Below are 72,089 nucleotides of genomic sequence, written 5' to 3'. Positions count from 1 at the left end.
CATGTACACTTCTGACTCAGAATAAGCAGTTTGTTTTCTCAGTTAGTGAAATTTTCATTCTCTTTTTGGTCCATTTCTTAGTAGAAGTATGTAATCCCAAGAGGTTTCCCAATTTTTTTCTAAAAACCGTCAATTGAATTCTTCTGTGTTTTAGCTTCATTGAAGTATAAATGATATAAAAGTGTACATTCAGTATATATGCCATGTATAATCTCTGCTGTCAATTCCCCTTCATTTTAAAGATGAGATCTTTAAGATGTTAAAATAATTCTTTACTTTCTGGCAGTACACAAAATGCTACCTGTCATACTTAGTCCTAAACTAAAAAAAGTTATTTAAAAAAATCTTTGATCAAAAAATATTATATATGTTGCATTCTCTGATTATTTAGGGCTTCCCAGGTGGCTCATTGGTAAAGAATCTGCCTCCAATGAAAGAGACTCAAGAGAAGCAGGTTTGATCCCTGGGTCAGGAAGACTTCCTGGGGTAGGAAATGGTAACCACTCCAATATTCTTGCCTGAAAAATTCCATTGACAGAAGAACCTGGCAGCTACATTCTATGGGGTAACAAAGAGTCCAACAAGACTGAGCACGCACACACACACACGCACACACACACACACACACACACACACACACTGATTACTTACATAACAGCTAAATGAAATGTTTCCTATCCTTCAGTTATTATCTAGATACCTCATCAAATACCTCATACTGAATCAAAAGGCATTTGACATAGAGGCTTCACTTAAATGGTTACCTGGAGTTTCACTTGGTTGCTTTACAGAATTGCCTTCTTTATCATTAAGAAAGGTAAATTTAAGCTCTTGCTTGGTACCTACTCCCATTTAGCCTAAAGTGTTTATAGAAAAAAAGAAAAAGTTTTGCTGAAAGTTATCATCCCCACCTCAACAGTAGCTTAAAGGTCATACAGAGACGGAACAGCATTTCCAGTGGTGGAACAAGAATGAACTGTCTCTGTAGCCTAGACGCCTCCACTCAGGGCTGTAACCCCAACTCCAGGTATCTGACTCTCTCAAGGATCTAACCTGTGTGTCCTGAGGAAAGAGACTGATCTTTTATTCCAAATATATCACTATTTTTTTCAGTCCTTCATTTTCCACCTTCTTAACACTTCAATGAAACCAATTGACACTGATATTGATATAGATGTTAAAATACTGAATTTTCATTACAATATGAAAGACTATTAGGGGATGGAGTCACTGACTTGTAAGCAAATAAGTCATTCAGTTCACATATATTACACACAGTTTTGTTTAAAATGAGGGAAAGCTTATGGCAGAGAACATGTAGGTGCATTTCTCTAAACTTCCATTGTATTAGATGAACTTCACCATATTGATACATGAAAACAGCTTATCATTGATTGCCCTATATTTGCCAAACATATTAAGAATCCACACTGTATAAGTAGTTGTTGAAACCTTTCATAAAATATTAAAATGACAAATCATATGAGTTATTTTGGTAGAGATACTTTCCTCAGAGGAAAGCATCATTCTAGAGTTCAGAAAATGATTTTTAAAATATTTCTCTGATAGTTGTAACGTCTGATGTTCCCTGAACCCCAGAGTTGCAAAGGGTGAAAAAAGACGTCATCCAGGAAGGTCTTATGGTGGACAGAGAGGAGGGTGGTCTCTGCCCATTCTTAGGAGCACAGACTCCTACTCACAGAGGTCTCTGCTGTTGATGAGTTCTCAGTAAGTCATCTTCCACCCACACAAGATGAAGATTTTTCTGCACAGAAAGCCTGCCTACCACTGAGTCCAGGAAGTCTTTACTCTGGAACTGCAGAGCTAACAGTAATTTAAATGGCTAGGTAGGGATCTCTCTCTGTTCTTGGGAAAGTTGATATTCTGATATTTCTGGCAGAGGAACATATTACTAAACTGACAGAATTACCCTTTAAAAAAATTTACCCAATTTTCAATTCAGTGAAACAAGCAAACATGTCTTAAATGTTACTAATGAGTCTCTTGTGTAACAGACTTTGGGGACAGATAAGGGAACACAGATCTGGGCAAAATGTCCTCAGAGAGGTGCCTGTAAATAACAGCATCAGAAGAGGTATGCAATAATTGGTATCAGATTACAAGACAAAAGGTAGCCATCTGTTATTTTATTTCAAAATTTTGGGAGGCATTTTAAGATGATAAAGACAATGTTCCCAGTTTATTACACTTGTAATATTTGTAATTAATGGTTGAATGTGGGCTTCCCTTAAAGCTCAGTTGGTAAAGAATCCACCTACAATTCAGGAGACCCAGGTTCGATTCCTGTGTTGGGTGAATCCCCTGGAGATGGAAATGGCAACCCACTCCAGTATTCTTGCCTAGAGAATCCCATGCACTATAGCCTGCCAGGCTCCTCTGTCCATAAGGTTGCAAGAGTCAGGCACGAGTTAGCAACTAAACCACCACCAATGGTTGAAAGTGAAAGTGAAAGTCACCCAGTTGTATCAGACTCTTTGCTCCCCATGGACTATACAGTCCAAGGAATTCTCCAAGCCAGACTGCTGGAGCGGGTAGCCTTTCCCTTCTCCAGGGGATCTTCCCAACCCAGGGGTCGAACCCAGGTCTCCTGCATTGCAAGCGAATTCTTTACCAACTGAACTATCAGGGAAGCCCAATTAAGTGTCAGTGTAAACAATTCATATAATAATAGAGAAAAAATATTTTGTCAAATGAAAAGGCAAAGCGAAAATGTACTGCTGATAGTTTTCAGATATACCTTCCAGATCTTTATGGTTCTTCTGTTTATACATTTCATGGGCCTTTTTAAAAAAATGAAGTATAGGTGATTTACTGTTGTATTAATTTCTGCTGTAAAGTGGTTCAATTATACACACATATGCAATCTTTTTCATATTGTTTCCATTATGGTTTATCATAGGATATAGTTCCCTGTGCTATAAGTAGGACTTTGTTGTTTATCCATTCTATATATATACACTAGTTTGTGTCTGCTAATCCCAGACTCTTGTTCTATCCCTCTCCCACTCCTCCCAACTTGAAAACCATAAGTCTGTTCTCTGTGTATATCTGTTTTTATATGGTAGATAAGTTCATAGGTGTTATATTTTCAATTCCACACAAGTGCTATCATATGGTATTTGTCTTTCTCCTTCCAACTCACTTCGCTCAGTATGACCGTCTCCGTCTGCGTCTGTGCTGCTGCAGACGGCATTGTTTCCTTTTGTGACTAAAGTTTAATTGTGAGCATATGCTGCATCTTCTTTATCCATGCATCTGTCAATGGACATTTAGGCTGTTTCTCATGGGGCTGCTAGTTCTATATTTATTTATGATCTTATTCTATTTCATTAAAACTTTAATACATATTTTCATATTTATGTTTACATATATATTTGTATTTATTCATGTTCATATATTTTTATTTCAGTTTGTTTTATAGAAACATTTTTAAATGTTTTCTCTATGAAAAGTGAAAGTCACTCAGTCGTGTCTGACTCTCTGCAACCCCATGGACTGTAGCCTGCCAGGCTCCTCTGTCCATGGAATTCTCCAGGTATGAATACTGGAGTGGGTAGCCATTCCCTTCTCCAGGGGATCTTCCCAACCCAGGGATCAAGCCCAGGTCTCCCGCATTGCAGGCAGATTCTTTACCATCTGAGCCACCGGGGAAGCGCAATGTTCTAAATCTGGTTAATAACCTCTGTAAGTGCAGGCGAAGTCGCTTCAGTTGTGTCCGAATCTTTTCAACTCTATTTAGACTGTAGTCCACCAGGCTCCACTGTCCATGGGGATTCTCCAGGCAAGAATATTAGAGTGAATTGCCATTTCGTTCTCCAGGGGATCTTCCTCACCCAGGGATAGAACCCACATCTCTTATGTCTCCTGCATAGGCAGGCAGGCAGGTTCTTTACCACTAACGCCACCTGGAAGAGCTAAATTTTAATCATTTGGTCACACTGCAGGGCATGTGGGATCTTAGTTCCCTGACCAGGGATCAAGCCCGTGGCCCCTGCATTGGCAGCTCAGAGTCTTAACCATCGAACAACTAGGGAAGTCCCTAGTGCTTTGATTTTAATATGTCTATGTGTAATTTTCTTTGAACATCACTTTTATGAGTTGATTAAACTTCTTATATGTATAGATTTACTTCTTTCCTAACATTTTGGAAAGTTTCCAGCCATATGTTATTCTTACATTTTTTCTGTCCCGTTCTCTCTTTCTCTTCCTTTTCGATCCAAGTTACACACATGACAGACTTCAACATTGACCATTGGTCCCAGTATCTTTGTAAATTAAAAAGTTTACTCCTCCCTTTTATAAAGATTACACAATTTCTATTGTTGTAATTTTAAATTCATCACCTTCTTCTTCTGTAATCTTTATCCAATAATTAAGCCCAAAGTGTGACTTTCTTCAGAAACATATTGCATTTTTCGTTTGTAACATTTTCCTTTTAATACTACATGTTTTCTCTTTCTCTTCTGAGAAATCTTTGCTTTTCATTGTCTTCCTTTATCTCATAGCACAGTTGTATAGATTGATTTAAAATCTCTGTGTAATTCTATCAATATCTGAGCACTCAGGACTTGGCACCTTCAAGATGTCACTTCAGTAAATGATTTTTTTTTTTGGAATGGGTCACATTTTACCCATTCTTTATATAGTCAGTGATTTTGGATTCTATCCTCACATTTTGAATATTATACTACATAAACTCTGAATTCTATTATATTCACCTGGAAAATGTGAATGATATTTTTTAAGCTAGCAATAAACTCTTTGAGATGCAAACTACGAGCTCAGTTGTGTGCTGTGTGATGTGGCTGAACACTCAGGTTAGTCATTTAAACCTTTGCTAAAACTGTTTTTCTTTGTTGTTGTTGTTGTTGTTTGAGCCATGGGCCTCTGGTTCAGGGTTCATCTTGAAATATGTGTATACTTATATATGTTATTAAGGTCTGCTCTTCTCTAACTCTCTCATGAATTCCTGCCTTAGTGTCAGACCTGCCCAGAGACCTTTCCATGTATCCTGTTATTGTATAATGTATTCTGCTAATGACATTTAGTTTCAGTTGGTTGATGGGTTATTGGGATATTTTATATCCTTGTTGACTATCTGTCTATTATTTCTATCAGCTGCTGAGTGAGTAGTACTTAATTTTTCAGCTGCAAATGTAGACTTTTAAATTTTTCATTTATTATGTTATTTTTTTGCTACATGTACTTTGAAGTTCTGTTTTTAGATGCTCTATTAGTTTGCTCCCTGGAGGAAGGCATGGCAACCCACTCTGGTATTCTTGCTTGGAGAATCCCATGAACAAAGAACCCTAGTGGGCTACAGTCTATGGGGTCACGCAGAGTCGGATACGACTGGAGAGACTTGGCACCTTCACACTCATTAGTTTGCTTTCATAGCAATGTAACATAATGATAGAATAAGACAACAGAAATACATTGTCTAACAGTTCTGGATGCTAGAATTCACAAATCAAGGTATCAGTTCCTTCTGAAGAAGAGGAGGCTGAGGAAGTAGCTCTTCCTGCCTCTCTCTGAGCTCCTGGTGCAGTCAGTATCTTTGGTGTTCCCTCACTGCAGATCTCTAATTTCTGCCTCCATTATCACCTGGCCATCTTCTTCCTCCATGTCTCTGTCTTTATATCATCTTCTCATTATTTGTGTCTGTCCCTGATGGCTCAGACAGTAAAGCATCTGCCTACAATGCAGGAGACCTGCGTTCGATCCCTGGGTCGGGAAGATCCTCTGGAGAAGGAACTGGCAACCCACTCCAGTACTCTTGCCTGGAAAATCCCATGGATGGCAGAGTGTGGTAGGCTACAGCCCATGGGATTGCAAAGAGTCAGACATGACTGAGCAACATCACTTCTACTTCTTTTCACTGCATCCAAATCTACCCTTTTAATAAGACCAATTGTGATACTGGAACAGAGCCCAGCCTAATGACCTCATCTTAACTTGGTAGAAGGTAGGGCTGGAAAAGAGGGGCTAGGACTGAAGCCAGGTATGAGATAGGGTTTCTTTTCTGCCCAGAGGCCATCATTGCCTATTGGGAGTTGGGTCAGGTCCCAAGTTCCTGATGCAGAAGGCCCAAGAGTTGGGTCTTAGCTGGTTCATTCCCTATAAGTTTGATCTTGCTTCTCTTCCTTTCCTACCCAGTTTTGCATGAACCTATCTTGCAACCTTGGTTGTACATGACTCCTGCCAGTCTCCAGTTAACCTTCTGTGAGAATCATTCTATATGTTGTATTTTCAATGTTATCGTAGTTGGGGAGGTGAGTTCCATGTCCTCCTACTTTGCCATCTTGAAACACAAGCTTGAAATGTTTTTAAGTTTGTATTTCTATACATCCTCACCAACATTCATCATTTTTGGACTTTTTTGAAGATTAGTCATCCTGAAACCTAGGAGGTCTTCCAGGTATTGCCATGGATTCTTCTTATTTTAAATGTAAGCAATAATTTGAGAAGGAAGAATAATTTGTTCCTCATCAAATTATTTTTTATATTGGTTTTCACCTATAGAGATTTTCTAATTCCATCATTACATCTATGCTTCTTGGTTCACATGTGACTATAAGAAAAGCTTTTGTAGTTTTTATATATTTATTCATTTCACATCATATTTTTTATCTTATTCTATGAGTTATAAAGCATAGCTTTCTTTCTCATATGCTTCTCACTTTGTTCTAGATGTGTTCAACAAGAAACCCTTTAAGTTTGTTCTCTGTCTTTTTATAAGCTTCCATCATTTAAAAAATAATTTAATAAAAGCAAAAATAAACAAATGGGACTTAATTAAACTTAAAAGATTTTGCACAGCAAAGGAAACTATAAGCAACGTGAAAAGACAGCCCTCAGATTGGGAGAAAATAATAGCAAATGAAGCAACAGACAAAGGATTAATCTCAAAAATATACAGGCAACTCCTGCAGCTCAATTCCAGAAAAATAAATGACCCAATCAAAAAATGGGCCAAAGAACTAAACAGACATTTCTCCAAAGAAGACATACAGATGGCTAACAAACACATGAAAAGATGCTCAACATCACTCATTATAAGAGAAATGCAAATCAAAACCACAATGAGGTACCATTACACACCAGTCAGGATGGCTGCTATCCAAAAGTCTACAAGCAATAAATGCTGGAGAGGGTGTGGAGAATGTTACTCTGTTTGTGGGACTGCAAACTAGTACAGCCGCTATGGAGAACAGTATGGAGATTTCTTAAAAAACTGGAAATAGAACTGCCATATGACCCAGCAATCCCACTTCTGGGCATACACACTGAGGAAACCAGATCTGAAAGAGACACGTGCACCCCAATGTTCATTGCAGCACTCTTTATAATAGCCAGGACATGGAAGCAACCTAGATGCCCATCAGCAGATGAATGGATAAGGAAGCTGTGGTACATATACACCATGGAATATTACTCAGCCATTAAAAAGAATTCATTTGAATCAGTTCTAATGAGGTGGATGAAACTGGAGCCCATTATACACAGTGAAGTAAGCCAGAAAGATAAAGACCAATACAGTATACTAACACATATATATGGAATTTAGAAAGATGGTAATGATAACCCTATATGCAAAACAGAAAAAGAGACACAGAAGTACAGAACAGACTTTTGGACTCTGTGGGAGAAGGTGAGGGTGGGATGTTTTGAGAGAACAGAATTGAAACACATGTATTATCAAGGTTGAAGCAGATCACCAGCCCAGGTTGGATGCATGAGACAAGTGCTCGGGGCTGGTGCTCTGGGAAGACCCAGAGGGATTGGGTAGAGAGGGAGGTGGGAGGGGGGATCAGGATGGGGAATACATGTAAATCCATGGCTGATTCATGTCAATGTATGGCAAAAACCACTACAATATTGTAAAGTAATTAGCCTCCAACTAATAAAAATAAATGGAAAAAAAAAAGAAAAGAAAAGTAATTCTCACTTACAATAAAATAATGAAGTATGCCACAAAAAAAAAAAGAAAAAGAAATAGAGTGTTACAAGTTTATTTCTCTTTGTCAGGCACCTACACTTTGGCAAGAATAATTTTGAATGATAACATTTGTTAACATGTGCCTAATGTAGATTGTAGCCATAAGGATAATATGTTAATTTGTAAAGTTGTTTCCTTAAAGAAATTAGTTATTGAGTGTTAAAATAAATTAAATGCATTAAAAGGTATGTATTATACTTTTAAAAAAAATTAAAAAAATAAAATGTCCTTATTCTCCCCCCCCGCAAAAAAAATAAAATGAAACAAAAAATAATTTAATAAATTCAAGAAGTTTAAAACTGCATCCTGTGCTGAATTCTAGATATTGTTTCCACATCCACCTTAACCCAATGTATTGATCCATAGTTAAACTGAAAGAAGAAAAATAAATTTGGTGTGGGAGAAAATGAAACTGATGCTGCATTTGTGAAAATATTTAAAGAATTCAAGTAATAAAGTGTTGCATTAGCCCATGGACCTATTGAGTTTAGTTTAGGACAAAGGAGGCTAAATATACAACAGAGAAACAACTGCATGTAAAGAATGAAATTATAACATTCTCTAGTACCACACACAAAAGTAGTGGTACTTTTGTACCACTTGAAATGGATTAAACACCTAAGTGTAAAACTGGATACTATAAAACTCCTAGAGGAAAACACAGGCAGAATACTCTGACATAAATCACAACTAGATCTTTTTAGACCTGTCTCCTGGAATAATTAAAACAAAAACAAAAATAAACAAATGGAATCTAATTAAACTTAGAGCTTTTGTCCAGAAAAGAAAACCACAAGTAAGAAGAAAAGACAACCCTCAGAATGGGAGAAAATATTTGCAAATGAACCATCACAGAGTACTGACCTCCAAAATACATAAGCAGTTTATGCAGCTCAATATCAAAACACAAACAACCCAACCAAAAAATAAGCAGAAGACCTAGACAGACATTTCTTCAAAGACAACACAGATGGTCAACAAATGCATGAAAAGATGCTTGACATCACTCATTATGAGAGAAATGCAAATCGAAACCACAGTGAGGTGTCACATGACATCAGTCAAATGGCCATCATCAAAAAAATCTACAAACAATAAATGCTGGAGAGAATGTAGAGAAAAGGGAAAACTTTTACTCTGTTGGTGGGAATATAAGTTGATACAACCATTATGGAGAATAGTATGGATGCTTCTTAAGAAACTATGAACAAAACCATCATATTACCAACAAATCCCACGACTAGGCTTATACCCTAAGAAAACCATAATTCAAAAAGACACTTGTACACTACTATCCATTGCTGTACTTTTTACAATAGCCAGGACATGGTGGCAACCTATATGTCCATTGAGAGATGAAAGAAGAAAGAAGTTGTATACATGTTCACAATGAAATATTACTCAACCATGAAAAAGAATGAAATTGGGTCACTTAGTGATGTGGAAGAATCTAGACTCTGTCACACAGAGTGAAACAAGTCAGGAGGAGAAAAACAAATATCATATATTAATGCATACATGTGGAATCTAGAAAAATGGTACTGATGAATCTATTTGCAGGACAGAACTAGAGGCACAGATGTGATGCATGAACATGTGGACACAGTGAAGGAAAGAGAGGGTGGGACAAAGTGAGACAGTAGCGTTAACATGTGTCCCCTACTGTGTGTAAAACAGGTAGCTGGTGGGAAGCCGCTGTGCAGCGCAGGGAGCTCAGCTCAGCGCTCTGTGACGACCCGGGAGGCTAGGATGCGGGTTGTAGAAAGAGGCTTAGGAGGGAGGAGACAGCTGTTGCAAGCCACCATGTCCTGGCTATTGTAAATAGTACAGCAACAGTAGAAACTAACACAACATTTTAAAGCAATTGTAATTGATATAAAAATAAATTTAAAAAAAGATCAGGTCAGCTGAAGTGGCTAGTATCCTCCAGTTAGGGCTGCGAGAATCTAAATCAGGACAGCTGGAATCTGAACAGAAGCTCTGCCCTGTATCTCTGGCTAACTGATTGACTGAACACATGCAGAGCAAGTGTATGTAGTCTGTGTTCACCAGTGATAAGGCTGAAAGTTTGACAGAGATAGTAGGGGCCAGACAGTCAGTGGGCTTGGAGTTTTGGCCCAGCCAAAGTAAAGACAACTTATGAATATCTTCTCAACCACAGGCTTCCAGCTGAACACTGGGAGAGCCACTTAAGAGTCAGGACTACATTCTGGGACAAGTGTCAAAAATATTAAAGCCTGAGGGTAAAATCAATCCACACTTCTTCTCATAAACAAAGTTTTATTGGATTGTGTCCACTCCAACTCATTTGCTTAATATCTAAGACTGCTTTTAACAATAAAGTTGAGCAATTTTAACAGAGACCTCATGGCCCCAAAGGCCAAAACTATTTATTTTCTGGCTTTTTACAGAAAATGTTTGCCAACCTCTGGAGTAGAATTAGGGGCTTCCCTACTGCCTCATCAGTTAAGATTCCACCTGCAATGCAGGAGAGTGGTTTGATCCCTGGATTGGGAAGATCTCCTGGAGGAGGGCATGGCAGCTCACTCAAGTGTTCTTGCCTGGAGAATCCCATGGACAGAGGAGTCTGGCAGGCTGCAGTCCATAGGGCCACACAAAGTCAGACATGACTGAAGTGATTTATCACACACACAGTATAGAATTTACTTTTGCATTTTGTATTATTTGGGAAGAAATAATGAGAGGTAGTTTTCTAAGCAGCTAACCTTCTCTTCATCTCCCCAGATTTTTCCTGGGAGCTAGCTCCTACACTTTTCTTGTATTGCTTTGCTCAGTTGTTGCCACACCCTCCTTTAGGGGATCTTCCTGACCCAGGAATCAAACTCCTCGTGTCTCCTGTGTCTCCTGAATTTCAGGTGGATTCTTTACCAACTAAACTCTGGACCAGCTAAAAGAATCCAATTAGCCCACCCCTTTATGATCGTCCCCTTTGCTCCTGAACACTTTGAAGGATGAGAATTTGGGAAAGACTGTTTATTCTTTCCACCTATAGCTCACACTAACAACTATGTTAGGTAGCTAGAATAGGAAAACTGAGTCCAGAATGGCAGTGGATAAAAGACAAAGAGGGAAAAGCCCACGAAAGTAGAACAAAGGAAGATCTGAGGACTGGAGTGAGGGCCTCAGTAGAACAAACAGCACTCCTGGCTAGCCCATTACATAGGGCAGGCCCAGGGGGAGGAGAAAAAACATATAAAAAGGGAGCCAAGGGGCCAGGGGTCTCGCTCCCGCTCTTTCCCGCTCTCTCTCGCTTGCTCTCCCACTCCCTCTCTCTGCTCTTTGCGTCTTTTGGGTCGGCATTCTCTCACACCCTGAGGATGTATTTTTCTTTATTTTCTAAATTAAACTGAACTGTAACACGGAGCTGTAACACTGATCTGTCCGAGAGCTGTGACTCGGTCTCTCTGAGGGCTGTAATGCTGGTCCGTCGCTTCAAATTTTTGTTGTGAGGAGACAGAACCGAGGAAATTACACACTCCCCTGACATCTATGGTGCCCTGACGCCGACTTAACCTGGCTGAAACAACCTTGGCCCGGCCCCCACAAGGAGGAGGCCAAGCACAGCAGGAGACCAACTCGGTGAAAACCCCCGGGGTGGAAGCTGAACCGAGAAAACCCAGCGAGAAAACCCAGCGAGAAAACCCAGCGCCGGGGAAGTGACAAGAAGCCCAGCGTGCTGGAAGCCAGGGCAGTGAGAAAGCTCGCGCGGCTCAGGCTCACACTCCAGAAGACCTCCAGTTAAGGCAGGCGGTCCTCGATCCTGTGCTGGAAGGACACATGCCTAGCAAAATCTTAATTACTTTACAGCCTCTTGTTTCTTTTCCTTGTACCCTGCCCCCCTCCCGTGAACAGGCAAGTGTAAATGGGTGCGATTGGGAGCCTCTGGAGAGGCTGCTCCTCAGTATGTCCCAAACCCCACTATCTGCTGAGCCCCAGCAGCTGCTACCCAAGTTGGTGGGGTTTTCCTATCCTTAATCTTCTTTGTGCCAAGGATCAGGCCAATGAAAACTGTGAGCACAGGTCAGGTATCTAGCAGATTTTCCAGCAGGTTGTGAAGGGGATTCCTCCGCACGTTTTTCCCACTACTTTTTCATCCCATCCTCCAGCTCTTCTCTCCCAGGACTTGAGCCCGGCCAAAACCCATGATGCCTGGCTTTAGGACCTAATGAAGCTCAGGCTCTGACGTCTCATTGCAAAAATTCAGTTAGAGACACAGTGATAGGTAAGAGGCAGATTTGTTCGGATTCAGAAAGAAGCACACTCTGCAGGGCGTGGGCCATCACAGAGGGCAAGTGCTTTGGCCATGGAATGTAGTGTGGTTTTGCGAGCTGGGTGAATTCGTATGCTAATGAGTGGGAGGATCATCCCAACCATTATGGATACACCCACTTCTCTGTCTTTTGACAGTGGTTTGGAACTGCCCTGCCGCCTCTGAGTGTGTCATTTAGCCTACAAATTGGGGATTAAGGTTTACTTGAATTTGACTTGTCATCTTGGACCCATTTGATTTTAATTGGTTTATGTTATGCCCTTGTGCTATATCATTCTTTCAAAAGTTGTGCCCTGACCCCTTCCCTCCTGTTTCATGCTCTTTTCCTGAGCCCCATCCAGGCCCACAATGTTGCCTCTACAGTCTTCTGGAGGGACAACCAGAAAATAGCTGGCCCTTGGGAGGGAAATACTATTTAATATCCAGTCCCTCTAGATACTCAGGCCTTCATCTTCCGTGTTTCCTACAACATGTGCTTCATCAGCATCTCCCAGTGAACCCGCTAGGGCGGGCGACAGGCACACAGTGCCTGCTGGAAGTTCATCAGCTGGCATCCCTTCAAAGGCAACTGGGCTTCCTGGGATAATGTTTGCCACTTGTTAGCCCTGCAGGCTGTTGGGCCCAAACCCTTACCATCCTTCTCCTAAAGTTACAAGCATATCCCCAGGTCAAATCCCCACTCCACTTTTATGGAACATCTGGTTTGTTGCCTCTTATCAATTTGTTCTTAAGCCACTTACTAACTCCTACAACCAGGACCCTGACCCCTTGTGGGCCACATTGCTTCACCCTGCTTATTATCAGAATACTCTTAATGCCCCTAACAGGACCAGATAACCCACTCCTTTGTCATTACTTCTGTTATTACCTAAAGTGGGTTTATGACAATGGAATGTTTACCATTGGAGACACCCTAAACTGCTCTTATAGAGGACTAGGGAGGAAGTCAGTAACTTACAATCCCTTAGAGTAGTAAGAGGATAAGTCTTATGACTGTTTCACCAGGTTCCCAGTCTCTGGGCACAGGCTTGGATTGCTTTACATCATGATATCTATTCCCATCTGTGGTGAACAAACTGGCAATAAGTTAAAATTACAACCCCTTAATCCTACCCAGCATTGGTCATGCTGGAGACCTTGGGGGATACCCAGCTCCATCCCAGGGGTTCCAGGAGGTCAACCTGCCTCGATCTGCCTAGGGATCCAGTCCCCACGAGATTGTCACACCTCAGCCTACTCAGGGATCCATCAGCCTGGAATCCAAGGAAGTCAACTAGATCCCAGGAAGGCAGCCTCCAGCTGCCTGGGGATCTAGTCCCTGAGAGGTTTTCATGCCTCAACCTGCTCAGGGATCAGCCATTCCGGGAGGAGGGGGTTCCCAGGAGATTGTCATGCTTCAGCTTGCCTGAGGATCTGCAACCTGACCCAGGGACACCTGGCTCTCAGGTTGCAACAGTACTGGGTAGGATAAGCTTCAGAAAGACTCACCCCTAAGGAAGTCCACCCATGGAAACAGAAGGAAGCCTATTACATGTGGGATTGTGCCCAGTCTCAGCAATAACTCAGGAGTCCAATGAGAACCCCATTGCTTTTCTGGAAATGCTAAAAAAGGCCTTCCAAAAGTTTACCAATCTGGACTTAGACTCTTACAAGGGACAGGTGATTTTAAAGGACAAAGTCCTGTCCCAATGTGCATCAAACATCAAGATAAAGTTACAACAGCTCCAGCAGCAGGACCCTGCTGACTCTTTAGATGAGATGATCCAGACAGCCACCAATACCTTTTGTAACAGAGAACAGGAGAGGGAGGCCAAGGCCCAGGAGAGGGAGAAAAGGAAAGAGACAAGGCATGACCAGATGCTGGCAGCCCTCTGGGGAAGCCCTGTGGCAAACCCTGTGTTGTTGAAGGACAAAGCACGAGGCAAATGCCTAATCTGTAGGCAGGCAGGGCATTGGGCCAGTGACGAGTCTTCTAAAATGGCTTGCTACAAATGCCACAACTGGGACACTGGGTGGCACTCTGCCCTTGGGACCCAAGAGCCTCAAGGTCAAGCGCCAAGCTTTCCCTCATGGTGGTTCAACAGGACTGAAGCAGCCCGCTACAGCCAGCCCGCCTGTCACAGATAACCATCATGGGGCTGGAGCAAAGGGTGCAACTGGATGTGGCATGTAGGTCTGAGAATTTCTTGGTAGACACGGGGGCTACCTACTCTGTCCTGACCTCCTACTCCGGAGCCTTCTCCTTCCAAACCTGTACCATTTGGGGTGCTACAGGAAAAACAATTACAAAAAGATTCACCTGGCACTTGTTGCTGGGATAAACAAATATTTTCCCACCAGTTTCTAGTGGTACCTGACTGTCCTCTCTTATTGGGAAGAAATCTCTCCCTGCCTTCAAAATCTTGCAGCTGTAGCAGTCCTGATGGAAGATGCTTTAAAACTGTCTTTTAGGGGCAAACTAACTATTTTTACTAGTCACCAAGTGAAACAATTCTTAAATGGGAGAGGCCATTAATGGATGTCTGATCAAAGAATCCTCAGATATCAAGTAGTGCTGATGGAAAATCCAGGCCTCACTATATCCCCTTGTGAGGTTCTTAACCCAGCCACCCTCCTGCCTACCCCCAAGGGCTCTCTCCCCTTTCAGTCTTGCCTATAAACCTTGGGCCACTGAACAAAACCCTGAGAGGGATTGTAGGAAGATCCTCTGACCAATCCTGAGGAAATATGGTACACTGATGAAAGCAGATTTGTCTTGGATGGAAAAAGAAGAGACAAATATGCAGTAGTCTCCAATTTTGAGACCATAGAGGCTAAACCTTTGCCACCAGGTACTTCAGTCGTATTAGCTTAGCTCATAGCCCTGACTTGAGCTTTAGAGCTGAGAAAAGAAAAAAGAGTATCCATTTACACTGACTTCAAGTATGCCTTTCTGGTGCTACATGCACATGCTGCTATTTGGAAAGAAAGAGGCCACTTGAGAACCCAAGGGTCCCCAGTCAAATATGGTAATCAAATCCTTAGACTCTTGGAGGCAGTCCATCTGCCCGCTGAGGTTTCAGTCTCCCACTGTAAAGGAAACCAGAAAGGGAGCATGGAAGTGGCACCAGGGAGCCAAGCAGCTGATCAGGCAGCTAAGAGAGCAGCATTACAGAACCATGACCTAATAGGGGTGGCCACCCTAGTTCCACAGACTGATTTGCCAGAAACTCCTTCATATACTGAAGGTGAGACTCTTAAAGCTGAGAGTAAGGGCTTTCAAGAAGATCATATGGGGTGGTTCCAAAAGGAGGGACTTTTTTCTACCTGAGAACCTCCAATGGAAGTTGGTTAACTCCTTATAAGCCACCACTCATTTAGGGGAAAAGGCCTTCCAAAGATTACTAGAAAGGTCCTTCAGAGGAGCAGGCCTCCAAATGACTATAAGGCAAGTGGTCTCCTCTTGTCCCACTTGACAATTAAACAACCCCCAAGGAGCTCAAAGACTCCAGCTGGCCCAGCCTATCTAACAATGTGGGACCTATCCAGGAGAGGACTGGCAGATGGACTTCACCCAGATGCCAGTTTCTCAAGGGTATAAATACCTATTAGTCATGATAGATACATTCACAGGATGGATTGAAGACTTTCCCACCTGGACTGAGAAAGCTGAGGAGGTGGTAAAAAAAAAAAAAAAAAAAAACTGCTCTGTGAAATCATTCTGAGATTTGGTCTGCCCAGGTCATTACATAGTGACAATGGGACATCATTTACTTCTAAGGTCACCCAAGGGGGTCTCTAAAGCATTAGGCATTACTTATTATCTCCATTGTGCCGGAGGCCTCAGTCTTCAAGAAAAGTAGAAAGAGCCAACCAATTCTTAAGATAAGCAATAAAAAAGATAACCCAGGAGACCTCCCTGGGATGGAAGGAGGCTTTACCAATAGCTGTCCTCCACACCCGTATAGCCCCTAAAGAACAGGTTGGTCTTAGTCCTTATAGATGCTATATGGGAGACCTTTTGCTTATGTCAGTGACCTCTTCCTAGATCCAGAGGCTCAGACCCTCTGGTCTTATACCATGGCCATTGGGCAATTCCAACAGAATATACGCTTGTGGGGTGTCAAACAGGACCCAAAAGATTCTAAAGAGTCACCACTATATGTTCCAGGGACACAAGTCCTAATTAAAGTCTGGAAAGATGGGTCCCCAAAGGCTCAACTCCAGCCCACATGGAAGGGCCCCTACTCTGTAATACTTCCTACCCCCACAGAACAAGGTACCAGGACATGACTCCTGGATTCATTACTCACAGGTCAAGCTGTGGAAGAAAACAGAAGAGGACACTCAATACACCTGTGAGCCCCTGGGAGATCTCAGATACCTATTCAGAACTACAAATGAGTGCCATTTTAATGAACACCCCCAAAATCAAGTTTCTGGGAATAAGATTTCTCAGGACAGCTCTAAAGAGCCAACATAGCTTGGCAGGGGTTGCACTCCAAAACAGACAGGAGATAAATCTTCTGATCCCTGAACAAGGAGGAATTTGAGCCATCTTGAATGAGACATGTTTCTGGGTAAATACTTCCAGCTAAGTTAAAGAAACTCTCACAGTCCTCAAGAAAAACATTCAGACCCTACAGGATCTCAAAGAATGAGCTGGAGAATTCCTGGGGTGGCTAGAATCTCTCTTTGGGGGATCCTCCTGGTGATGGGAAATTTGGAGTTGGCTAATGCCCCTACTAGTCCCTGTCATCACCATATTGATGCTGCTGATGATTGCTCCATGTACTATCAATTGTCTAACGTGTTTTGTTTCTGCCCAGGTCAACAAGCTACAACAGGCAGTGCCAGTTCAACAAGGATATATAAAACTACAGATGACCATGGAAAATATCACTCACCCTTAAATGGACACTGCTATAAGGACTCTGAGGCTTGAGACTAGCAAGAAGGGGAGGCCCAATGCCCCTCGCCATCCCAGTTCAGCAGGAAGTAGCCAGAAAGACCTCGGCACCCCTAATCCCAAAGAATTGGGCCTCTCATCTCTTGAGGAGGGAATGTTAGATAGTTAGAATAGGAAAAAAGAGTCCAGAATGGCGGTGGCTAAAAGACAAGGAAGGGAAAAGCCCACGAAAATAGAACAAAAGAAGATCCAAGGAGTGGAGTGAGGACCTCAGGTAGAACAAACAGCACTCCTGGCTAGCCCAATTTACATAGGGCAGGCCCAGGGGAGGAGAAAAAAACATATAAAAAGAGGAGCCAAAGGGCCGGGGGCCTCTCTCCCACTCTCTTCCGCTCTCTCCCGCTCTCTTGCTTTCTATCTCATGCGCGCTCTCTCTCTCATACACTCTCTTGCGCACATGCACTCTCTCTCTCTCTCTCTTCTTCACGTCTTTTGGGTCGGCATGCCCTAATGCCTTGAGGATGTATTTTCCTTTACTTTCTAAATTAAACTGAGCTGTAACACGGAGCTGTAACACTGATCTGTCCAAGAGCTGTGACATGGTCTGTCCAAGGGCTGTAAGGCCGGTCCATTGCTTCAAATTTTTTGTTATGATGAGACAGAACTGAGGAAATTACATACTCCCCCCAACATCTAAAGTTAGAACCACTTCAATGTTTTATCACATATTGGGAACTAAATTGCTTTGCCACTTAATAGAAAATTTTGTTTAGCACACAAACTCCTATAAATATTGAATTTCACTTCAACCTTTCCTGAGAAAAATGGATTTATTTACAACTCTGATGATTGTATATGTGTAATTCAAAGTCAAGTCACAGGAGTTTACACCCAATGTCTACTATTCCTAGTTAAGACACCTGCATGATCTGCCCATCATTTACTAAATTCTTCCATGTGCCATAAATGTAAGGTGTTGTCCCCAAAGCTGGACAATGTCTCTCCAGTGCCATTTATCTGAGTCATCACAATGCAGTATGCCCTGCATTTCCATAAAAGTAGCTTTTCATTTTCAGCCAACATCACCTCAACCTGAAGAGACACAGGGCACAGAATAGGTTCTGTTGAGTAGGTTCTCAATAAATATTGACAATAAATTAACAGTGTGTTTTACAAAATTAAAAAAAAAAAAAGTGATAGTAGCTGGAGTATACAAATAAGAAAGCATTCAAAGAGGTAAGTGCACATTGCTAGCTATTTTCTTAAAGTCACACACCCTCTCAATAGTCTGTTGCTTAATGCTGGGCTGGAACAAGCACAAGCTGGAACCAAGATTGCTGGGAGAAATACCAATAACCTCAGATATGCAGACGACACCACCCTTATGGCAGAAAGTGAAGAGGAACTAAAAAATCTCTTGATGAAAGTGAAGGAGGAGAGTGAAAAAGTTGGCTTAAAGCCCAACATTCAGAAAACTAAGATCATGGTATCTGGTCCCATCACTTCACGGGAAATAGATGGGGAAACAGTGGAAACAGTGTCAGACTTTATTTTGGGGGGCTCCAAAATCACTGCAGATGGTGATTGCAGCCATGAAATTAAAAGATGCTTACTCCTTGGAAGGAAAGTTATGACCAATCTAGATAACATATTTAAAAGCAGAGACATTACTTTGCCAACAAAAGTCCGTTTAGTCAAGGCTATGGTTTTTCCAGTAATCATGTATGGATTTGAGAGTTGGACGGTGAAGAAAGCTGAGCACTGAAAAATTGATGCTTTTGAACTGTGGTGTTGGAGAAGACTCTTTGACTGCAAGGAGCTCCAACCAGTCCATCCTAAAGGAGATCTGTCCTGAGTGTTCATTGGAAGGACTGATGCTGAAGTTGAAACTCCAATACTTTGGCCACCTCATGTGAAGAGTTGACTCATTGGAAAAGACCCTAATGGTGGGAAGGATAGGCGGCAGGAGGAGAAGGGGACGACAGAAGATGAGATGGCTGAATGGCATCACCGAGTCAATGGACATGAGTTTGAGTAAACTCCGGGAGTTGGTGATGTACCAGGAGGCCTGGCATGCTGCGATTCATGGGGTCGCAGAGTTGGACACGACTGAGTGACTGAACTCACTGACTGACTGACTGATAGCGGTATTGGTTTTTGATTCTCTGATTCCTATAATCATTATTGAAAGCAATTCTTCCTAGGGTCCTCTATAGATATCCCATCAGACTAAGGAAAGCAAAACTATGAACTGAACTCTATCAATCATCTATTTTTGTGTAGTTGCAGAGAACTCTTTCTGGTACAAGGGTGCTAAGACTTTTTAAAAAAACTATGAAAATCATCTACCCAATCACATTCATTCTAATGATTTCTTCTCCAAGATTGAGACCAAATATATTTTTAATACATCTAATGTGAAATATATATCAAAAACTATGCAAATATTAAAACTTTTCTACCTAAAACTTAGAATGCCTCCTTTGGTCTTGTGTACATAAGCCATCACATGTATAAAGATATATAAAAACTTACAGCAATATTTTTATTATAAAAAGAAGAAATATAAACTACAGAAGTTTCCAAATTCATGACACTTATTATGAAAAACATTAAAATTACATGAAAAATTACTATAAAATATCTATATGAGGATAATTAAAGATAGATTGCATGTAAATGGTAGATCACAATAGTTTTTACATATTTACTTATGTGCTTATGCTTGAGTTGGAAAATCTCTGACATTACTTTTATAAAATAATCTGTGATGATAATCTTTATGTCATTCTTTTTTCCTTTCTACCTTTCATATTTTTCATAATATTCATGAGATACTTAAGAAAGTGACAAAAGGCTTCTTACACCAATTGCATTGCCTTATTATTACTGGAAGGAAAACATCAAATATTATATCACTTGACTTCTATTATCCTGCACCATCATGGTGTGTCTAATGCAATTGTTGCATTTTTTTGTTCTCAAAGGCACTGTCCTCACTGCTTCCTGTGTGAGGTTGGATGCCAAAACTTTTTATCCCTTAGTGACTTTTAAACCTGGGTCTCTAAGGACTCTTTTGTTTGTTGATTCTATTGACTATTGTTATAAGTGGGATACATAAATTAACTAGCCATAATATTTGGTGCCAAATATGTTTTCCTGATCAATAAGTTCAGCAGATCAATTATCCCTAATTATTTAGTCACCCATGGTACACCTAGCCTTTTAGACAAGACATTCCTTCCTTTTAGCTAGCAAGAGAAGAACATATATTCTCAGAGTAAAATGGCACAGGGCCTCTCACAGAGGAAGCTCTGTATGGTATAGGAGGGCTCTGAGCATTTTCAGGGATTCTCTAGCTGAGTGTGGTTCCCTGAGAAAACTTAGCAGTCACACGTCTCCTCTAGCATATTCCTGTTCAATATGTGTATCTTCAAATAAACTATCAACAGGTGCCATGAGATAATTTACTGCTTAAAGGGTAAGTATGAAAATGTTTGTTTCTTCAGTTATATACACAGTATGTACATGTATATTCTGGCAGAAAGTGGGAGGTGGATGAGGAATGTTATGATAGATTTCTCTAAGCAAAGTGTTAGAATTTTTAATTCATTATAAAAAAATTTTTACTGGAGTATAGTTGATTTACATTGTTGTGCTAGTTTCTGCTGTCCAGCAAAGTGAATCAGTTATACATAGAACTATATCCACACTTTTTAAGATTCTTTTCTCATATAGGCCATTGCAGAGTATTTAGTAGATTTCCCTGTGCTCTACAATAAATTCTTACTACTTATCTGGGCTTCCCTGGTAGCTCAGCTGGTAAAGAATCCACCTGCAATGAGAAGGACCCCAGTTCAATTACTGGGTCAGGAAGATCACCTGGAGAAGAGATAGTCTACCAACTCCAGTATTCTTGGGCTTCCCTAGTGGCTCAGTTGGTAAAGAATCTGCCTGCAGTGTGGGAGATCTGGATTTGATCCCTGGGTTGGGAAGATCCCCTGGAGGAGGGCATGGCAACCCACTCCAGTATTCTTGCCTGGATAATCCCCACAGACGGAGGACCCTGGCAGGCTACAGTCTATGGAGTCGCAAAGAGTCGGACACAACTAAGCACAAGCTCATTATTTATTTTATATATAATGGTGTGTTTATGTCAATCCCAATCTTCCAATTTATCCCTCTCTTCCATGTAATACTTAAATAGCCAACCACTGCAATGAATACTAATGTTAGCATTTGACAGGAATAACCCACAGTCATTTTTCTAGAATGATGGATCTTAGAAACCATTAATAGGATTTTTGCTGAATATTCAGAAATAAAATCCCCCCAAAAACACAGACACACAAAAAATAAAATCCACTGCACACCTGCACACATCAGTAGCAGAGATTTTATCCCTTTTTGATCTTTTGCAAAATTAAAATATTTTGTGAAAGTTAAATTCTTAAGGCAGAATTTAATCAATTTGAATATGTGATCATTAATAAACATTTAATGCTTATGTTAGACTGAATGCAGATAAAAGCAAAAGATTGATTTTTAAAGATGAAATTGTTTTTAGACCAAGCAAAACTGAATCAAATATGAAGGGAACTACTGGTGGTAAAAAAGGACTTAAATAAGACAGAGGTTCTCATTGTGAGTCATGGTCACCAACAGATGACAATGCACTGCCCAAGAGGGTACCAGTCTTCCATCAGATTTTATCTACCCTGAGCCTCAATCAATATTCCTCTCTGTGATGGGGGTCTGTCAGCTGTGCACACTTCACCCAGTCGACCAGGTCAAAAGTAGCAGAAGACAGGATTTACTTGCTTAGAAAAAAGAGGGAAGGACATTGTTCACAGTTTTGTGAAATAAGTTAAACAGAGAAAGAAAAACACCCTATGATGTCAACTATATATGAAATCTAAAAAAAAAAAAAAAAAAAAAAACACTTCTAAAAATATAAAGTTAGACTATAATTCAAAAATTAACATTTATAAAATAATTTCCTTTGGTCATTATGTATAAATAGACTGGGTGGCTCAGCTCACTTTAAAATAGGAAATGTATCATTCAAATCAGCAAGTAAAAACCATGGACGCTGGATGAGCCGAATAAGCAAGAGAGTGTTCATTATTGGCTGATGTCATTGAATTCTCCAGTTCAAATCTCTCTGACATTTACAGGTAGGTTGGCAAAATCCAGGAGTCAATAATGAGAAACCACACCACAGTAACAGTATTCATTCTTCTAGGACTGACAGAAGATCCTCAGTTGCAAGTTTTGCTTTTTATATTTCTATTTCTCACCTACATTTTGAGTATAACCGGAAATCTGACCATCATTACCCTAACACTGGTAGATCCTCACCTTAAAACACCCATGTATTTTTTCCTCCAAAATTTCTCTTTCTTAGAAATCTCATTTACAACCTCCTGTATTCCAAGATTCCTATACAATATATCAACTGGGGACAGAACCATTACCTATAATGCATGTGTGACTCAATTATTTTTTACATATCTTTTTGGGGTAACTGAATTTTTTCTCTTGGCAACCATGTCGTATGATCGCTATGTGGCCATCTGCAAACCCTTGCATTATATGACGATCATGAGCAACAAACTGTGCAAAACAATGGTCATCTGCTGCTGGATGGTGGCACTTATGACTATCCTCCCGCCACTCAGCTTAGGTTTTCATCTGGAATTCTGTGATTCTAATGTCATTGATCATTTTGCCTGTGATGCATCACCTCTCCTGAAGATCTCATGCTCAGACACATGGTTAATTGAGCAGATGGTAATAGTCTGTTCTGTACTGGTCCTCATCATCACTCTCATATGTGTAGTTTTCTCCTATATATACATCATAAGGACAATTCTAAAATTTCCTTCTCTTCAACAGAGAAAAAAAGCTTTTTCTACCTGTTCTTCCCACATGATTGTACTTTCCATCTCTTATGGCAGCTGCATTTTCATCTATGTCAAACCATCTGCAAAAGAAGAGGGAAATATTAACAAAGGTGTGTCACTGCTTATTTCTTCCATATCACCAATGCTGAATCCTTTTATATATACTTTGAGGAATAAGCAAGTTAAACAAGCCTTTAATGACTCACTGAAAAAAACTGCATTTCTCTTAAGAAAGTAAAATAAACATGTTGATAAACCAACTGAAAGGATACACATTTACATAAAACCAAGAAACTATGTTGCAACTTCTTACCTTCTAAACAAGCAGATTGACTTCAGAATGATTTAGTCTTTAATTTTCCTTCCATTCATATACTAAACAACTAATTACTGAACATTGTTTTATGAGGAACAAAATATATCACTTTTAATTCTTTAAAGAGAACCTACCAATATCAAGTCATTCCTTTTACTTCTTTAAATGATTTTCCCAGATATTTCATAATATTGGTATAGAGAAGCCATTTTTATTGAATTATAATTGATATACAATATTTATTACTTTCAAGTGTACAACAGGATGATTTGATATTTTTACACATAGTAAAATCATCACCACAATATGTCTAGCTATGACCCATCTGTTGATTCTCCAGATATCAACATACTAATAAGGAAAGATGATGAGGAATGTTAAACCAATATAGTCAACAACTTAGATGAAATAGAATAGTTAGTTGAAAGATAAAAATTGAGAACCTGACCCAAAACTAAACAGAAAATATGGGTACTTTTCAGTTTTAGAAATTGAATTAATATCTAAAAATCTTTTTCCACAGAAAAGGCCAAAATTGTATTACCTCAAAATGATGTTGACGAATACTATCAAAGGGATAAATAATGCATTTTATGAATATTGTTTCAGAACACATGAAGAAATTATACATTTTTAGTCTTTAATGAAGTCAATATAAACCTGATACAAATACTAGGCAAAGAAATTATAAGAATAAAATTGTGGACAAACACCCCTCATGATCACACATGCAAACATCCTTAACAATTTACTATCAAAGTGCAAAGAAATAAAAATTTTCAAGAAAACTTAGCAAACACTTCCAAAGGAATTGCATGAATAGCAAATTAGCACATGGAAAGAAGCTCAATATCATTAACATTAGAATACTCAAATTGAAACATGTCAAACACTCACTAGAATGGTCACAATTAGAATATAGGCTGACAATATAAGTCACAACAAGGACAGAGAGCAACTGGAACTATCATGCAGTACTGTTGGGCATACATGAAATGATACAACTACTCGGAAAAATATTTTGGCAGCTTCACATAAAATTAAACACAGTTATCATAGGTCTTAGCAACTTGTGGTGTGGTGATTATTTAAATAGATGTATTTTTCAAAATTTCTCAAACTTTATATTTAGAATGGTTGCAATTTATTGTGTATAAATTATATTTTAATAACATTGATTTTAAAAGCAAAGAAAATATCTTCAGCAGGTACTTCACATAAAGAAATATCTTGTGATTTTCCTGCTTGTCCAGTGGTTAAGACTGTACACTCCACTGTAGGAAGCACAGGTCCATTCTTGGTCAGGGAACTAACATCTTTAACGCCATTGTGTTGTTCAGTCACTCAGTTGTGGCTGACTCTGTGATCCCATGGACTGCAGCACGCCAGGTTTCCCTGTCCTTCCTGGAGCTTGCTCAAATTCATGTCCATTGAGTCGGTGATGCAATCCAACCATCTCATCCTCTGTCTTCCCCTTCTCCTCCTGCCTTCAATCTTTCCCTGCAACAGGGTCTTTTTTAATGAGTCAGTTCTTTGCATCAGGTGGCCAAAGTATTGGAGCTTCAGCATCATTCCTTCCAGTGAATATACAGAGTGGATTTCCTTTAGGATTGACTGGTTTTATCTCCTTGCAGTCCAAGGGACTCTAAAGAGTCTTCTCTAGCACCACAGTTAAAAGCAACAGTTCTTTAGCACTCAGCTTTCTTTATGGTCCAAACTTCACATCCATACATGACTACTGAAAAAACCATGACTTTGACTATCTGGACTTTTGTTACCAAAGTAACATCTCTGCTTTTTAATATGCTATCCAGTTTCATCATAGCTTTTCTTCCAAGGAGCGAGAGTCTTTTAATTTCATGGCTGCAGTCACCATCTGCAGTGATTTTGGAACCCAAGAAAATAAAGTCTGTCATGCAGAGCATGAAGCAAAAAAAAAAACTAAATGGCAATTAAGCATGTGAAAATGAGATATGACTACAGACACACAGAGAGGCACCCATACAGATTCTTAATGAGATGTGAATTCTCCATGGGGATTCTCCAGACAAGATTATTGGAGTGGGTTGCCATGCCCTCCTCCAACGGATCTTCCCACCCAGGAATTGAACCCAGGTCTTCAGCATTGCAGGCAGGTTCTTTACCATCTGATCCACCAGGGAAGCCCCCAGGGAGATGTGGAGAAATGGGAATCTTTACACATTCCTCACAGGAGTGTAATTGGTACTTACACTTTGTAAAATATCCTGCATGACTAACAATTGAATCTTAGGTATATTACCACCACAAATGTACACAATTGTATACAAGAATTATATACAAGATATTCTTATCAGATTATTGGAATTAACCAAGAGCTGGCATCTTCAGTGTACATTAGCAGCAGTACCAATCAATTTGGGCATAATTGTACACTGAGATGTTACACAGCACTGAGAAAGAACTACTGCAATGTGCCTCGGTGTTTTTTTTTTAATTGGAGGATAATAACTTTATATACTATTCATGGGGTTCTCCCAGCAATGATACTGCAGTCATTATCTCCTCCAGCGGACCACATTTGTCAGAACTCTTCACTGTGATCCATCCATCTTGGGTGGCCCTGAACAGCATGGCTCATAGCTTCATTGAGTTATGCAAACCCCTTTACCATGATGGGATGACTCTACACATGGACATCATCAGATAATCAACACGGAAATCAAATTGATTATATTATTTGCAGCCAAAGATAGAGAAACTCTACATAGTCAGCAAAAACAAGACCTGGAGCTGACTGTGACTCAGATCATGAGCTCCTTCTTGCAAAATTCAGGCTTGAATGGAAGAAAGTAGGGAAAACCACTAGACCACGCAGGTATGAACTAAATCAAATCCCTTATGATTATACAGTGGAGGTGATGAACAGATTCAAGGGATTAGATCTGATAGCTAGAGTGCCTGAAGAACTATGAATTGAAGTCTATAACATTGTACAGGAAGCAGTGAACAAAATCATCCCCAAGAAAAAATGCAGGAAGGCAAAGTGGTTGTCTGAGGAGGCTTTACAATGAGCTGAGGACTGCAAGGAGATCAAATTAGTCAATCCTAAAGGAAATCAGTCCTGAATACTCACTGGAAAGACTGGTACTGAAGCTCCAATGCTTTGGCCACCTGATGCAAAGAACTGACTCATTGGAAAAGACACTGATGCTGGGAAACATTGAAGGCAGGAGGAGAAGGGGAGGACAGAGGATGAGATAGTTGGATGACGTCACTGACTCGATGGACATGAGTTGAGCAAACTCCAGGAGTTGGTGATGGACAGGGAAGCCTGGTGTGCTGCAGTCCATGGGGTCACAAAGAATCGGACATGACCGAGCAACTGAACTGAACTGAGGAAAGAAGAGGATCAAAATGCAAGGGAGAAAGGAAAAGATATACTCAATGAATGCAGAGGTCCAAAAAAAAAAAAAAAAATACAAGGAGAGATTAAAAAGTTCTTCTTAGATGAACAATGCAAAGAAATGGATTAAAACAGTAGAATGGAAAAGACTAGAGATCTCTTCAAGAAAATTGGAGATATCAGGGGAATGCTTCCTGCAAGGATGGGCACAATTAAAGACAGAAATGGTGAGAACATAAGAGGCGCAGAAGAGATTAAGAGGGGGCAAGAATACACAGAACTATACAAAAAGGGTCTTAATGATCTGGATAACCATGATGGTGTCACTCATCCACAGTCAGACATCCTGAGTGTGAAGTCAAGTGGGAACTAGGAAGCATTACTATGAACAAAGCTAGTGGAAGTGATTGAATTCCAGCTAAGCTATTTCAGATCCTAAAAGATTATGCTGTTAAAGTGCTGCACTCAATATGCCAGCAAATTTGGAAAATTCATCAGAGGCTAACAACTGGTAAAAGTCAGTTTTCATTCCAATCCCAAACAAGGGCAATGCTAAAGAACGTTCAAACTTCCATACAATTCCACGCATTTCACATGCCAGTAATGTTATGCTCAAAATCCTTCAAACTAGGCTTCAGCAGTAAGTGAACTGAGAACTTCCAGATGTACAAGCTGGATTTAGAAAAGGCAGAGAAACCAGAAATCAAATGGCCCAATGGATCACAGAAAATGCAAGGAAATTCAAGAATAACATCTACTTCTGCTTCATTGACTTCAATAAAGACTTGGACTATGTGGATCATGAAAAATTCTTAAAGAGAATTTTAAAAAACCAGACCACTTTACTTGCCTCCTGAGAAACCTGTTCGTGGATCAAGAAGCAACAGTGTGTTCAAAAAAAGCAGAGACATTACTCTGCCGACAAAGGTCCAAATAGTCAAGACTATGGCCTTCCCAGTGGTCACATACAGTTCTGAGAACTGGACTATAAACAAAGCAGAATGCCAAAGAATTGATGCCTTCAAAATGTGGTGTTGGAGAAGACTCCTAAGAGTCCCGTGGACAGCAAGGAGATCAAACCTGTCAATCCTAAGGGAGAACAACCCTGAATACTCACTGAAAGGACTGATGCTGAGGCTGAAGCTCCAGTATTTTGGTCATCTGATGTGCACAGACAACTCATTGGAAAAGTCCCTGATGCTGGAAAAGATCAAGGACAGAAGGAGAAGAGGGTGTCAGAGGATGAGATGCCTGGACAGCATCACCAATGCAATGAACATGAACTTGGGCAGACTCCAGGAGATGGTGAGGGACAGGGAGGCCTGGCGTGCTTGCAGTCCATGGGGTCGCAAAGAGTCGGACACGACTGGGTGACTGAACAACAAGCACAACTCTTAATAAATCACTAAACATTAAAAGAAGAAGAAGCTAAGTGACTCTGTTTAACATTTTTGAACATGTTTTGAAAACTAAGGGATATAATGACTTTGGGTGGTTATTCTTAAAGTCACTAAAAAAAGTAGTAGGAAAGGATGAGTTAGGGTATTCAAATTCCCAGCTCAGATACTGAATTTATTATTTAAAGGTTCCATTTTGCTCTGAAGAAAATCCTCATCTCCTGTAGCTTCAGGGCAGAAACTGCTGAATGTTAACTGCAGAATACAGTCCAGCAAAACTTGTCTCTTCACCCCCAGTGGCAGCAGCATCTTTAGCCCCCAAGATAGTGGCCTCTCTACTCACTTCCATCGAAGGTCATATAACAAGTCTCAACAAATTTAATACATTGACATCATATAACGTATTTACTCTGACTACAACTAGATGAAGCTAGATATTAATAATAAAATATGTGAATATTTTAAACAACACAAAATAAACAACCAATAAGCCAGAGAAGAAATCACAAAGGAAATTAGAAAATACTTAGAGATGACTGTAAACCAAAGCATAACTTTCCAAACTGGCCCAAGTGACAAGAAAGGAAATTTAGGTATGTAAATACCCATCAATAAAGAAGAGAGATCTTAAATCGAGAGCATAATCTTACAATTTGAGGAACTAGGCAAAGGAAAAACTAAAGCTAAAACATGGAAAAGTAAGATAATATAGAAGTATCAGTTCAATTCAGTTCAGTCGCTCAGTCATGTCCAACTCTTTGCGACCCCATGAATCACAGCATGCCAGGCCTCCCTGTCCATCACCAACTCCCAGAGTTTACTCAAACTCATGTCCATCGAGTATAGGAAAATAATAAATATTAAAACAGAGAGAAGTGAAATAGAGAATAAAGTGTAAAGAAATGGCTTTATTTAATCTGTGCTTTGGTCCAAGTGGAGCGGAAAATGAAATAAACAAGCAATAACAAAAACTTAAGAACCAGTTAAAAGACTATATGGCAAGTTAGCACAAACAGATACCACAAAGTTCTGCAATCATTAGAATCAGTCAGCCACAGCTGATATTTTAACTTATTCCCTCTCTAAGTATAGAATTTATAGGCGGTGCTTGGGGAAAACATAACCTTGAAATGCATGTACCTATTTCTTCAATCAATTTTTAATTCATTTCAGTTTGACACAAAACTTAAAGAGTGTCACTGAGCAAGACCTTACGAGACCTCCTAAAAAACACCAACCATGTGCTCTAACTTTTGTCTGTAGAAAAAAATAAGTCAAAGAACAAATTGAATCAGAGCAGTGAATAAATGTGGAGAAGGCACTGGCACCCCACTCCAGTACTCTTGCCTGGAAAATCCCTTGGACGGAGGAGCCTGGTATGCTGCAGTCCATGGGGTCGCAAAGAGTCCCACACAGCTGAGCGACTTCACTTTCACTTTTCCCTTTCATGTATTTGAGAAGGAAATGGGAACCCACTCCAGTGTTCTTGCTTGGAGAATCCCAGGGACAGGGGAGCCTGGTGGGCTGCTGTCTCTGGGGTCTCACAGAGTCGGACACAACTGAAGAGACTTAGCAGCAGCAGCAGCAGCAGCAATGAATAAATGCAGAATGAAAGTATAACAGTCAAACAAGACAAAATAATGATACTTTACCCATTAAACAAAGTCAAAGACCTTTAGTTCTTCCTGAAGGACTATAGATAATAATCTTGAACCATGTCCTTTAACCTGTTGTTCAGATACTGAAAACCCCACCGTATGGAAGAATTTAACTGTGTGCTGCTTACAAGCACATTGACCTCACATGACCCCTTGGACCCAGAAGGCAGACAATGCTAACTCCCCATTACCACAAAACCGTCCAATCAGAAGAAGTTGACCATGCCTTGTTCTTTGAACCTTTACTATAAAACTCCTTACTACCCTCTTCAGGTGGGGACGCACACTTTTGAGGACATTAGTTCCCTTTATTTGAAAAACCAATGAGCTCTTTCTTTCTACTTCATCCAAAACTCTGTCTCTAAGATTTAACATGGCATCAGTGTATAGAGGCTGAGCTTTGATGTCAAGAGAGTGGTGATACACAACTGCTTTCACTCTCTCCCTTCTCAATTTGAATTGCTTTCTTTCTATTATGAAGCATTCTTTTGTGTTTTAAAATTTCATAGCTCCAAAAGTTCGGAGTGTATATTTTCCCACTGCAATTACTTATTGCTAAATAATACATTTGTGAGTGTGTGCATGTGTGCTCTGAGTCATGTCCGACTCTGTGACCCCATGGCCTATAGCCTGCCAGGGTCCTCTGTCCGTGGAATTTTCCAGGAAAGAATATTGGAGCAGGCTGCCATTTCCTACTCCAGGAGATCTCCCAGATCTACCAGATCCAGATTGAACCTGCATTTCTTACATCTCCTGCATTGGCAAGCAGATACTTTACCACTGTGCTACCTGGGAAGCCCAAATAATACATTTTACACTTTTCAATTAAAGCATCCTACTATATTTTTATAGTTATGTTGTCATTGTTAAAAATGATTTATCATTATTACTGAAGACTATTTTATCCATTAGTGTCTTAACTGATATTTTTAAAAAGTAATACACATAAACTTTTAAACAGGTTCCTTGAAGTTACACTATTATATGGTAGAGGCTGTGCCATATACTGGAATGGACATATACCTTGGAGATGAATGCTCCTGGGTGCAAATAATATTTTCCAGCAATTACTAGCAATAGATGGCTATGCTCGATCTATTCAAACATGTTTTGCATAAAAACAAATGCAAATAAAAAATAAACTTTAAAAACAATAAAGAGGGTTGCCAGTGGAAGAATGAGAATGAGAAATGGAGATACAAGAGAAAATTTTTTAAAAATAAGGAAATGGGAATATCTAAAGATGATTATAATACAAAAAGGACCAAGAGACATGACTTTCAACTGTCTACACAGAAGAAGGAAATGGGTATCATTAAACTTCAATTTTGCTATTCCTCAAAAATTTACCCAGGAGACTTGTTTTGAGAATTAGCAAATTTACTAATTTATTTAATTATAAATTAGAAAAGTTTATTACTCTCATTGTATGATTAGCACTGCTATAAGTGAAAAAATGTGAAAAAACATTTTAAAATTAAAAGATATGTGGAGCACTTTGTTATGAATCAATTTTCTTTCCATTTCACAAAAATTGCACTCATCTTATTTTCTCTATATGATTTTTATTCAAAGTTAGAATTTTTAAAGATGTTCCCTCTCTCAAATATTAGTCTTTCATGTTGTATATGGAATTTATTCAACTAACATTTCTTGAAAAAGCAATATTGATCATCTTTGTCTTCACAGGGATTCATATGCACACTAAACACATAATAGTAATACTTGAGACAAAATAGATGGCAAATTCATGACATTTAGGGGAAGCATAGTTTCTGTGGAAATTAGATAGCAAAGATGGCTTGCTCTCTCTGTATCCACACCCTCTGCAATGTGTGTCCCAGCTTCTTTCATGCACAAGTGATTCTGTTTTTCTCCCTTGAATGTTGGTTGGTCCTGTGACTTGCTTGCCTAGTAGAACTGTGTTCAGTTCAATTCAGCCACTCAGTCATGTCCAACTCTTTGCGACCCCATGAACTGCAGCAAGCCAGGCTTCCCTGTCCATCACCAACTCCCGGAGCCTACTCAAGCTCATGTCGATTGAGTCGGTGATGCCATCCAACCATCTCCTCCTCTGTCATCCCCTTCTCCTCCTGCCTTCAACCTTTCCCAGCATCACAGTCTTTTCAAATGAGTCAGTTTTTCTCATCAGGTGGCCAAATTATTGGAGTTGGGGATATTGTGTATAGGACTTCAGAGGCCTTGCCTGCTTCCATTCTCTCCCCTGGAGCCTCATGGTCTTACCATGTGAACAACTGTTAGCTGGAAGATAAAACACCATCTGGAAGAGGGTTCATTTATCTTAAAGAAGAGTCACTCAATCTCTAAAGTTGTGAGTGAGGCCTGACCTGACAATAAGACATAGCTATCCTTAGTGACAGTCCTATAAACAAACCCAGCCAAGATCAGCTGATATCTGTCAAAGACAGAAACACTCCACTGACTCAGAAACTCAAGTTTGAAACCACTGATTTGAGGATAATTTGTTATTGCATAATAACAAACTGCAGAAAGTGACAGCTGCCCATACACAGGGTTCCACACAGAGCCCTAGGGAGGGATGCAGGGAAGGAAATCTTTGTAAGAGGTGATGCCTTGAATGCCACCCTAGAAATGAAAGTCAAAAACATTCCAGTCTGGACCATTGCAATTTATGGTGAGAAATGTGAAAGGCATAAAATAACCAGATGTAGGACATCACTCCTTGAGAAATACTAGTAAAGGCCATACCTTGTTTTATCAATGTTAAAGATAATCTCTGCCTTTATATTGAATGCCTTGTCTATATCACAAGGCTTCCTTGTATTTTGCTGGTTTAATTTTCTTGATATTTAAGGACTTTAATTTGCTGCGATTTGCTGGCTCATGTTGACTCAAATTAGTGATATTTAGGACTTCCATTGTACTATGTGTTTCAGTACTAGTCTTGATTTATCATCTCAAGGATGGTTTCATTTTCTCAGCATATTTTTATAAAATCACTGTCACCTCAGTGATGAACTAATGTACAGGATTCTTCGCTTGAATGAGAATCCAGTGAATCTAAATATTTGGGCTTTAAACTTTCTTTTACAAGGTACATGTGTATCTTCAGGTGTCTAAACTCTTATTTTCCTCTCTAGCAAAATAATCCTTTCCTTTTGCTCAAACTAAACCATTATTATCTTCTATTATTCCTGCTTGAAAAGAACAATTCTAATCATATGTGTGTGTGTGTATATATATATATACTTTTTTTGACATTTACATGCAAAACAAGACAATAGATGCTGTCACTCCATTATTTTACTATCAGTTCAAGAATTCAATTTTTTTCCACATAAGATTTACTAGTTATTTTATTTGGTCACAGTGAGATTAGAGTTTAGGTAAGGCCCTTTTCCTAGAAATTCACTTTCATATTCTTTTGATATGAGTTGTCATCTTGTAGAAAGTTTATTTTCAACAAGAGTTGAAATGAAACAACTTGTCTATTTCAACAGGCATTGAAAAGATGGCTTTGGATCCAAGATTAAATAATAACAGTGGTATAAGAATGTTAGTATAAACAACAGCACACCAGGGCACATTAGTTAAGTGATGAAGCCTGTGACTTCAAGGCCAAATGCTCTTTTTAAATTTATATTTTATGCTGAGTTTCAGCATTCCTTTACTTCCTTGAAACCATGAAATTCTTTTGATTAAGTCTGTAAAAGCTTCTTTCACTTGCTTGTTCCTCGGGCTTTAAATTTATGGGTTTAAAATGGGGGCAACTGAATTAGTAAGCACCAACAACCTTATTAATTGTCCCTTCATCTTTTGCTGAAGCTTTGACATAGATGAAGATACAATTACCATAGGTGATAGAAACCACAATGATGTGAGAAAAACAGGTAGAAAAGGCCTTCATCTTTTGCTGGGCAGAAGGAAACTTTATGATGGTCTTGATGATGTATATATACGACAGAACTACACACAGAAATGTCCCAAAGTTAGTCAACACAGCAAGGGCAACAACCAACTGTTCTATGAACCTTGTGTCTGAACAAGAGATCTTCAGCATAGGAGAAGCATCACAGAGAAAATGGTCAGTGACTATAGTCACAGAACTCCATGTTTAAGCCCAGGCAGAGTGATGGAAATATGACCAGCCAACCTGCTATCCAACAGCAAATAACAAGTCTTCCACAGACTCTGCTGTTCATGATGGTTGCATAAAGTAAAGGTTTGCAGATGGCCACATAATGGTCATAGGACATGATGGCCAGGAGAAAAAAAATCTGTTCTCCAAAAAGAATAACAAAAAATAGTTGGGCAGCACAGCATTGTAGGAAATAGTCTTGTCCCCAGTTGATAAGCTGTATAAGAATCTGGGAATGCACAGCGTGGTGAATAAGGTTTCTAAAAAGGAGAAGTGTTTCAGGAAAAAGTACGTGGCAGTTTTAAGGTGAGAGTCTACTAAAGTGAGTATAATGATGGTCAGATTCCCAGTTACACTCAATAAGTAGGAGACAAGCAGAAATATAAAAATCAGAACCTGCATTGGAGGGTCATCTGTCAGTCCAGGAGTATGAATGTAGGTAATGATGTATTGTTTCTCATTGCTGACTTGTACTTCTTCTCAAGCTCCTCACAAAGCCAAGTGAAACTGAACTGAGAAACCTTGTATGAAATTACAAGGCCATGGCCATTGGGTAAAAAATAAATCTAATCAATGCAATGAATCGTCATTTTCTTCTTTGACTTGACAATGACCGATCATAACTCTGGAATTCTCAGCTCCTTTAATGTGCATCACATTAACAAGTTGCTTCCCTTGTAGCCCAGTCGGTAAAGAATCTACCTGCGATGCAGGAGACTCAGGTTCGATTCCTGGGTAGGGAAGATCCCCTGGAGAAGGAAATGGCAACCCACTCCAATACTCTTGCCTGGAGAATCCCTTGGACAGAGGAGCCTGGTGGGCTACAGTCCGTGGGTTCGCAGAGTTGGACACAACTGAGTGACTGACATGTGTGCACACACACAGACAGGTAGTGCTGGAAACCCAAAACACATCACGACGTGGGGCAGAGGCTTTTGCCAAATGACTGAGAAGAGTTTGAATACTGTCAGAAACACACTATAAAAGAGGACAGTATATAAGATGTATCTAATATATCATGTCCTTGTTCCAAACCCACAGATCAGGGGAAAGATAGATGGGAGAGAGTCAGGAGATTGTGCAAATATAAATAATTGAAAAAAAATGTTCAAATCTTAGAAATGAAGCAGGAGAGGGCCTGTCTTTACAATCTAATTGTAAATGTGTTTATCTAAAAATTTGAGTGGAGAGCAATTGTGAATAGCTCCAGAAAAAAATGAAGCAGCGAGACCAAACTGTAAACAATGCTTAGTTGTGGATATGTCTAGCAGTGAAAGTAAAGTCCAGCACTGCAAAGAACAGTATTGCATATGAACCTGGAGTGTTAGGTCCATGAATCAAGGTAAGTCGCACAAGGTCAAACAGGAGATGGCAAATGTGAACATTGACATCTTAGGAATCAGTAAACTAAAATAGATGGGAATGGGAGGATTTAGTTTAGATGACCATTATATCTACTACTGTGGATAAGAATCCCTTAGAAGAAATGGAGTAGCCCTCATAGTCAACAAAAGAGTCTGAAATGCAGTGAAGTGAAGTTGCTCAGTCGTGTCTGACTCTGCAACCCTATGGGCTATAGCTCACCAGGCTTCTCCGTCCATGGGATTTTTCAGGCAAGAGTACTGGAGTGGGTTGCCATTTCCTTCTCCAGGGATCTTCCCAATCCAGGGGTTGAACCTGGGTCTCCTGCATTGCAGGCAGATGCTTTACCCTCTGACCCACCAGGGAAGCCAGTAGTAGGGTGCAGTTTCAAAAATGACAAAATGATACCAGTTCGTTTCCAAGGCAAACCATTCAGTATAACAGTAATCCAAGTCTATGCCCCAACCACTAACGCCAAAGAAGCTGAAGTTGAACAGTTCTATGAAGACTTGCAAGACCTTCTAGAACTAAAACCAAAAAAGGAGGTCCTTTTAATCATATGGGATTGGAATGCAATCCAAGAGGTACCTGCAATAACATACAAATTTGCCTTGGAGTACAAAACGAAGCAGGGCAAAGGCTAATAGAGTTTTGCCAAGAGAATGCACAGTTAATAGCAAACACCTTATTCCAACAGCCTAAGAGATGACTCTACACATGTACATCATTTTAATGGTCAACACTGATTAATTATATTCTTTGCAGCCAAAGATGGAGAAGCTCTATAAAGTCATCAAAAACAAGACCTGGACCTGACTGTGGCTCAGATCATGAGCTCCTTACTGCAAAACTCAGGCTTAAATGGAATAAGGTCAGGAAAACCACTAAGCAATTCAGGTATGATCTAAATCAAATCCTTTATGATTATACAGTGTGGGTGGTGAATAGATTCAAGGGATTAGATCTGGTAGAAGAGTGCCTGTAAGACTATGGATGAAGATTTGTAACATTGTTCAGGAGGCAGTGATCCAAACCATCCCAAAGGGAAAAAACTGCAGGAAAGAAAGTGGTTGTCTGAGGAGGATTTACAAAGCTGAGGAAAGAAGAGAAATGAAAGGCAAAGGAGAAAGGAAAAGATATACCCAACTAAATGCAGGATTTCAGAGAATAGCAAGGAGAGATAAGAACGCCTTCTTAAGTGAAAAACACAAAGAAATAGAGGATGAACATAGAATGGGAAAGACTAGAAAACTCTTCAAGAAAACTGGAGATACCAAGGGAATGTTTCATGCAAAGATGAGTACAATAAAGGACCGAAATGGTAAGGATGTATCAGAAGTAGAACAGATTAAAAAGAGGTGGAAAGAATACACAGAAGAACTATACAAAATGATATTAATGACCCAGATAACTACAATAGTGTGGTCACTCACCTAGAGCCAGACATCCTGGAGTGTGAAGTCGAGTGGGCCTTAGGAAGTGTTCTTACAAACAAAGCTAATGGAGGTGATGAAATTCCAGCTAAGCTATTTCAAATCCTAAAAGATGATTCTATGAAAGTGCTGCATTCAATATATCAGCGAATTTGAAAAACCTCAGCAGTGACCACAGAACTGAAAATGTCAGTTTTCTTTCCAGTCCCAAAGAAGGGCAATGGCAAAGAATGCTTCATACTACCCTACAACTGTGCTGATTTTACATGCTAGCAATGTCAAGCTCAAAGATTTTTCAAGCTAAGCTTCAATGTACAAGAACCAAGAACTTCCGGATGTACAAGCTGGGTTTAGAAAAAGCAGAACCAGAGCTCCAATTGCTACCACTGTAGAAAAAGCAAGAGAATTCCAGAAAAGCATTTACCTCTTATTCATTGACTATGCTAAAGTCTTTGACTGTGTGGATCACAATAAACTGTGGGAAATTCTTCAAGAGTTGGGAGTACCAGCCCACCACACCTGCATCCTGAGGAACCTGTATGCATGTCAAGAAGCAATAGTTAGAAGCGGACATGGAACAATGGACTGGTTTAAAATTGGGAAAGGAATGCAACAGGCTGTATACTGTCATTCTGTTTATTTAACTTCTATGAATAGTACATCATGCTAAATGCTGGGCTTGATGAATCAAGCTGGAATCAAGATTGCTGGGAGAAATAATAACAACCTTAGATATGCAGGTGATACCACTCTAATGGCAGAAAGTGAAGAGTAACAAAAGAGCTTCTTGATGTGGGTGAAAGAGAAAGCTTAAAGCTCAGCTTTCAAAAAACTAAGATCTTAGCATCTGGTCCCATCTCTTCATGGCAAATAGATGGGGGGAAATGGAAGCAAAGACAAGTTTTATTTTCTTGGTCTCCAAGAAAACTGTGGATGGTGACTGCAGCCATGAAATTAAAAGACACTTGCTACTGCCAAGGCAAGCTATGAAAAACCTAGACAGCATATTAAAAAGCAGATATATCACTTTGCCAACAAAGGTCCATATAGTCAAAGCTATGGTTTTTCCAATAATCATGTACAGTTGTGAGAGTTGGACCATGAAGAAGGCTGAGCACCAAAGAACTGATGCTTTCCAATTGTGATGCTGGAGAAGACTCTTCAGAGTCCCCTAGCTTGCAAGAAGATCAAACCAGTCAATCCCAAAGGAAATCAACCTTGAATATTCTTTGGAAGGACTAATGCTGAAGCTGAAGCTCCAACATTTTGGCCACCTGATGCAAAGAACCAACTTATTGGAAAAGACCCTGATGCTGGAAAAGATTGAGGGCAGGAGAAAATGCGAAGACAGATGAGATGGTTGGCTAGCATCACTGAATCAATGGACGTGAATTTGAGCAAACTGTGGGAGATAGTGAAGGAAAGAGGAGCCTGGCATGCTGCAGTTCATGGGGTCAAAAACAGTAGGACATGACTTAGCAACTGAACAACAACAACAAAAGCTTTACAATGTTGTGTTTGTTTCTACCAAATACCATATGAATCAGCCATAAGTATACACGTACCCCTTCTCTCTTGAACCACCTTCTCACCCCTCTATGCCCTCATAGAGCACAGGGCTTTGTTATGCAGCACCTTCCCATTAGGTATCCATTTTACCTGTGGTGGTGTATATAAGTCAATGTTGCTCTCTCAGTTGATCCCGACCTCTCCTTCCCCAGCTTTGCCCACAAGTCCTTTCTCTACATCTGTGTGGCTATCCTGCCCTGCAAATAGTTTCATCAGTACCATTTTTCTAGATTCCGTGTATATGGATTAAAATATGATTTTTCCTCTCTCTAATACTTCACTATTTATATTAGGCTCTTTGCTCATCCACCTCAGTTCAACTGACTCAAAGTTGGTCTTTTTCATGGCTGAGTATTCTACTATATATACGCATAGCAACTTCTTTATCCACTCATCTCTCAGTGAACATCTAGTTGGCTTCCATGTCCTGATTATTGTAAATAGTGCTACAATGAACATTGGGGTACATGTGTCTTTTTGAAGTATGGTTTTTTCAGGGTATGTGCCCAATAGTGGGATTGCTGGGTCATATGGTACTTTTACTCCTAGTTTTTTAAGGAATCGCCAAACTGTTCCCTATAGTGGCTGTATCAATTTACATTTCCACCAACGGTGCAAGAGGATACCCTTCTCTTCACATCCTCTCCAACATTTAATGTTTGTCAATTTTGGCTGATTGCCATTCTGATTGATGTGAGGTGATACCTCATTACAGTTTTGATTTTTATTTCTCTCAGAATGAGCGATGTTGATCATCTTTTCATGTGTTTCTCGGCCATCTGTATGTTTTCTTTAGAAGAATGTCTGTTAGTGTCTTCCACCTTTTATATATATATACACATATGTATGCATGTATGTATGTATATATATATATAATTTTACTTATTTATTTTTGACTGTGCTGCCTCTCCCATGCTGTGCACGCTTTTCTCTGGTTGTGGCAAACAGGGATTACTCTCCCACTGTGGCGTGCAGGCTCCCACTGCAGTGGGCTCTCCTGTTGCCGAGCACAGTGGTTGCAGCACGCTGGCTCAGTAGTTGAAACTCCTGGACTGTAGAGCACAGGCTTGATAATTGTGGTGAATGGGCTTAGTTGCTCCACAGCATGTGGGATCTTCCAAGATCAGGGATCGAATCCCTGTCTCCTGCATTGGCAGGCAGACTCTACCACTGAGCCACCAGGAAAGTCCCCGACCATTTTCTAGTTGGGGTGCCTGTTTTTCTGATATTGAGCTACATGACCTGCTTGTATATTTTGGAGATCAATCGTTTGTCAGCTGCTCTGTTTACAAATATTTTTCTCTCATTCTGAGTGCTGTCTTGTCTTCTTGTTTATAGTTTCCTTGTTGTGCAAAAGCTTTTAAGTTTAATTGGGTCCCACTTGCCTACTTTTGCTTTTGTTTCCATCAGTTTAGAGATGGATGTAAAAAGATCTTATTGCAATTTATGTCAAACTGTCCTGCCTATGTTTTCCTCTAAGAGTTTTATAGGTTCTGGTCTTATATTTAGGTCCTTAATCCATTTTGAGTTTATTTTTGTGTATGGTGTTAGGAAGCGCTCTAATTTCATTTTTTACATATGGCTGTCCACTTTTCCCAGCACCGTTTATTGAAGAGGCAGTCTTTACTTCATTGTATATTTTCCCCTCCTTTGTCAAAGATAAGGTGCCCATAAGTGGATGGATTTATCTCTGAGCTTTCTATCTTGTTCTATTAATCTATATTTCTGGCTTCTTTGCCAGTATGATACTGTCTTGATTACTGTGGCTTTGTAATATAGTCTGAAGTAAAGAAGGTTGATTTTTCCAGCTTCTTTTTTTTTTCTTTCTTTTTTTCTTTCTCAGTAATGCTTTGGCTAATCAGGGTCTTTTGTGTTTCCATACAACTTGTAACATTTTTCATTCTAGTTCTGTGAAAAACACCATTGGTAATTTGATAGAAATTTTGGATGTCACAAGCAAAAAATATTGCACAAAAGAAGATGAATACAAATACATAGTGTATTAACTATTTCAGAGGAAGTTCAAAAGCAAGCCAATGTAATATATGGTAATAGAACTTAGAATAGCAGCTACTTTTGATTGAATCTTGACAGAGGTTAAAATAAAGTTATTTTGATTGCTGGTGGTTATATGGTTGTCTATATTTATAAGGAGTAGTTGACCAGTAAAGCTCAATTTTGTGCTCTGATAGTAATGTGCTATATACCAATACGTTGTTAAAAGTGAAACAGAAATTTCCAGAAAAACAAAAACAAGGTGAATTCATCACCAGTATACCAACACTAAAAGAAAAAAATAATAAAGTGTCCTTTATAACTAATAAAAATAATGAAATGTATTCTTGAAAGTGCTATAATTAATAAAGCATAAAGGATAAAATAGATGAAAAAGTTAAATACACATTTTCTGTGATAATAATAAAACCTTACAGTGTTTAAATACATAAAGAATTTTTAAAACAAGAAAAATTTCTGGGGAAAAGTAATATTTCCTCACATAACAGTTAAAAAGATTGAGGGCTTTGTTTTCAGTAAATTTCCTTTATCTGAAAATAAAGAATAGAAGGAGTCCTATAATAATTCATTGTTTTATTATCACTTCAGACTCTGTAAGTGTGGGCAAGTTAGACTCACACCTTTTAAGTCCTTGAAGAATTAATCCAGTTTAGAAGATACCAATCCAGGCTTTAACCTTTGAAAAGGAAAAAAAAAAAATCCAAATTCTATCCAAACATCAACTACCCTCTCCTTACAAATGAGGCCGATGGATGTGTCATCTACCTTGACTGTGGCAATAGTTTCACAGATGTATGCATAAGTGCAAACTCATCAAATTGTGTATGTTAAACGTGCACACTTGTGTACATCAATTGTACCTCCCAATAAAGCTGTTGAAAAAACATAAGCAGAATTGAAACTTGGGGAGAATTTGTAATCTTCTTTACACTTTTAATGCACTAGTGCTAAAGAATTTTATTTCACAAATTAACATTCTAGAAATATTTTCTAAGAAATCTGTACCTATAAGTTGTAAGAACCTATACGCTGGAAGAATATTTAGTCGTCTAAACTTGGGACATCAACGTTATGGAGGTTTTTTTTTAACTAATTTATTTATGTTAATTGGAGGCTAATTTACAATATTGTCGTGGTTTTTGCCACACACTGACATGAATCAGCCACGGGTGTACATGTGTCCCCCATCCTGAACCCCCTCCCACATCCCTCCCCGTCCCATCCCTCAGGGTCATTACTAGAGCACCTATACTGTCATTTGATCTTAGATGATGTGTATTAGATATAATACCTAAATACCTGGCATTGGAAAAATATTAGGACACAAATTTTAATTGATGCGTTTAGAGTGGTCTTGGCAATTTATTTAGTACCCTTATTGGGAGTAAATTTTAATATATATATATGGTAGACCGAGAAAAATATTCAAAGGCACTGATGATGTGAAAATAAAATGGTAAAGGTGGAAGTTGTTCAGTCTTAAAGAGAACTGATCTTCTCTCTTGAGGGGTGTAATCATATGATTTGTTAACCATTGGCTTAATATGAAGCCAATTTGATTAAGAAAAATAGTTAATGGAAATGTGGTAATAATTAAGAAGAAATATATAGTCTCTACTCTCCATATTCTCTCTAAATGGAGGTTCTTCCTATTATATAATAATTTTCAGAAGTTAAAAAATACATGAGTCATACAATTATTCAATGAACACATGTGCAGTATTTTATTTAACTAATTTAAAATAATTTAAACAATCATACGGCTGCAGTTTCAGAGGAGAAATCAAAGAACAAGCATATAATCAAAAGAGTGCTATTCAGTATCTATTAGAAAGTGAGCAGAATTTAATTAATATTAAACAGTGCCATAACTATTTAATGTTATTTAAATAACTATTTAATTATTTAAATGTTAAATAGCTCCATACATATTTGCTTGCAGGAGAGAGTAATTTCATTTTCCTGATAATTAAATGATTTTAGATGAATACATTAACAGTTAGATTGGAAAGAAAGGCAGGCACTTTCCTATTTTATTGCTAAGATTTGGACATTTCTTCCAATCATTTATTTGTGCAATTTCTGGACTTCTACCTATTCTGCCTGAGATGGGTGGATTTTGAACAAGGATATGATATACTTTATTGACTATGCCAAGGCCTTTGACTGTGTGGATCACAATAAACTGTGGAAAATTCTGAAAGAGATGGGAATACCAGACCACCTGACCTGCCTCTTGAGAAACCTGTATGCAGGTCAAGAAGAAACAGTTAGAACTGTACATGGAACAACAGACTGTTTCCAAATAGGAAAAGGAGTATGTCAAGGCTGTATATTGTCACCCTGCTTATTTAACTTATACGCAGAGTACATCATGAGAAACGCTGGGCTGGATGAAGCACAAGCTGGAATCAAGATTGCCGGGAGAAATATCAATAACCTCATATATGCAGATGACACCACCCTTATGGCAGAAAGGGAAGAGGAACTAAAAAGCCTCTTGATGAAAGTGAAAGAGGAGAGTGAAAAAGTTGGTTTAAAGCTCAACATTCAGAAAACTAAGATCATGACATCTGGTCCCATCACTTCATGGCAAATAGATAGGGAAACAGTGGAAACAGTGTCAGACTTTATTTTGGGGGGCCCCAAAATCATTGTAGATGGTGATTGCAGCCATGAAATTAAAAGACACTTACTCCTTGGAAGGAAAGTTATGACCAACCTAGATAGCATATTAAAAAGCAGAGACATTACTTTGCCAACAAAGGTCCGTCTCATCAAGGCTATGGTTTTTCCAGTGGTCATGTACGGATGTGAGAGTTGGACTGTGAAGAAAGCTGAGCGTGGAAGAATTGATGCTTTTGAACTGTGCTGTTGGGGAAGACTCTTGAAAGTCCCTTGGACTGCAAGGAGATCCAAACAGTCCATCCTAAAGGAGATCAGTCCTGAGTGTTCACTGGAAGGACTGATGCTGAAGCTGAAACTCCAATACTTTGGCCACCTCATGCGAAGAGTTGACGAACTGGAAAAGATCCTGACGCTGGGAGGGATTGGGTGCAGGAGGAGAAGGGGACAACAGAGGATGAGATGGCTGGATGGCATCACTGACTCAATGGACACGGGTTTGAGTAAACTCCAGGAGTTGGTGATGGACAGCGAGGGCTGGCGTGCTGCGATTCATGGGGTCGCAAAGAGTCGGACCCGACTGAGCGACTGAACTGACTGAACACCGTCCCTGGAGGAGCACACGGCAACTCACTCCAGTATTATTGACTGGAGAATCCCCTTGGACAGAGGAGCCTGGCGTGCTACAGTCCATCAAGTAGCAAAGAGTCCAACATGACTGAGCGATTAAGTACAGCACATGATATACCCTGATGCTAGGAAAGATTGAAGACAGGAGAAGGGGACAACAAAGGATGAGATGGCTGGATGCCATCACAGACTCAACAGACGTGAGTTTGAACAAACTTCAGGAGATAGTGAAGGACAGGGAAGCTTGGCCTGCTGCAGTCCATGGGGTCGCAAAATGTCAGACATGATTGAGTGTCTGAACAACGTGATGTATTAGATCCATCCTATTCCATTTCCTCTTTACATTGTCTTTTCTACAGACATATTTCAGACTCTCCAAAGTCACTTAAACAGTCTGTCCCAAGTAGTAGGGTGGAATTAGATTTCTAGCACTGTCTATCTAGGGATATATAAAACTCACTAACTTGAGATTTTCTTACTGGGATATTCAAAGCCATCTTTTCAATACTTATAGAATAAAACTGATATTTTAATCTTCATTTACTTGCTTACTTTCTCTCTCTAGTTGACTCAGAACTCAAATAAGAAATAAGGGTGAAATTCATCAGATCCCATAATCCCAGCAGTACCAAAGAGAGACCCAAATGCTTTCGTGATAAACAAGCTGTATTACATACTGGCAGCAAACTGTGACAATACCCTTCAGAATTCTAAAATGTAGGTGGGTTTGACTCAGGAATTCCTCTTCTGATAACATTAAGCTAAGGAAATAAGGATGCTTATATAAAATATTTAATATTATATTTATAGTAGTTAAATATGAGAATCTATATTAAATAATGGTTTATGCATTGAAAGAGTATGGTAACAAAAAATTGTGATGCAAATATATGTTTTACCATGGAAATAATTACAGATATTGACTTAGAAACTGACTTTATGTATACAACTTATCAAGTATATAAAATATACATATATAAATATTTTCCCATTGAAAACATAGACATAAAGCAACTTTGATGTGTTTTCTCAATGCTTTATTATATGAGTTGAAGAGTACCCAGAAATATCTTTTCATCAGAACATTATTGTTTTACACTTAGAATGTATCTAACAAAATTGTTGCATCTTATTGTCTCCAAGGACCCAATTCCCACTGCTGCCTCTGTCACATATTTTGCCAAAATTCAGTGCATATTAGATTCATTAGTCATGTTTGAGGTTTAGTCACACTTTATTTATCCACACAGAGGAAACCTGAACATCCATAAGAGTCTAAGATAATAAAACATTCATCTTACTTCACTGTGTAAAAAACTATCTTTGCCAAGAGATATCAGAAATTATATTTTCAAAATCTATGAATGTATTTCTCAGACATTAAAAATAATGACTTTTTATTTCAGCTTTGAGACATAAAAATTGTTTCTTAGATTTAAAGTGGAATAGAATCTTTAATGAGAGTCTGCTGACAACTCAGTACTATCCACTGCAAAATACTGTGAACGTGTATGCCCTCATGAGAGGGGCATTTGTGCATGTATTTAAGACCACTTATAATTTCAGTTTCATCTTGGGGACAATGAAGATTACACAGTCAACTAGAGCCATGGTTACCTTCCACTAGAGTAAGTATGTTCTTCTTTGGCAGTATCAGTTTTTTTTTCTTCCTTCAACATGCTAGTTCCTTAGTTTCTGCAAAACATCAGACTTATCTATTTAAATAAACATCTGAGATGGCAATGAATTAATTTGGATATCTCCAAAAAGAAAATAGTTATTTCTAGTGTTTTTTAATTCATGGACATAAGTTTGAGTAAACTCTGGGAGTTGGCGATGGACAGGGAGACCTGGTGTGCTGCAGTCCATGGGGTCGCAAAGAGCCAGACTTGACTGAGTGACTGAACTGAACTGAACTGAGTGTTTTTTTGTACCAGAAGAATGAAATATGAAGGGATTAGACTCACTGGAAATATTTATTACATACATCATTGCCGGGGTCCAGCCCCGGCAGGATCCAGGGGAACCCTCAGGATGAACGGCGTCGGCGAGAGAGACACGTAGGACCGGCCTTGATAGGGCCAAGTCTGCTAGGGAGAGAGAGAGTGAGACAAAGCTCGGGGCTGAGTCTGGAGTTTATTTTCGCACGGCTCCTTTATACCCTTAACAACATCTTTGGGGGAAGTGCATATCGCTTACACACAGGGCATCTCAAAACATTACAGCAACTTGACCTTCAACAGAAACTGGATGTCACCCACATACTTTTCGTTCACAAGAGTCTTTCTTATCATTTGGCCTTCAGGCCTGCTAACATTTTATGGCTTGCACCTGGTGTGACTTAAGCAACTTCAGTAGCCGACCCTGTTTTTCTTATAATTAATCTATTTTCTTTCTAATAGGCGTCATCTCTATGGGAACTAGATAGGATTACATTTTTACAGAACAGAACTGCGAAGGACAGCAGAAACAGCAGATATGGCACAAAACAGGCTCTTAGTCTAAAAGTTAACTACCTGCAAGAAGTCACCAGCTAATCTTTATCTAAACTATTTTCTATTAGGCACATTTGTGGCTATCGTATTTGTGGAGCTTTTCTCACCCCGTGAAGGGGCCTATGGTTAATAGTTTCTTTTGTTAGCGTACTGTGCTTAGGATGTTTAGAACAATCATGAGCATTTTGTGCAATGAGAGCACACATTTCTCAAACAAGCCAGAATGCCAGCAAAAGGGTTTGAACTGAAGCATTTCCTCCTTCATCCCTGGTCCCTTCATAGGGTACCAGCGTCCAGGAGATTTATTAATTAGGGTTTTAAGTTGGTCCTCACTCAGTGAAAGAGGAGCAGGAGAGCTCTCGACAGGCAACACAAGAATCCGCAGCAGGGCAAACAAGAACAACAGCAGAAAAGGGGAGAGAATATAGGGTAGGGTAGAGGCCGAGGCCAACCTGGAGGGTCCCTTATCCTAGACAGCCTTGCCTGTCAGGTATTTTCCTCGTGACCTCGTCATGGATGGGGTCTCGGACGGCCTTGCCTGCCTGGTATTTTCTTCATGACCTCGTCACGGGCGGGACCTCCTGTAACGGCTCCCGACACATCATAGAGATGGGTTACTTATCTGTTCACTCTTTTTTGTCATTAGTATCTACAGCAGAACCGGCCAAATCACAAGTCTCAATAAGTATGTTTCAAATCAATTCATGAGTGCTCATAAGAACAAGGGTGATAAACAGAAGTGACATATCCTACTATGTCACTCTAATGAATCAATACATATTTATGCCCATAGGTAACTATAAGATACTTAAAGTGCCAAATTCCCAGCAATGTTGTCATTAGTGATCAAATTATAGTGAGCTAACTATAAAAGCAAATGATCCTTGAAATATATTAAAAAGAAAATCCACATGAATGAAAGTGATTTATCAGAGCATTCACTTAACACTTGGGATCACAGAAGATAAGAATCAGTGACTAGAAAGGCAGGAGAGTTTGGGAATCCTGGACTATGGTCTGAATTAGGATGCCACAGCGAAGGACTGAGAGCTTTAGAATTTTCTCAGCTTAGTTCAGAGTGTCAATTCCTTTATGATATTATCTAAAAGTTTACCTGATTGCTAGCTAGTTATTTCTCCTCTCAAGCCAAGAATAGTGCCTCTTTTCTATAGAGATGCTTATTAACTATAGGTAATTTCCTATCTATTGCAGTCTGATGATATTATTTGTTACTGTCTTGATAGAATAACAAGCCTTCATTCACTAGGCCTTAACAGAACACATCTCTAGGTTCCTGTGGAATAGACTGCAAAAATAAGTGAAATGATTCATCTAACAAATGAATTAATCTTTCCATGGGAAGTCCTTTTATTCCTTAGAATGAAGGGGGAAAATGGCATAAACTCCACATTTACAAAAGAAAACTGCTGCCCAATTACTCAATGATACCTGAGAAAGAAATGTGGAATATCTATTGCCTTGTGTTCAAAATTTTAGGTCTCTGGAATCTGCCCTTAGTACTTCTCCAAAGAGCACTGAACAGGTTGACAGAGGCATGGAAGTCTACCAACTTTATAACTTTATACAGAACATAGGAAAGGAACACAAGAGCTTTATGGATTAATGTCATCATGGTGGTTTAGTTGCTAAGTCATGTCCGACTTTTGCAACCCCATGGACTGTAGCCCACCAGGCTCCTCTGTCCATGGGATTTCCCAACAGGAATAATGGAGTGGGTTGCCATTTCCTTCTCCAGGGGATATTCCCAACTCAGGGATCAAACCCAGGTCTCCTGCATTGCAGGCACATTCTTTACCAACTTAGCTACCAGGGAAGCCCCTAATGTCATCATGTATCAATATAACTAACAGTTAGCATAAGTTATGGAGCAAAAAGAAAATGAGAAGGAGGAAGGAAATGAAGGAGAGAAACAGTAGGGGAAGTGGCTTTAACTTACCATCTACCAGGCACTCTGCGTGGATTATCTCAATCAATATGCACAATAACTCCATATACTTGGTAACATGGGGGAAACAGGCTAAAGAGAAAAGGGGAAGTAAAAACACTGCCTCTCACCCCACAAGCCGTGTAAAAAGCACAGGAAGTAAATTTCCTCTCACTACACATCAGTCCACAGGAAAGCAACAGAGAGTCACTCATATCTGCTTAATATTAAAGGCAGTCTCAAAAGATCAGTTCAGTTTTACCAATTAGGCTCATATAAAAATTTTAAAATCTTCTTAAAGTTCACTCTAAAAACCCACTAAATCATTTTAAAGAAAAATCCTTTATATTCGATGTTTAAGGCAAATATAATATTCATTTGTTTACTCAAATACCTATTACCTTAAAACAATTAACCTAAATGCTATGCACTTGAAATTCAATATCCAAGCATATGTTCTGTATCTTCCTCTTCAGAAACCTTAGCTAGAGCCTAAATGAATTAACTTCCATGAGCTTTAAAGAAATATCTAGTATGGGGGTAACATCAGATCATTATTTTCACAACACTTAGGAGAGAATTATCATATTCTGGGCTTTAGAAAAATGATTCTGATTGTGTTGTTTTTAAAATCTTGAACAGGAGAAGAAATGATATATGCTGAGCACATGTTAATATACTTTTACAATATTTCAGCTATGAGATAAAGATACCCATGGTATAATTCTCATGGGAGAAACAGCCTAAAAAGGAAAATGTGTGTAAGAAATGCAAGGAAAAATTTAAGAAATCACAAGACTTGGTAATAAACTGAAGATGAGAGTAAAGAAAGAGGAAGAATTGAGAATGTCCTTATATGACTTGGGATTTACAGGGAAGGAAACACTTCTCTGTAAAGTTTAAATGATTGCCATATTTAAAATCTTGAAATGGACACTTCTAGAGGTCACTTAAAAGGAAATAATGAAGAAATGAAATAGAAATGCTTAATATAGCAAATAGTAATGTGTGTTCCCCATGTTCCAGTCACAGCTATAGATATTATAGATATTGTGTGTATTATCTATATTTATCAGTACAATCCTAAAATGTATACATTATTTTCATCTCAATTTGCACTTGAAAAAGCACAAGATACAGAAGTCAATTGTCCAAGGAAAATAAATTCAAACCCTCTGTGTGTGATCTATATGTCCAAGAATAAGTTTAATGTTGAAGTCAGAATACTGTAGGAAGCATTTTCCCTGCATATATAAATTTGGGAATTATCAATCTAAGGAAGTCAGTTTATTTATGAGAATCTCTTCAAGAGAGAGCAGAGTGAAAGAACAGATTGCCTAGAAAAGAAATTGCAGGTCAACCCATTAACAGAATGGTTATCAAAAGAGAAGTCACCATCAAGGAGAATGGAAAGCAGACCAGAATGGTAGGAAGAAACTGAGGAAAATATGAGATAGGGGAAATTATGTCATCATCACTTTTGCAAGTTGGCAGTTTATTCCCTTACATGTAGCTGAGAGTTTGAGTGAAATGAAGACTGAATGGTGTTTAATGAGTGAAATGAGATAGACTAGTGGTGACCTTGTGAGGAATAGTTTAATTAGTGCAAAAATCAGGTGAGTTCATATATAAACAGTTAAAAAGACAGAGGAAACAATTATCATATAGATGGAAGGTGAATGTAGAAGTATCATTAAGAACTGGCAAAGTTTTGTTAAACTGGATACTGCTAAATGTCATTCATAATAATGTGATTGAGTGTATTTCAAGCTGAAATAAGGTTGACCAAAAACATATTAAAAGTCATGGATATGGTTTTTCAGCTCTATGAACATACTTTAACATTCCCTCCTTTATCTGTAATAAATTTTGAAGCAACACATTACTAAACAAAAAATACTTACACAGGGTGGGCAGACTTCATTGTCAAACGTGTTTAGAAAGAAATAATAGAATTCAGTTTATAATTTTAATATCAAAAACTGCTCTTAATGAGACCCCTTTGATGGGAAAAAAGAAAGTTCTCAAGAGCTAAGATTTCCCTGGTGGCTCAGATGGTAAAAAATTCTCCTGTAATGCAGGAGACCTGGGTTCTATCCCTGAGTTAGGAAGATCCCCTGAAGGAGAGCATGGCAACCCATTCCAGTATTCTTGCCTGGAGAATCCCCATGGACAGAGGAGCCTGGCGGGCTACAGTCCATGGGATCACAAAGAGTTGGACACAAATGAACAACTAAGCACAGAACAGCACAGAGAATATGAAACTGTAGCGTCTAGCTAGAAGGCTTTAATGTTTTCAATGTCAAGGGAATCAGAAATAAAGTAATCCACTCAATGATACAGTTCCAGAATACAGTTTGCAAATTGGGGAGAAATTTTTGTTGCACAAGCATATCCTAGGAAGCATGAAAATACATAACATATTCTATTCTAACAGCAGCTGGGCAGCACAGTCAAAGGTAAATATTGCAAATATACTTTGAAATAAATTTTCTATGAGGAAAAACTCCTAGTGTTTGGATTGTAATACATTTAAATAAATTTTTCAGAAAATATATACAGTAAAAAAGTTTTAAATACGCCTCGAAGAAGCTGGACTGGATAAGCTGAAACAGGATAAACTATCCTGTGATAAGTAATTCATTGCCAGTATAATAACTAACACACATGTAAGCTTTAATGTTAGGATTTTCTTAAAGACTGTTGTTTTGCTTTTTTTTTTTTTTTTTTTTTGAAGGGGGTGTTAACTTCTTGCTAGAAGCATATATGGAGATAGGACATTCAGGAAAACAGACTTGATCCCCAAGCAATATATTGATAGAGGCATTTTTTTCCCATTGTTATTTACATGTTGAATGACCAATTAGCAGCTAAGTGTACATTCATCAGAAGCAGTAGTGTGAAATAACACAGTTTAAAAATGAATATGCAGTTTATGTGACACAAAGAGGTGACGAAACATTGTCATGTGCTATGTGCTTGCTTCTCCAATGACCAGTTGTATCAGAGTCACTCTCAGATTTACTTCTCTTGACATCAGAAACCAGCCAGGAAGCTGGAGTTCCTCATGCAAAGTCTTCATTTTTTCAAGCAGATTGGGCAAGAGATAACCATCACAGATGAAAAACCAAACCTCAATAACAACCTTCATCTTGCTGGGGCTGACAGATGACATTCGACTGAAAATTTTGCTTTTCATTTTTCTATTTCTGTCCTACACTTTGAGTGTATCTGGAAACTTAAGCATCATCACCCTCACTCTGATTGATTCACATCTTAAAACACCTATGTATCTATTCCTCCAAAATTTCTCCTTCTTAGAGATTTCATTCACAACTGCTTGTGTTCCCAGATTCCTGTACAGCATATCATCTGGGGATAAGTCCATCACCTATGCTGCTTGTGCCAGTCAACTGTTGTTTACAGACCTATTTGCAGTGACAGAATTTTTCCTCCTGGCCACCATGTCCTATGATCGCTATGTGGCCATCTGCAAACCCCTGCATTACACAATCATCATGAGCAGTACAGTCTGCAAGAACTTCATCCTTTTCTGTTGGGTGGCAGCACTGATCATCATACTGCCACCAATTAGTTTGGGCTTAGAACTGGAATTCTGTGACTCGAATATCATTGATCACTTTTGCTGTGATGCTTCTCCTGTCCTGAAGATCTCTTGCTCAGACACATGGCTGATAGAGCAGATGGTTATTGTGTGTGCTGGGTTGACCCTCATCATCACCCTCATGTGTGTAGTTCTTTCCTACATTTATATCATTAGTACTATTCTAAGGTTTCCCTCTGCCCTGCAAAGGAAGAAGGCCTTCTCCACTTGTTCTTCCCATATGATTGTTGTTTCCATCACATATGGCAGCTGCATCTTCATTTATGTCAAACCTTCAGCCAAAGATGAAGTAGCTATTAACAAAGGAATTTCGCTCCTTATTACTTGTATTTCACCCATGTTGAATCCCTTTATTTACACACTGAGAAACAAGCAAGTGAAGCAAGCGTTTCTTAACTCAATTAAAAACATTGCATTCCACTCAAAGATATAGAGGGAAAATGAGTCAATGAATCCAGTTAAAAGGAAGGATGAACAGGCACAAAACCTGAAGCTACTGATACTGTTTGTCTCTATACAATTTATTCTCAGTCATATTGACATTCTCACTTCTCTTTAAACTTGCTTACTATGAACCCTGTCTATGCCATCACTTACTCTTCATTAAAACTAAAAGCTGGGCCTTCCCTGGTGGCCCAGTGGTTAAGACTGTGCTTTCACTGCAGGATCACGGGTTCCATCACTGATCTGGGAACTAAGATCCTACATGCCACTGGGCATGGCCAAAAAAAAGAAAAGAAACAAGAATCAACAACAAAAGCTACACTCTGAGGATGTTTGCTCTATATGGCAGAAATTGCTATCTCCAAACAGGTTGGTTGTTATCCCTGGAAACGCAACAGACCACATTTTCTCCCATATTCATATACAGTCAGGTATAGCTATGTAGGCCACTTTATAGCTAACAGAGCGGGTGTGGAAATAGGTGATTCATTTTTAGAACTTGCCTACATGCTGTGTGTGCTCAGTCACTTAAGTCATGTCCTACTTTTTGTGACCCCATGGACTATAGCCCTCCAGGCTCCTCTGTCCATGGGATTCTCCAGGCAAGAATCCTCAAATGGGTTGCCAAGCCCTCCTCCAGAGAATCTTCTCAACCCAAGGACTGAACCCACATCTCTTATGTCTCCTACATTGGCAGGCAGCTTCTTTACCACTGGCATCACCTGAGAAGCCCAGACCTGTCCTATAATTATGCCCAATATGTCATCCACCCCACCCTTTTTTCCTCTCCTATCTGCTAGATGCCCATGTTTAAAGTGACTTGTAAGCTTCACATGGATGATGAATGAGACTGGTTTCCTGTTTTAGCTATAGTCTTCACCCACAGGATGGGCAGTGACAGAAGCTTGGTGATGCTTCTCCTCTGGTCCATGTGCAAGGAGTTGTCATCACATTTGAAAGGTAAAGTGTCACAGAAATACTCCTGCCACTTAGCGTATGAATGCGTACTAAGTCACTTCGGTCATGTCTGACTCTTTGTGACCTCATGGATTGTAGCCACCAGCCTCCTCTGTCCATGAGATTCTCCAGGCAAGAATACTGGAGTGGGTTGCCATACCTTCCTCCCGGGGATCTTCCTGACCCAGGGATCAAACCCTGGTCTTCTGCATTGCAGGCAGAGTCTTTACCATCTGAGTCACCAGGGAAGCCCTTCATCACAAATATGTGAAGGTAAATTTAATGGTATGGATATTATAGTTTAACTATTGGGAGCCTCCTCCTCAGATTCAGATGCACATAGATTCAAATTTGGCCCAGCACAAACATATGAGGAAAAATCGTACTAAAAGTACCATATGTTAAGTTGAAAAGCTGCAATACTACCCATCCTATTTTTTGCCTTCTGGTCCTATAAAACTTTCCACTGAAGTACTTATATTACCTCCTCTCACTTCACTGTAAGTAGGCAATTATTTAAATAAAATTCTAGTCTTTCAATATTCATCAACCACTTACTTTGAATAACCAGTATTTAAATTGTCCTTTCCAATTTTCAGTGAGTCCACTGTGATGAAGACATTATAGACTATAACATGTCTATGCAATATTTTGCTTTTCTTGGCACTTTATGTACATTGGTAATTATGGTACACTGAATTATGTTATTCTATCAGAGGAAATATATTCAAGAAACTCTCAAGGGTATGTGCAAGTAAATGTTGGTCCTCAGCCAATCTCTTTTTAGGTTCTATAAGCTTAACTGAGGGACTAAACTTATCCCTGTGCACAAAAATTTACAGTCACAGTCTTCCAGGCTATAATAAATTCAGTAATTCTGAATGAGCTTTGTAAGATGTGTATGTGGAGCCAAAGTGACTTCTCACACCTTACAATAGATATTTTAGTATTAATTATTTACTGAATCCTAATAACATCATTTTTTCATGTTATTCTCCAAAAGCTGTTTGAACTGCTTACTGATTTATCCAATTATTACGTCCAACTCCATCTTTTCACTTCTTCCTTTTTACTTCTCTTTTGGATAACATAAATCTTTTTTTCCATCACAAGTATTTTTACCCTATGAGATAGCTGAGCTAGTCATTCAAGCACAGTCTCCTGAATATTCATTTAATTTTCTGAGACTAAATTGATAAAAGATATCCATGACTGGGAAGCTCATCTATTACAGAAACTGCCATGGTCTGAACAATACTTAGATCTTTCTTGTCATCATAAGTTCTACCTAAAGTTGTCTGCATTTCTAATCACCCACATCAAAAGAACTATTTTAATTGCTAGTCAGAGAGGGAATAGAGGAATTCTCCCTCTCAGGGTCTGAATAATCTCTGCTATTAACCACTTAATAACTCCATCAATATCACTTCAGACTGTTCTGCTCACAAATCTTTGAAGTAACTTGGATCATTAACCTCAACAATTCCTTCTATTTCAGCCGTAGCTATAATTAATGAAGTAATCCCTTTTTATTCATTCCAAAAATTCTCATTAGTAAAGACTTATTAAGCTTTCACTGCTATTTCTTCATAAAGCATTTAAAATCATTAAAAGAACAGTTTTGGAGGGAATTCCCTGGAGGTCCAGTGGTTAGGGCTCCGTGCTTCCATTGTAGAGGGCGCAGGTTCCAGTCCTGTTCCAGGAACTAACGTCCCACGTGCCACTCACTGCCGCAAAACAAACAAGAGCTTTGGAGTCCTTAGTCCTCTGATCATTACCTCAGACTATTTGTTATCCAGGTTAATGAATGATCTTAATTGAGTTCATGTGAAAATATGTGAATTTTTTTCAGGTGACCATGTCAGCGTGTGAAGGCTTTACCAGAAACGGTAATCAGTCACTTCAGTCATGTCCAGCTCTTGCAACCCCATGGACTGTAGCCCGCCAGGCTTCTCTGTCAATGGGATTCTCCAGGCAAAAATACTGGAGTGGGTTACCATTTCCTTCTCCTCAGGACCTTCCTAACCCAGGGATCAAACACGGGTCTCCTGTAATGCAGGCAAATTCTTTACAAACTGAGCCACCAGGGAATGGAAAGTCTTTATTTTTCTCACCTTTTACTCAGACTTCTTCCTTGAGATGAGGGAATAGAATATTTTGCCAATTTCAATTATGCTTTGTATTCTCTGTTTTGCCTAGTTTTTCTGGGCCTCTGTTAATTTGCTTTTGAGTTTTATTAATAAGATTTGAACCCTCATCTCCTAAAGATTTTCATCACTTCATGCCAAAGATGATTTGGCAGTCAGCCTCGTATCAAATCCTCTATATCTGTTCCCATCTTCTCTGTTCTCTCTTTCTCCCTCCCCCTGCCCCTTGTAGTTGTCAAAACTACATTAACCATTATGATTCATGAATCAAAAAAAATCATTCTGGAGCTAAGATAGCAGGATAGGAAGACCTTGAGTTCGCTTCTCGTTATTTCTCTAGATAGATAGATAGAGATACAGATATAGAGCTTTAAGGAAGAAACAACAATGGTAGTAGGGGCAGAGATGAGGTATAGTTAAGACCCACAGCCCATGGTAGGTGACCAACAAATGCACATATCCTCCCAGGGAGTTAGGGGTCTGAGCCACAAAACAATGCCCCCAGTCTGGGGATCCTACACCCAGAAGATGAGCTCCCAGAATATCTGGTTTTGAAGGCCAGCAGGGCTTGTGTATTGGACAGCTGCAGGTGTTAAAGGACATGTTCTGACTCCCAAAGCAGAGATAGTAATTTGAAAGGAAACTGGGTGATCTCCACTTGCTCTGATCTTGGAGCGCCTCCAGAGGCAGAAGGCTACTGGACTGTCCCTGGGGACACACACACACACACACACACACACCCACACACACACACACACACACACACACACGCAGGCAGCAGATATTTTTGAAAACTTGTTCCACCACGAGGATACATGTGCTGGCAAATGCCAAACTGAAATCCTCCCTTTAGCCCGTTAGTGCAGAGGGCTTGCCACCGACCAGCAGGCCACCACCAGTTCTGGGGCTTGGCAAACTGAGTGGCCAGGAGAAAGAATACAAAGCTGTGTCCTTCAGGAGGCCAGTGCCAGCCCCAGGAACCCCTGAGGCTCACAGCCAGCCACCTGGGACTCAACCCAACCTCCACTGTGCTGCTAACAGCTTCAGACCTCCACAGCCCCTGCACCTAACTGTCCTAAGACAAGACCCTGCCCACCTGCAAGCAGGCATCAGTCAGAGTATCCAAGAAGGGCCAAACAACCCACATAGGGGGCAACTCTAGAGCATATCTCTCTGATGTCCAGAGAAGAGTGGATACCATAGTACAACTCCTATATAAGACCATTTCTCCAAGATCTGGAAGCATAACTGACCTACCAAATGCATAGAAATAATAGAAAGAATTAGGAAAAATAAGGGGACAGAGGAACACATTCCAGATTGAGGAACAAGACAAAACCGCAGAAAGAAGTTAACAATGTGGAGGTAAGTAATCTACCAGATAAAGAATTCAAGGTTAAGATCACAAAGATGCTCAACAAACTCAGTAAAAGAATGGATGAACACAGTGAGAAGTTTAATAAAGAGAAAATATAAAGAAGAAACAGAGATGAAGAATGTTGTGCGCTGTGCTTAGTCATTCAGTCGTGTCCAACTCTTTGTGACCCCAGGACTACAGCCCACAGCCTCCTCTGTCCACAGGATTCTCCAGGCAAGAATACTGGAGTGGGTTGCTATGCCCTCCTCCAGGGGATCTTCCCAACCCAAGGACCAAACCCAGGTCTTCCGTTTTGCAGGCAGATTCTTTACCAACTGAGTCACCAGGGAAGCCCGATATGAAGAATACAATAACTGAAATTTTAAAATACACTAGAAGGAATCAACAGCACATTAGAAGTTACAAAGGAACTATAACTGACTTATAAGCAGAAACTTTACAGGCTACAGGGAGTGGCACGATATATTCAAAATAACGAAAGGAAAAGAAAACTTAAACAAGAATACTCTACCCAGAAAGAAGATGTGAAAGTAGGAGGACGTGGAACTCACCTCCCTCTCCACGAACACATCAAAAATACAGCCACATGAGAAACAGTTCTCACTGAGAGTTAACTAGAGACTGGCAGGAGTCATGTACGACCAAAGCTGCAAGAAAGATCCACATGGAATTGAGCAGAAAAGGGAAAGAAGCAAGTCCAAACTTAAAGGGAACAGACCAGCTAAGACCCAACCATCAGGTCTTCTGCTCCAGCAACTTGGAAAACTGACCCAACCCCCAATAGACAGTGATGGCTGCTGAGCAGAAGAGAAGCCCTATCTCACTCTGGCTCCGGCCCTAGCCCCCTATATCTCCAGCCCTATCTCCTACCAAGTTAAGATGATGTCATTAGGATGGGCTCTGTTCCAATATCACAGATGCTCTTATTAAAAGGGTAAATTTGGATGCAGAGAGAGACATGAATAATAATAAGATAATGTAAAGAAAGAGATATGGAGGAAGAAGATGGCCAGGTGTCAATGGAGGCAGAAACTAGAGATCTGCAACTGCAGTCATGAAACACTGCAAGGATATTGACAACACCAGATGCTCAGAGAGAGGCATGGAAGAGATTCTTCCTCAGCTTCCTCTTCCTCAGAAGGAACCAATCTACCAACATCTTGATTTTGGAACTGTAGCATCCATAACTGTTAGACAATGAATTTCTGTTGTCTTACTCCACCATATGTTACATTTTTATGGAAGCAAACTAACCAAACAATGGAATCCCCAGCAACAGAACTTCAAAATAGAGGTAGCAAAAAAATGAGATAACAAATGAGAAAAAAGAAAAATCTACAATCATAGCTGAACCCTTAAACACTCCTCACTCAGTAATAACATAGAAATATTAGACAGTAAGCCAGGAAGGATATAAAAGACCCCCATAACTCATCAGCCAACTGGAACTAATTGTCATTTATAGAACACTCAATAGAGTAACTGATTCGTGGTAAAGTATCTGGGCGGTCTGAGACAGATGCAGGAATTCCTGAGAGAATCACAGCAGATCAGACCTTAATTATGTGTATAAGCATGCATATTACTTAGAATGAACCCTGAACCAGATAGCTATGGTTCAAACAACAAAATAAGAAAAACAGTTTTAGCAAAGGCTTAACATGTTAACAGAGTTCAGTCAACATTACAAAAGACAAGACAGAGCTGCAGTGTGAATCTCTCAGGGTTTATTGCCTGACAGGTGAATAAAATTTCATACCTCTCAGGTGAATAAAACAACCCAGAGTTTATTCAGTGAAATATTCAGTGTGAGAACACAATCCAAAATCACTGGATATACAAACAATCAGTAAAATGTGACCCATTTCAAAAGACATTCATCTACCAAAATGACAATCTCTTGGTGCCAAGGCCAAGATGACTCAGATATTGGTAGCACTGCACAAAAGCTTTAAATCAATCTTACACAACCATGCTTTATGAAATAAAGGAAGATGATGAAAAGTTAAGATGTCCCAGAAGAGAAAGAGAAAACACATAGTATTAAAAGAAAAATGTTAGAAATGCAAAATATAATGTTTCTGAAGAAAGTCACACTTTGGGCTTAATTATTGGATAGATATTACAGAAGCAAAAACCAACAATTTTGAAACAAGATCTGAGTTGTGTAATCCTTAAAAAGAGAAAAATAGATTATTTTTAATTTACAGAGATTCTGGGATCTACGGTACAATGTTAAAGTCTATCTAATATGTAGTTTGAATCACAGAAGAAGCAAAAGAGGGAATGGGGAAGAAAAATATGAATAATTTATGGCTGGAAACTTGTCAAGTATTGGGGTGAAAGTTCCCAATCAACTCATACACTTCTTACACTTAAAAAGTTCAATCAACTAATAAAAGCAGTAGTCAAAGATTACACATCGATATATTAAAGCGCAGCATAGAGAGCATTTTAAAACGTGCCGCTGCCGCTGCTCAGTCACGTCAGTCGTGTCCGACTCTGTGCGACCCGATAGACGGCAGCCCGCCAGGCTCCCGTCCCCGGGATTCTCCAGGCAAGAACACTGCAGTGGGTTGCCATTTCCTTCTCCAGTGCGTGAAAGTGAAGTTGCTCATTCGTGTCCGACTCTTTGCGACCGCATGGACTGTAGCCTCCAGGCTCCTCCGTCCATGGGCTTTGCCAGGCAAGAGTACTGGAGTGGGGTGCCATTGCTTTCTCGGAAACGTGCCTATAAAACTAACTAAAAATAAAAGTGTAAGGAACTGAATAGATATAAAGTATATGTAAACACAAATGTAAAAACATATAACTTTTAATGAAATAGAATAAGATCATAAGTAAAAATAGAAATAAAATGACCCATGAGAAAAAGTCTAAATATCCACCGACAAATGAGTGGATAAACAAGAAATTGTATATATACACAATAGAATGTACTCAGCCATGAAAACGAATGAAAAAATCCATTTGCAGCAACATGGATGTGACTAGAAATTATCATAGTAAGTAAATAAGAGAAAAACAAATACCATTTGATATTACTTATATGGGGAATCTAAAATATGACACAAATGAACTTATCTACAAAAGAGAAATAGACTCACAGATATGGAGAACAGACGTGTGATTGCCAAGAGGGGGCATGTTGGAGGATGGATGAGTGGGCATTTGTGGTTAGCAGAAGCAAACCAGTGTATATAGAATGGATGAACAACAAGGTCCTACTGTATGGCACAGGAAAATATATTCAATATCCTGTGGATAAACCACAATGGAAAAAAAATATAGAAAAGAATGTATGTGTATTTATAACTGAATCACTTTGCTGTATAGCAGAAATTAACATAATGTTGTAAATCAACTATACCTGGATTGTTTTAGAAAAGGCCCATGAAATGTGAAAGCCAAAGAATTATAAATATCTGGGAGGTATTTCTGAAAACTGTCAACAGTAAGTTATCAATTTGCCTTGTCTTTTGATAAAAGATTTTTTCTCTATTATCTGAATAGTGATACTGACACCAACCATTAATCACATTTTTGCAGAATTACTACATTGGAAAAATTGTCTTTATCATATTATAAATGCCTAACATAATGATGAAATAAAAAAACAGAAGGTTGCCTTTTGTCTTGTAATCTGGTACTAATTATTGCATACTTGGCCTCTTCTGATGTTAATGTTATTTACTGGTGCCTCTCTGAAGACATTTTCCCCAGGTCTGTGCTCCCCTCTCTATGCCCAAATCTGGTGCATTACACCAGAGGTTCTTTAGTAATGCTTAAGATAGGGCCACCAAGGACATATTTGTTTGTTTTACTTAATTAAAAATTAAGTCAATTTTTTAAAGGGGAAATTCTGTCAGTATAGAAATATGCCCTTCTGTCAGAAATATCAGAATATCAACTTTCCCAACAACAGAGAGAGAGCCCTACCTAGCCATTTAAATTAGTTAGCTTTGTAGTTCCAGAGTAAAGACTTCCTGGACTCAGGGGAAGGCAGACTCTCTGTAGAGAAAATCTTCCTCTTGTGTGGGTGGAGGATGACTTAGTGATACTCTCCAACTGCAGAGCCCTCTGTGAGTATGACTCTATGCTCCTAAGTATGGGCAGAGACACCCTCCTTTCCCTCCACTATAAGACCATTCTGATGATTTTTTTTCACCCTTTGCAACTTGGGGATTTAGTGACCATCAGAGGTTACAACTATCAGAGAAGTTTTTGTTTGTTTGTTTTAATGTCATTTTCCTTACCTTTTCTGAACTCCAGAATGATGTTTTCCTCTGAGAAAAGTATCTCTATCAAAGTAACTGGTATGGTTTGTCATTTTAATATTTTATGAAGGTCTCAACAACCACTTCTAAAGTGTGACTTCTCAACGTGAGTAGCAAGTACAGGGCTGGCATCGATAAGCAGTTTTCACATATAAATACAATGAAGTTTATGTAAATACAGTGGAATTTTAAACAGATGCTCTACATATTCTCTGCCATAACCTCACCTTTATTTTAAACAAAAATTACATATAAAATATGTGAATTCTAGGTCCACTGAGTGACTTATTTATTTACATATTATTATTCGGTGACCGCATCCACTAACAGTATTTCACGTTTTAATGGACACTCACTTTTTAACATACATACCAAGGTCAACATCAGTTAATTTTATGAGTGTGTTCTTAAGAAGGTGGAATATGAATGACTGAAGAAAATGGTGGCATTTTTGGAAGGTTAGTCTCCTTAGGACACCCAGGCTGATTGAGGTGCTTGGGAGAGTTGGATACCTGGAATTGTGGTGACAGGACTGGGGGGAGGCACCTGGGCTGCAGAGACAATTCATTCCTGTCCCACCACTGGAAACTCAGTGCTATCTCTGTATGACCTTTAACCTGATGTTAAGGTAGGTAGGCTAACATTTAGGCAAAACATTCCATGTGCTTCCCTTACTCTGTTTTTCTTTAAACACTTTAGGCTAAACAGTGGGACTAGGCACCAAGTGGAAGCTAATATCTGTCTTAATGATTGTCATTATTGTTTAGTCACTAAGTCATATCTGACACTTTTTCGACCCCAGGGACTGTAGCCCACCAAGCTCCACTGTCCACGGGATTCTCCAGGCAAGAATACTATAGTGGGTTGCCATTTCCTGCTCCAGGGGATCTTCAAAACCCAGGGATGGAACCCCTGTCTCCTGCATCTCCTGTATTGACAGGTGGATTCTTTACCACAAGCCACCAAGGAAGGCCCAGCCTTTCTTAATGATTAGGAAGAGAATTTTTAAAGCAACAAAATGAAACTTCAAGTAACTATTTAATTGAAACTTCTAAAGCAAATGCTTTTTGGTTCAGCAACATAGAAAAATGACAGGGTATCCAGACAATGCTGGAAGGATAAGCAATATTTGACTTAGCTGTGATGTAAATAATCAGAGAGAAGACCAAATATATAACCTTTTTGATTGAAGCAAGAATTTTAAATGAATTTTTTTTAGCCTAAGACTACATATGACATATAGTCATTATTTTGGTATTTCAAGGAAGCAAAGAATGATTTTTATAATTTAAAGACCTCATTTTTTAAATGGAGGAGAGTGAACAACAGAGATTATATATGGCATATATATATTAAGTACATGCATTTTTATATCATTTATACCTCACTAAATGTAAAACACAAGAGAATCTAATTGGCCCTTTGTAGAAGAAAATTGGGGATGTCCACGTGGGATTACATACTAATATTAAAGGATTCCAAGCACTTCGGGTCTTATTACCATAAAAGAGAAGGGAAATTTCACTAGTTGAGAAAGCAAACTGTTTGTTCTGAGTCACATGTACATATAAAATTTGTAAATTTTATAATAAACATATTTATTGCAATCCCTAAACTTTGAATAGGGCTAGCTGTTGTGGAATCTACACTTGATCTTAGCCAAAAGGCCGGGAAGCGATTGTTGTGGAATCTCATTGAATAAAACATAGCCCAATGCTAACAAAATTACACTCACATATTTAGAGGTAGCAAAGAGATAATCATAGTAGGATAGAAAGCTTTTCACAGGAGGTCAAACTAAGCCAAAACTTGAAAACCTACATATATAGTATCACTTTAGTGAAGGCAAAAACAGCAGTGGGAAACTGGTCATGAACAGAGTTGAATCAGGAAACAGACTCCACTCAAACTTGTCAAGACATTATTTTGGTTGTGGAAAATGAACAAGCACTTTGGTGGAAACACACTGAAGAGCTCTTTCACAGGTAACTCCTTTCTAAACATAAACATTCTCATCACAGGAGTGTGCTATCAGTGGGTCAAAAAAGCACTTCAAGTCTTATTCAGTTTAGTCTAGTCATTCAGTCATATCCGACTCCTTGCAACCCCATGGACTGCAGCACGCCAGGCCTCTGTCCATCACCAACTCCTGGAGTTTACTCAAACTCATGTCCATTGAGTCAGTGATGCCATCCAACCATCTCATCCTCTGTCGTCCCCTTCTCCTTCTGCCCTCAATCATTCCCAGCATCAGGGTCTTTTCAAATGAGTCAGTGCTTCGCATCAGGTGGCCAAAGTATTGGAGTTTCAGCTTCAGCACCAGTCCTTCCAATGAATATTCAGGGCTGATTTCCTTTAGGATGGACTGGTTGGATCTCCTTGCAGTCCAAGGGGCTCTCAAGAGTCTTCTCCAGGAAAGAAATCTTAAAAATTAGGGCAGAAATAAATGCAAAAGAAACTAAAGAGACCATAGCAAAAAATCAACAAAGCTAAAAGTTGATTTTTTGAAAAAAATAAAATTGACAAACCGTTAGCAAGACTCATTAAGAAACATAGGGAGAAGAACCAAATTAACAAAATTAGAAATGAAAATGGAGAGATCATGACAGACAACACTGAAATACAAAGGATCATAATAGACTACTACCAGCAGCTCTATGCCAATAAAATGGACAACTTGGAAGAAATGGACAAATTCTTAGAAAAGTATGACTTTCCAAAACTGAACCAGGAAGAAATAGAAGATCTTAACAGACCCATCACAGGCAAGGAAATTGAAATTGTCATCAGAAATCTTCCAGCAAACAAAAGCCCAGGACCAGATGGCTTCACAGCTGAATTCTACCAAAAATTTAGAGAAGCGCTAACACCTATCTTACTCAAACTCTTCCAGAAAATTGCAGAAGAAGGTAAACTTCCAAACTCATTCTATGAGGCCACCATCACCCTAATTCCAAAACCAGAAAAAATGCCACAATAAAAGAAAACTACAGGCCAGTCTCAGTGATGAACATAGACGCAAAAATCCTTAACAAAATTCTAGCAAACAGAATCTAGCAACATATTAAAAAGATCATACATCATGACCAAGTGGGCTTTATCCCAGGAATGCAAGGATTCCTTAATATCCACAAATCAATCAATGTAATACACCACATTAACAAATTGGAAGATAAAAACCATATGATTATGTCAATAGATGCAGAGAAAGCCTTTGACAAAATTCCACCCCCATTTATGATTAAAACTCTCCAGAAAGCAGGAATAGAAGGAACATACCTCAACATAATAAAAGCTATATATGACAAACCCACAGCAAACATTACCCTCAATGGTGAACAATTGAAAGCATTTCCCCTGAAATTAGGAACAAGACAAGGGTGTCCACTCTCACCACTACTATTCAACATAGTTTTGGAAGTTTTGGACACAGCAATCAGAGCAGAAAAAGGAGTAAAAGGAATCCAGATAGGAAAAGAAGAAGAGAAACTCTTGCTGTTTGCAGATGACATGATCCTCTACATAGAAAACCCTAAAGACTCTACCAGAAAATTACTAGAGCTAATCAATGGATATAGTAAAGTTGCAGGATATAAAATTAACACACAGAAATCCCTTGCATTCCTATACACTAACAATGAGAAAACAGAAAGAGAAATTAAGCAAACAATACCATTCACCATTGCAACAAAAAGAGTAAAATACTTAGGAGTATATCTACCTAAAGAAACAAAAGACCTATATATGGAAAACTATAAAAACTGATGAAAGAAATCAAAGAGGACACAAACAGATGGAGAAATATACCGTGTTCATTATTGGAAGAATCAATATTGTCAAAATGACTATACTACCCAAAGCAATCTATAGATTCAATGCAATCCCTATCAAGCTACCAACGGTATTCTTCACAGAACTAGAACAAATAATTTCACAATTTGTATGGAAATACAAAAAACCTCAAATAGCCAAAGTACTCTTGAGAAAGAAGAATGGAACTGGAGGAATCAACCTGCCTGACTTCAGACTCTACTACAAAGCCATAGTCATCAAGACAGTACGGTACTGGAACAAAGACAGAAATATAGATCAATGGAACAGAATAGAAAGCCCAGAGATAAATCCACGAACCTATGGACACCTTATCTTCAACAAAGGAGGCAAGAATATACAATGGAAAAAAGACAACCTCTTTAACAAGTGGTGCTGGGAAAACTGGTCAACCATTTGTAAAAGAATGAAACTAGAACACTTTCTAATACCACACACAAAAATAAACTCAAAATGGATTAAAGATCTAAATGTAAGACCAGAAACTATAAATCTCCTAGAGGAGAACATAGGCAAAACACTCTCCGACATAAATCACAGCAGGATCCTCTATGACCCACCTCCCAGAATATTGGAAATAAAAGCAAAAATACACAAATGGGATCTAGTTAAACTTAAAAGCCTTTGCACAACAAAGAAACCTATAAGCAAGGTGAAAAGACAGTCCTCAGATTGGGAGAAAATAATACCAAATGAAGCTACAGACAAAGGATTAATCTCAAAAATATACAAGCAACTCCTGCAGCTCAATTCCAGAAAAATAAATGACCCAATCAAAAAATGGGCCAAAGAACTAAACAGACATTTCTCCAAAGAAGACATACAGATGGCTAACAAACACATGAAAAGATGCTCAACATCACTCATTATCAGAGAAATGCAAATCGAAAGCACAGTGAGGTACCATTACACGCCAGTCAGGATGGCTGCTATCCAAAAGTCTACAAGCAATAAATGCTGGAGAGGGTGTGGAGAAAAGGGAACCCTCTCACACTGTTGGTGGGAATGCAAACTAGTACAGCCGCTATGGAGAACAGTGTGGAGATTTCTTAAAAAACTGGAAATAGAACTGCCATATGACCCAGCAATCCCACTTCTGGGCATACACACTGAGGAAACCAGATCTGAAAGAGACATGTGCACCCCAATGTTCATCGCAGCACTGTTTATAATAGCCAGGACATGGAAGCAACCTAGATGCCCATCAGCAGACAAATGGATAAGGAAGCTGTGGTACATATACACCATGGAATATTACTCAGCCGTTAAAAAGAATTCATTTGAACCAGTCCTAATGAGATGGATGAAGCTGGAGCCCATTATACAGAGTGAAGTAAGCCAGAAAGATAAAGAACATTACAGCATACTAACACATATATATGGAATTTAGAAAGATAGTAATGATAACCCTATATGCAAAACAGAAAAAGAGACACAGATGTACAGAACAGACTTTTGGACTCTGTGGGAGAAGGTGAGAGTGGGATGTTTCGAAACAACAGCATGTATATTATCTATGGTGAAACAGATCACCAGCCCAGGTGGGATGCATGAGACAAGTGCTCGGGCCTGGTAAACTGGGAAGACCCAGAGGAATCAGGTGGAGAGGGAGGTGGGAGGGGGGATCGGGATGGGGAATAGGTGTAACTCCATGGCTGATTCATGTCAATGTATGACAAAACCCACTGAAATGTAGCGAAGTAATTAGCCTACTACTAATAAAATAAAAATAAAAAAAAAAGAATATATGCTTTAACTAAAAACTAGTGACCAATTATTTGCACCCCAAGTGGAAGTGGAGCTTGAGGAACAGAGATAAATGAAGAAATAGTATAACAGGAAAAACTATTCTGGATAGATAATCCATATAAAGTGATTAGTTCAATACCTGGCCAAACCTACTAGTTTAATTGCAAGAAACCAAGGAAAGAAACAGGAGGGAAAGGTGGAAATTTTTGTTCAAGGTGCATTTGATTACATACCTGAAATTCTGAAAAGTAATTATTTTTGGGAGATTAAGTAATTAGAAGTTCAAAAATATACCCCCCCAAGTGGACATGTTATGTTAAAGAAACGAAGAGAGGAGACTGAGAAATATAAACACAGTAGAGATGATCAAGAAGATAACAGATCACCAGCCCAGGTTGGATGCATGAGACAAGTGCTTGGGCCTGGTGCACTGGGAAGACCCAGAGGGATCGTGTAGAGAAGGAGGTGGGAGGGGGGATCAGGATGGGGAATAGGTGTAACTCCATGGCTGATTCATGTCAATGTAGGACAAAAGCCACTACAATATTGTAAAGTAATTAGCCTCCAACTAATAAAAATAAATGTAAAATAAATAAATAAATAAATTTAAAGAAAAGACCCAGAAAACAGAAACAAAAAGGTAGGAAGAGAACAATGTGTGTAATAATAAGATAAGTTAGGAGAAAATGCTATGAATAATGTGCAGTCAAAACTACACATTTCATATAGAAGTCTGCTGCTATTTTATATGCCCCCAAAAAAGAGTCTTTGATAGACATTGTCAAACACTGTTTCATTAGAATGATGAGGGCAAAAGTGTGATTACAATATGGTGAGTGAATGGATGGTGAACCACTGAAATAGTGATAATATGTTTATTATGAGTTACTATTATGAGCAAGTAGTTCTAAAAGTTTCAAAAGTACACAAATTTAACTCTTAGCATATAAAGGACACTGTTCTTATTTCTATAACAAACTGAATCTTGGTGAAAGCAAACAGTGGTTGGGGAATGTAACTAGGACGCCAAATCTGATATTCTTCTAATTAATGACATTTGCAGCAAGATGTTGGAATGTTTAAATCTTAATCTAATGGGTTAGAAGTTAAAAACAACTGTGATAATGTCATAAAATCCTGTGAATGCCACATCTAAAGTATTTTCACAATTTTCTAACCAAAATATCGCCTATATTCTACAAGTTTTAGGCAAAAAGTCATGAGAGGGACAGGGGAAGAAGTGAATGAGAAGAAAGTTATTTAGAGAATAAAATACTAGTTTTAAAAAATGGATTAGTGCTAGTACTCAAATCTCAAGCAATGGATAAGGAAAGCCTGTATAATAAGCTTCAAACTATTTTGGGTTCTTACTTGCACTTTATCAATAACCAAGCTATAAAAAGAAATAGTAACACATTGAGAAGCTTAAGATTTGTTTTGGTATTTGACTTCAGTTAGTAGTAAAATATAACTATATAAGCAATCCCAATCCCAGATGAAGATAAAAATAAAACATAATTTGGGAATAAAATGCATGAAAAAGAAGACCTATAATATGTTGAAGTGTATATGGATAAAGCCATCTAATATTTTTCAAAACATGACTTAAAATTATCAAGCGTACTGCCTCAGATGACCTATTAATAATAATACTTTAACCATGCCTTTGTAAATTGCATGTTAGATGGTTTTGTATAGTTTGCTGAGTGATTATTGAGATTTGATATTAACATCACTATCCATATCAAATATCTCTGAATCATAAATGCAGATTGAGTAGAAGTCAGGATTCAGTGATGAGAAACCGCAGTAACAACTTTTATCCTGCTGGAACTGATGATCCACAACTGAAGACTGTGATTTTCATCTTTTTATTTCTCACCTACATGTTGAGTGTAACTGGGAATCTGACAATCATCTCCCTCACCTCATAGACTCTCACCTGAAAACTGCCATGTGCTTTTTCCTTCTTAGAAATTTCTCCTTAGAAATCTCATTTCCATCTTCTCATATCCCCAAATATTTGTATAATATATCAACAGGTGACAAGACAATCACATATGACAATTTTATCAAATATTTTTTACTGACTTATTAGCTGCTACAGAATTTTTTCTCCTGGCTATCATGTCCTATGATCAATATGCAGCCATCTGCAAGCCCTTGCATTATGTGACCATCATGAACAACATGGTCTGTAGAAAACTCATCCTTTGTTGCTAGATGGCTGGCTTTGATCATAATCCCTCCACTTAGCTTGGGCCCTGCATATGGAATTCTGTGACTCCAATGTTAGTGACCATTTTGTCTGTGATGCAGCCCCCCTCTTAAAGATCTCATGCTCAGAAACATGGCTCATAGAGCAAATGATCATAGTCTCTGCTGTGTTGACCTTTATCATGACCCTTGTGTGTGTTGTTCTATCATATACATACATCATCAAGACCATTTTACAAATCCTTTGTTTTCAACAAAAGCAAAAGGCATTTTCTACATGTTCTTCCCACTTCATTGTGATTTCCATCACCCCAGTTCAGTTCGGTTCAGTCACTCAGCCGTGTCTGACTCTTTGAGACCCCATGAATCACAGCACGCCAGGCCTCCCTGTCCATCACCGACTCCCAGAGTTCACTCAAACTCATGCCCATCGAGTCAGTGATGCCATCCAGCCATCTCATCCTCTGTCGTCCCCTTCTCCTCCTGCCCCCAATCCCTCCCAGCGTCAGGATCTTTTCCAATGAGTCAACTCTTCGAATGAGATGGCCAAAGTACTGGAGTTTCAGCTTCAGCATAAGTCCTTCCAATGAGCACCCAGGACTGATCTCTTTTAGGATGGACTGGTTGGATCTCCTTGCAGTCCAAGGGACTCTCAAGAGTCTTCTCCAACACCATAGTTCAAAAGCATCAATTTTTCAGCGCTCAGCTTTCTTCATAGTCCAACTCTCACATCCACACATGACCACTGGAAAAACCATAGCCTTGACTAGACGGACCTCTGTTGCCAAAGCAATGTCTCTGCTTTTTAATATGCTATCTAGTTTGGTCATAACTTTCCTTCCAAGGAGTAAGTGTCTTTTAATTTCATGGCTGCAATCACCATCTACAATGATTTTGGAGTCCCAAAAAAAGTCTGACACTGTTTCCACTGTTTCCCCATCTATTTCACATGAGGTGATGGGACCAGATGCCGTGATCTTAGTTTTCTGAATGTTGAGCTTTAAGCCAACTTTTTCACTCTCCTCTTTCACTTTCATCAAGAGGCTTTTTAGTTCCTCTTCACTTTCTGCCATAGGGGTGGTGTCATCTGCATATCTGAGGTTATTGGTATTTCTCCCAGCAATCTTGATTCCAGCTTGTGCTTCTTCCAGCCCAACATTTCTCATGGTGTACTCTGCATATAAGTTAACTAAGCAGGGTGACAATATACAGCCTTGACATACTCCTTTCCCTATTTGGAAGCAGTCTGTTGTTCCATGTCCAGTTCTAACTGTTGCTTCCTGACCTGCATACAGGTTTCTCAAGAGGCAGGTCAGGTGGTCTGGTATTCCCATCTCTTTCAGAATTTTCCACAGTGTATTGTGATCTATGGAAGCTGTATTTTCATCTATGTTAAACCTTCAGCAAAGGAATCAGTAGCTATTAATAAGACTGTGGCAGTACTTACTGCTTCCATCGCTCCTATGCTGAACCCCTTCATTTACACCTTGAGAAACAAGCAAGTTAAACAGGCCTTTGATGATGCTATCAAAAGATTTGCACTGTTCTTAATAAAGTAAGAGAATTTGCTAAAGTGGAAGAATCAAGTTTTCATGAATAGACCAGACATCCTCAACCTTTAAACTTTAAGGCTTACCTACATTGTGAGGAAGCTTTATTGGGATTTCATGTGTCAGTAAGAAAACACAATACATTGCTGTGAAACAAAGGAATCATTTTACAATTTACCAAGTCTTAATAAAACCACAGACAGAAACAATGACTTCATCTTAATATTGTAGATTTACTAATTGTGCTTATTGCCCGTTCCCACCTCAGCACTTGAGGCCTTTTTGATTTCAGGCCCCGTATGTTGTTGTTGTTGTTGTTGTTGTCACTCGGTCGTGTCGGACACTTTGCAACCCCATAGACCGCAGCACGTCAGGCTGCCCTTGATCTTCACACTCTCCCAGAGTTTGCTCAAATTCGTTTCCATTGAGCTGGTGATGCTATCTAACCATCGCAACCTCTGCCACCCTCTTCTTTTGCCTTCAATCTTTCCCATCATCAGGGTCTTTTCCAATGAGTTGGCTTTTCACATGGGGTGGCCAAAGTATTGGAGCTTCAGTTTTAGCATCAGTCCTTCCAAAGAAGCACCACTCCAGATTATTCTATTGTTGACTTTCAACAATAAACCCAAGAGAAGGCTGGTTTAAGGGAAATGAGTGTAATATTAAAATAAAATTTAAAACTTGAAGTAATAATACTGTTTCTTTATATATTCATCTTCATATCATGATGGCAATGATTATAACAGCTAACAATTAGAAAATCACTAGAGACCTATTACTTTTTAATATATGGAAAACAAATTTAAAAGGTATTTTGTCTTCCCAGGTAAGTAAATCAAAGCTCAGCAGAGTTACACTCCTAGTAAGAAGTAATTTCCTGATACAAATCCATTTATATCTGACTCCAACGCTAGTGTTGTTACATGTGTGATGCCCCATGATGTTTATTTTAATGTTAAAAGTCCTCAATGGACACTTTAGGAAAATTACATATGCCAAATGAAGGTATTCATTTATGAAAACTGAACATTATTACATAATTTTAAGAGAAAATTATTTAAATATAGCATTTCATCTTAATATAAGCATTCATAATTTATAAAGAATTGAAAGCTTTAATTATATTAGAAAATAGTTTATATTTATATAACATTTACAAAAAGAAAACATACTTTAACATAAAACAATGAAGAGCAGGAAGTTCTGGACAAAAAGTAGGGTCCATAGCATATGAACACTCTCCCTAAGAAGGTAGATAAAAATGGAATTATCTATGAATTGGTATATAGAACTGAATTTATGAGTATAATCATTGTGAATGTTTCCAGAAAAGGTCCAATGAAACCAGGGCATGGTCTCAAAAATGCCACTAATATATGACCAACGACTGTGAACAAATGCAGAAATCCATATTAAAAATTGGCCACATTGAGCCACAGATGTCCCTTCAATCAGGTCTTACTTATATACTCTGTCCTAATTGGGTTCCTTTGATAAATACATAGGATATCAGTTATGAGGGCACAGGCTCATTCTAACCTTTTTCTTTGCACCAAATTATATGAGCTTGAATTTATTTAAGACCATTTTTTGGCTTTCACACAGCAAGGCTTTTATTCTAAGTGAATTTTTCAGCTTCTCACATAGCTCTTTGCAGAAGCCCCTGCATTATAACCTTTGTAATTATTATCCATCCCATGATTGTGGCACCTGTTCTATTTTAGAGAAGTTAATTATTTAGAAATTAAATTATCAAATAACTGAATTTACATTGATCACTCTGGTTCGAGTTGGACAATGAAATAGCCGAAAGCTTTCTAAACATAGAGTGAATAGAGAAGCAGTAACACCGAAACAC

The 72,089-nt window shown here is 39.0% G+C and overlaps 2 protein-coding genes and 2 pseudogenes across 2 annotated transcripts; 3 read left to right on the top strand and 1 right to left on the bottom strand.

The window, feature by feature from the left end:
• The first annotated feature begins 22,404 nt into the window (after positions 1-22,404).
• Positions 22,405-23,343, top strand: LOC133042756 (olfactory receptor 6C68-like). The gene has a single exon (XM_061123670.1). It carries the CDS (start codon positions 22,405-22,407, stop codon positions 23,341-23,343), a length of 939 nt encoding a protein of 312 aa, XP_060979653.1.
• Positions 23,344-30,002: 6,659 nt separating this feature from the next.
• On the bottom strand, positions 30,003-34,442 carry LOC133043497 (olfactory receptor 6C2-like; annotated as a pseudogene).
• A 16,733-nt stretch (positions 34,443-51,175) lies between these two features.
• On the top strand, positions 51,176-52,114 carry LOC133042747 (olfactory receptor 6C2-like). Its single transcript, XM_061123662.1, has one exon. The coding sequence runs from the start codon at positions 51,176-51,178 to the stop codon at positions 52,112-52,114; it is 939 nt and encodes a 312-aa protein (XP_060979645.1).
• Positions 52,115-68,260: 16,146 nt separating this feature from the next.
• The window catches only part of LOC133043489 (olfactory receptor 6C2-like), a 9,761-nt pseudogene continuing 5,932 nt past the window's right edge, over positions 68,261-72,089 (top strand).

This window comes from Dama dama, chromosome 3, assembly GCF_033118175.1.
Source record: "Dama dama isolate Ldn47 chromosome 3, ASM3311817v1, whole genome shotgun sequence".
NCBI classification, from domain to species: domain Eukaryota; kingdom Metazoa; phylum Chordata; class Mammalia; order Artiodactyla; family Cervidae; genus Dama; species Dama dama.
The sequence above is the reverse complement of the archived record's forward strand: the minus strand, read 5'-3'. Positions and strand labels throughout refer to the sequence as shown.

Coding starts and splice junctions, on each gene's coding strand:
- LOC133042756 (XM_061123670.1), top strand. CDS start 22,405: ATGAGAAACCACACCACAGTAACAGTATTCATTCTTCTAGGACTGACA.
- LOC133042747 (XM_061123662.1), top strand. CDS start 51,176: ATGAAAAACCAAACCTCAATAACAACCTTCATCTTGCTGGGGCTGACA.